At 37.5% G+C, this 61,280-nt stretch overlaps 3 protein-coding genes across 3 annotated transcripts; 1 reads left to right on the forward strand and 2 right to left on the reverse strand.

Annotated features, from left to right (window-relative positions):
• Nucleotides 1–16,306: 16,306 nt before the first annotated feature.
• On the reverse strand, nucleotides 16,307–34,580 carry LOC140234290 (signal recognition particle 14 kDa protein-like). Its single transcript, XM_072314354.1, has 5 exons — nucleotides 34,483–34,580; nucleotides 27,986–28,058; nucleotides 25,016–25,137; nucleotides 24,311–24,343; nucleotides 16,307–20,317 (listed from the first exon to the last, which is right to left on the reverse strand). Exons 1-5 carry the CDS (start codon nucleotides 34,504–34,506, stop codon nucleotides 20,222–20,224), a joined length of 348 nt encoding a protein of 115 aa, XP_072170455.1. The 5' UTR covers nucleotides 34,507–34,580; the 3' UTR covers nucleotides 16,307–20,221.
• Nucleotides 34,581–42,276: 7,696 nt separating this feature from the next.
• Nucleotides 42,277–48,775, reverse strand: LOC140227419 (SUMO-activating enzyme subunit 1-like). Its single transcript, XM_072307826.1, has 7 exons — nucleotides 48,636–48,775; nucleotides 47,384–47,555; nucleotides 46,672–46,928; nucleotides 45,868–46,064; nucleotides 45,019–45,163; nucleotides 44,412–44,481; nucleotides 42,277–42,937 (listed from the first exon to the last, which is right to left on the reverse strand). The coding sequence occupies exons 1-7, from the start codon at nucleotides 48,716–48,718 to the stop codon at nucleotides 42,845–42,847; spliced, it is 1,017 nt and encodes a 338-aa protein (XP_072163927.1). The 5' UTR covers nucleotides 48,719–48,775; the 3' UTR covers nucleotides 42,277–42,844.
• Nucleotides 48,776–49,043: 268 nt separating this feature from the next.
• LOC140227409 (protein dpy-30 homolog) lies at nucleotides 49,044–56,728 on the forward strand. The gene is made up of 4 exons (XM_072307819.1): nucleotides 49,044–49,072; nucleotides 51,830–51,882; nucleotides 54,317–54,519; nucleotides 56,003–56,728. Exons 1-4 carry the CDS (start codon nucleotides 49,063–49,065, stop codon nucleotides 56,070–56,072), a joined length of 336 nt encoding a protein of 111 aa, XP_072163920.1. The 5' UTR covers nucleotides 49,044–49,062; the 3' UTR covers nucleotides 56,073–56,728.
• Nucleotides 56,729–61,280: the final 4,552 nt, after the last annotated feature.

A 61,280-nucleotide genomic window follows, 5' to 3' on the forward strand; every position in this document is an offset into this window, starting at 1 on the left:
CCGTCATTCCGCTGGTTCATAATTCCGAAGGTTCGACATTCCAGAAATGAAACAACATTCGTTAACGAGAAAATGAGACTGACGAATCTTATTTTGATTTCGGATTAACGAACCTTTGGGATAATTTCCAGATTATCGAACGTTCGGAATCATGAAGTGTATAATAACCAAATCAGAAAGTACATTTACCACGAGACTTTAGTCCATCGTTTTAGTGGTGACGAAGAAGTCAAACTCTCTCAAGGAAAAAGAGACATTAATAAAGAAGCAAATGAAAAAAAAAAAACACCTTCCGGCCTCACAGTACTGCATTTAAATCTCTGTGATGGTTGGGCCCAGTCTTATGAGTAATGTAATGTATTGACATTCATGTTGGATTTAAACATGCGGAAGCGATAATATATCACGAAATTTCATCGAAAAAAAAAATCTGTAGGAACCTATATGTGAAGCGCGTAAGAGGACAAGCCTAGAGCAAGATGACGGTTTTACAAGTAGCACCTATCCACAAGTCAGCGCCTGCATGCTGTTTGCGAGAGGGACTGGAGACCAGCCGTCAAATATTTGATCACCCCCTAACTGGTGTTTTCTGTGCAATCGATTCATGTAATTATGAGGGGAGAGGTACACCTGTTTGGGAGTGGATGGGGGTGGAGGTGGGGGGGGGGGGAGGGATACCTCCACATTTCACAACGACATATTGGTAATTTCATTCTTTTTTTTACCGTGCTGTCTTCATTAAAATTCCGAAATATTGCACAATAAGGAAGGAGGATGGAGGACAAGACAAGTGCACTAATTTTGTTTGTCTGTGACTGCGTTAAATCGACCCCTCCATTCATTATTTTCCAAGAAATTTTCAGAAAGAAACATCAACGCTCTATTTCTTTTAATTCAGCGGCTACACGATTCAGTTTCGCATATAGATGTTGCCCTGGTGTATTTTCTATTACTTTCCAAGAACAAGGGGCTTTTATCCAGCCATACCGAAGAAGTGATCGCATGGGTGATCTCCGTGGTGTATTGACATGTGCTCTGGAATTTTGAATTCGAAAAAAAAATTAAAGTTAGTAGAGTGAAAAAAGTGGTCAGCAAGAGTTAGCCAATATATGAGAGAACCGTCTGTTTTTGTTTACAGAAGATGATAGCAACAATATGTGTCCCAATAGGTGAGATAGACTCAATACTCTTTTCTCTTCTATCAAATTAAATATTTCAATATGCAGTGTGTAAAACGATATACGATAAAATCCTACAATAATAGTTATTTGTTATTCAGCTCTTATCATCCTGTACGAATTCATCTTTTATTCACAGAGGTACATTGCTAAATCAGTCACCCGTGATTTTTTTTTTTTTTTTTTTTTGAGAAGAAGTGTCGATGAAAGGGTCTGCTTGAAGTTTAAAAAAAAAAAAAAATGCGTCATTGAGGGAGGAAATCAGGAGCAGACGATCTAATACCCCATCACTGCTTGGCGGTGTCAAGTGTCTGCCATCTCCCCAACCGTTCTCCGTTTTACTCAAGTCTAGATGAGCAGGTGAGAATGTCAATTTATTCATTTTAAAGGCAACTAGCTAGGGCGGGTATGTATCTCTCTGGTAAAGGACCAAACTTCGTTTGCATGGGTTACATCAGAAAGCAATTCACGGGCACGTACTGCATTACCGCCGTGGAAGGCTGCCAGGAAGTGTGAATTCTTACTGCAGAAAACAAACAACGCACCGACGCGCATGTTTCAAAGAAAATTGTTAATAGAAGGAGATGTTTTCCGTGGTGCGATCACTTGGTCTAATTAGTCGTGTGACTCAACTGCAGTCGCAACATAGGGTGGTTTATGTCTCAGAAAGATAAACAACACGCACGGTTAAGCTTAAAGGAGACCAAACATAAATTTAAACGTCGTTTGAGTGAAAGTAGTGAAATTAGTAGAACACATCAGTAAAATGTAAAGGAAAATCAGACAATTGATTCAAAAGATACTAATGTTTCAAGTTTAGGTGACGTCATAGCTGGATAAGAAGCATACTGCAGTTCATGACGTTATTATGTAGAAACTTCTTAAAGAAAATTCATTTTTTTTCATTTTTCTAGCATAATAAAAAATTACTTGACTTACCTCTTTCAAAAAGCAGGGGGAATAAGGTGAATTATGTAATGTCATCGCCAAATCTTATCTTTTTCATGACATAATAAGGCATACGCCCATATGCTATGACAATTTCATGAACTATATGTAATGTCATGGAAAAAATAATAATGTTTATTCCTCAATTTAATATTGAATTTGTTACAGGAAGAGTCGTCGCCGCGACTTCTGTGACTGATCGGTAGCCGTGATTCGTGCAACTCGAAAGACCAAAAATGGCTTGTGCTCTAACCAATTTGAAGGCGACTCCAGAGCGATGTCCTAGACGTCTCCAAACAAGGTGACAACGTATTCGCACGGAAGTCGTTTGGACTTCTCCGAGACGTCTTCTCAAGTGCGGAGACGTCTCCGCGACATCTCCACATCGTCATCGGCATGTAACCATTATGATGGAGCTCAAGGTCATGGATTGGAGACACGCCTCGGAGACTTTGCGGACTAAATCAGTCTCTGCGACGTGGGGGACTTGGTGGAGACGTCTCCGAGACCTGCTGGAGGCTGGAAAAAGTCTCCGAAAAAAAAGAAGAAATGAACATGATCGATTCTCCCGCAATATTATATCATATTATGATTATAGTTTTACATGTATTTAGTCTGATTTAATAATATGATTCAGTATGATTCCTCGCAAAAGTTTTGAAGTTTCGGTATTGCCAAATTGCTGGATAAGAAGACCACAACAATTTGTGATGCAACAGTTGGACAAGGATGTAAAGAAAACATTAAAGAATTCCACAAAATGACAATTTCTTATGAAATATTCACATTCCTTCCTCTTGTTACTGATATAATTTAAAGGTGATATTATTCCCCCTCTTTCATTACACTATAGAAAGTGAAAGTATGTTAATTTTTCTTAGTACTTGTAACTTTTTTTATATATCCATGTCCACCATGGTTACAGTGACATCACAAATTGCTGTGGCCTTCCGAAGCGACAACGGTACCGAAACTCTGAAAATTTATAACTTTTGAAGGGACTGCCAGATTTTCCTAAAACTTTACTCATGTGCTCTACTGATATTCTGCGTTCACTCAATCCCCCCATAAACACTCAGCAAAAAAAAAAAGAAACTGAATTTTTTTTTTTCATATGATAGTTTTCATAGAAGATTTTAACAAATATTAATGCATTTAATACCACACCACATCAACCTGGTAGGTCAATACAAGAGAGACTTTACGGATGGGTGAATACATTTCTTTTTGTCCTCCAAGTCACAAAAGTAAAAATTTGACAAATTTACATGCTGTCATTCATTAGCAAATGCCCTTCAGGATAACAGTGATAACAAAAGTCCTATTTGATACAACGAGAGACATGAATGAAATAGCAAAAATAAGTTTTCGTTCACTTGTATCTCTATATAGGCTCGAACAAAAACAAAGTGGGAAACTAAAAGGGGAAAATAAGAATTTTCTGTCGACTCAAACTTCAAATGACATAGGGAGTAAAGCCATCAAGGTGATTATCTGGACAGAAATTCTTTATTTCGTTACTTTGATTTAGGAATTAAAAATTCCTGAGACAAATTCATGAACAAAATATTTTTCTAATTTGAATTAGCAATTCAAATTTTTACAATTTTTGTTAATTTTGCTTTCTCTCTCTTCCTCATTTGAATTTTGATTTGACAAAAGATTCTTTTGTTTTCTTCATTTTCATCCATCATTTTTAGTTTTTCTTTATCTTTGTGGCTACATAGACATTATAGAGATCATATGTTTATTTTGTAAATTGATTCATGTTTCTTATTGTGTTAAATTTGTCTTTTGTTCTAATTGTTTATGGAAAGTTCATTTTTGCAATGCTTACTAATTCTGTGCCGTTGGAGAGAAAAAGAATGTCTTCAATCATGCGCAAAAATTTCCTTTTAATTGACCATACCAGGTTGATAGCCAATGAAATCAACTTTAATATGATATATAATACATTAATTTCCATAGAAAACAACTCCATGGAAAATATGAACTTGAAGAAGTGTTCACTTTCTTTTTTAATTACTTTCTTTCTTTCTTTCTTTTTTATTCTGAGAGTACATTTGGGTTTAATTCCCCTCTTAAAGTTTAGTCATACCAGGCGTCGTTATTATGTTTCCAACTAGGTTGTATTTTAGGTATAGTAGGTGCAGAATATGGAGTTTTCCTGGCAGTGTCACTCTCTTTATGTGCTCATTTCCAACTTAATTTCACGTCGGCTGAAAGAGAGAATTGGAATTTTAGAAAATTTGTTACATGAAGGAACATTATCCCTCAATTATTCTGTAAGTTCTGAGGAAAATGAGAGGAAAGTTGCAATGACAATAGCTTTATAAAGTTGATGTCAACTTTTTGGTGATACTGCATGAACTCATTAGATTTAATCACAATCCTTTGTCAATCGATCTAACCGACAAAGGCACAGGAAAAGGAAAACAAGTAAATCCATTTTTACTTGAATAATAAAAAAAAAAGAATGTTCAAAGATGTTTTCATTAAAATGATTTATTCTCGTGCTTTTTGCAAATAAAATCAAATAAGGATTTGAATTGTTTTCTTTTCATAATGTTTCAGTGTTACATCTGACGCTCTGCATAAAAAAAAAAGAAGATATGTATGCAAGTCAGTACAGAAGCAACTTCAGCTTTCAATTAGTGTATACATGAATAATGACATCGTTTAACACTTGGGTGTGTTATACTGGTTGGATGCCCGAGTAAGGACAATGGAGATGAATGAGGCAAGTTTACTACTTTCCTAATAAAGATTCATCGAGCGTCATTAGGAGTTTGCGGTCGATGATTCCATAGTCAACAGACAAACAGCAGGAAAAAAAAACTGTAAGGGGTGTTGTGTGTACGGTTGTTTCCGTCGATGAATAATTCATGGTCACTTGATGACAGTACTCTTTCATTCTCGTCAGGGAGGATAATTCAAGTGATTTTTCTCACCTCGAAGAACGGGCGTGACGTTCGGTTTAGCAAGGCGTTCATTTGTCACGGAAATGGCGGTATCTCTTGCGTCACGAGGAATAACCCAGCGTGCTTTGTTCATGTCAGCACAGAGAATTACCCGGATGAGAGCAATCTCAACCACAGATTTGCGGTTCTCGGCCTATCTCAATTCTTACTTTTGATTTTGTTACAATTTTTTTTCTTCTAACGTGGTGATGGGGGAAAGGCGACATAATGAAAGCGACAAGCGCGGATTTACAAATAGAGAACGTTTTCACCAGAACGCAGTGACAAGGATAACACCCTTTTCTTTCACTCCACCCTCGTTCTAAGAACTCTCAAGATAAAGTAATGGTATGGCATCGGGTGAAGGCAATACATGTGTGAAGTTGATTTGTATAATGATATCAAACTAAAGTCAGAATTCCGATAACATCCAAAAAGCACCAAGATGTTTAGTGATGAAGTCATGTGAGACAATAATCATGTAATTATATATATATTAAAAAAAAAAACTTTCAGGTCTATATTATTGTGCACACAAAAGTCAAATATATAAGTTGGGTTTAAGATATACACTGTGATATACATTGCGAATTACGTTGATCTGAGACCAAAAAAAAAACAAAAAAAAAAACAATTTTGATTACTAACCAGTGTTTGCAAAGTATTTTCCCTTTTCTATAAATTTGAGAATATGATAACAATCAAAAACAAAAATATCTGAAGTGGTCCCATAGTATCAGTCCCATCATACACTGTCATTAATTGTTGAAGTCGATGAAAAGAAGCAGTTGTCGTAGTGCATGGTCTTAGTGACGTCAGCAGTAGGCGAAAAAGAAGTGGTAAGAGTGATGGAAGTGGTGGTCAGGAGCGTTATGAAGAAGAGTAGTGGAAAATAAGGCAGCAGAGGTTACAAAAAGCAGCAGTAAACGAAGCGTGGAAGAAACAGCAAAAGTGGTGTTGTACAATAGCAGAATAGCGGCGGAAGTAGCAATGGAGCATAAATGGCAGAGGCAAAGGTAGCAGAAGCAGGCGAGTGACGAAAGAACCAACAAAGCATCACCAAGGAAGCAATATCAGGGTTTTAAGATCGGTAGACTGCCAGAGAATAGTAACAGAGGCAGATGTATATAATAGAAATATTGGTAGGCCAATAGCAGGGATTATAGTAGTCCTAGTTTATAGTACAATAGAAGTTGGCCTATATAGGTGTATCAACAGAAGTGATAGCTAACAGTAGATGGCATGTAAGATATAGTAACGTAGATGATAGTGGTGTTAGTGGTGGGGAAAGTAGGTGGAATAGCTGTAGAAATTGTACTTTCAGGGAGTTATCCGTAAACATCGATAGACATGACTTTGTGATGTGGGACATCGTCTCTGCTACCCCGTCGTTTTACAGACTCGCGCTATTCGTTGCTCAAATCGTATACTTTAGTCCACAACAACCACATCATGATGGATTTCCTTACTTACTACCATGCACTTTTCCACTTTCGATTTCCATCTGGGACTTGATCTGGTGAACGCAATGGTCGTACATTTTCTGCGATCCTGGTCTGCAGCTTGTAGGACGGAATACGAAAAGACACGTTCCTGGAGTATTGCATCTGCATGCCTCATGCTCCGCGCGTTCGAATGTTGCTCCGAAGGGATCGCCTATGCAGTCGACTTTTCTGTAAAACATATAAATCATACCCCGTAGATGGCGTCAAGGAGGGACAGACTCGGTTTCTATTTGCCGAACTCGAACATCCGGGAAGCAAGGCACTCTGGGATCGATACCTTCGAGTGTGATTGATAGTAAGCAATAAAATGAAAAGCACTTCATTTCCTATTCGGACCTATGATATTTGACATCAGTGTTAAAATGAATTCTATGATATGCGGTTTTGTAAATTTCGCTTTCTCTTTTTCGCTGAGATCTATTTGCCAAGACCCGAATGTGGATGACGTCAGAGGTGTCTGTCGAGAAGTATGCAGCTATGCGTATGACATATTGTATGTAACGAGTGAAAGGACCACACACACACACACACACACAAACTGCAGTCACTGAAAATATTTCAAAGCATGAATATAAGCGTTTTTTATACAGTATAGTTTTATTTCGATATTAGGCCTACATGTACATTCTACAACTTGCTTGAAAATCCGAATTGAAAAGTAGAATGGATTCAGTCACGTATGTTACTGTTCAATTTTGGATTATATAATTTTATTTTAAACCTAGAGTTGAAATGATAACTAGCCCGTATGGAAGAACTAGTCGAGTTGTGCAAAGATTCGAAATCACAGAGCAAAATCACGCAATAATTTTTCATGAAATGGAGGCGACAGGTAGGTCTACATGAGACTGAATCGATAACCTCTATCAAAGAAAGCACTTTCCTTTTCCAGCGTGAAGCAATATCTCACCTTTTTAGAAAGCACTTTGATAATGATGTTATGGTGGCATAGACATTTTGTTAATTTGCTTCTATTGCCTCCCCCCCCCCAAAAAAAAAGAAAAAAAGAAGAAGAAGGCAAATAGGTTTACAGACTGTTGACAGAATCTACGCGTTTGAAACATTCTGCGCCTATCCTTGTCTGCCTTCGTCAACAGCCAGAAATATACCAAGGGTCACGCGCTCACCGTCCTAAATGAGCACCTTACAAGACGACGCAAACATACACAGGCCGAGCCCTAAGGGAAGAATGTGTAATTGGTCGCGTTTAAGAATTGGTTGTCGTTAGTGCCGCATATCGGATATATAGCTAGGAGCGAGCGAGACAGAGAAAGACATTTTTTTAAGTAGATTACAAGGGAATAGTAAGAGATAGGGAGAGAGAAAGAAAGAATGAGACACTGTTGCAGGTGCTTTCATCTATCATGTAGCAACAAATTTTGAAGGCAGACGAGAAAAATGAAAAACCCATGACTGTCTTTGATTACCTTGCTGCAAATTCCCTCAAAATCGAAATCGCGGAGTGTTATTGCACTTTTACTTGTGACGTCACGATTTCCATGAAATAGCCTATAAAACTTGTATGCCTAACCAAGAAAAAAAAAGAGATGGAAACGTGAACTGGCATCGTTTTCCACAATTCACCGCGATACAAAATCCCACGCTCGCTCACTCGATCTTGCCCCCACCGCATCCGGCTGCCGGCTGCGTTTCACCAGGGCTCTTCCTGAACTCATACATCCATTCAAGAGACATGAAAATCAAGACGCCTGTGCATATCCATAATATTTAAGTAGCAAGTACAAACGAGACAACATTCAAGAAGTCCAATAATGAAAAAGCAAACGATGTTGCTCCTTTGGCACTGGCGTAACACTATATCAGCGATGACCGAGTTGTTCTGCCAGTAAATGTTATCGAAAGGGGGCCCACAAAAAAAGGTCGTACCCTAAAAGAATGAACATCGATCGACTTAAGAAAAAACAATCCTATGAATCATTAAGGATCAGTAAATGCATACCGCGGGGATGCATATGGGAAAAAGTTAATAAATCAAAATATGATTACAATGTCAATATCATTATGATCATTCAACTCTGCCACCACTTTTTACTACTTTCTTGTTCATAGAAAGTGTTAGGATCTTCGAGTTTTATGATCCCGAAAGAACTGATGAGCAGGGGCGGATCCAGGCATTCAGTAAAGGGGAGGCGCCTGTACAAAATTAAAAGGGGTGCACGCATCTCCCCCCCCCCCATTTTTTCTTCTTATTTTTTTTTTTATATTATTATTATTATTCTTTTTGTTTCAACCAAAAATAAAGAGGGGGCGCGAGCCCGGTGCGCCCCCTCTGGATCCGCCACTGGATGAGGGTAACTGCTCGCACATCGTACGCATCGTCCTTTCAGCCTCAAGATCTCAAGATTACTTATATTGATATCCATAAGCATAGTTTCATTTATTTCTCTATAAGTGAATAAATGCAATCTAGGTCTGTTTATGATGTATTCATGGCGCAGAATGGCGCAATTTTTGTTTCAAAAAAATTACATTGTGCTCAGATGATTACGACGTCAATCTCGTCATACTTTTTATGTTTTCTCGGTTTTCTTTTTCTTTTCTATTTTTTCCTTTTTTTTTTCTTTGCAAATTAACGACTCGATGTAGTGACTAAAGGAACTGTAGAGCAGATGTTATCAATATGTGGGAATTACACTTCTATGGCTTGGTCATGAAAGAAATGTTTCTTTCTGAAAAGACATTGTCACAAGCAATTCTGCAAATGAGTTCATATTGACGTGATTTTTGCTTTTTACAACTTTCATTTAGTGTATTTTTATTTTGTCTGCGGTAAAGTTCCCTCGTAGATAAACACGAAAGGCTGCGTGCGTCACACTCACACAAAAAAGGTGTAATAAAATATTTATCTCTTCGTAATTTGGATTTAAGATCACATTCTGTTTCTACTTCGGGTAACCTCTGAAGCAGTCGTTGAATAGTTAATTGTTCGTTCATGAAAATGTTAAGATAAAAATGTACAAAACATCTCTCCTGACAAATGTTTGGAAAAAAAAATAGACCGTCTAAAGGAATACATTCAAAAGACGAATGAAGAAACGCCTGTCAACAAGGAGACAAAGAATCAATGAACAGATTGCGATCCCAGTGAAAAAAAGAGTCATCCCACGAGACCGACTCCCACGAGTCATGCACCCCACGAGTTCGACATTAAAAAAAAAGTCCATGAGTCATACAGTCCATGAGTTCGACACGATATGCAGACAAGGCTCACGAGACAAACACATTAAGCCCCGTGTTGCAATGTCGAACTCGTGTGCTGTTTTCAGCGATAGTGTCGAACTCATGGGACTTATTTGCCTAGTGCCAAACTCATGGGCTGTATAACTCGTGGGCTGTATGACTCGTGAGCTGTATAACTCGTGGGCTGTATGACACATGGGCCGTATGATTCGTGGGTATCGGTCTCGTGACGTGCACCCGTGGAAACACTATGTCGTGCTCGGCGGTCTTAAGTCTCTAAACCATGTGTATATAAGCAAAATGCTCAAAATGTGTTTGGTGCCCTAAAAGAAGAGCTTGACAAAATTACAAAAAGCGTGGCTTTCAAATGCATTTCTCCGGTTAGAAACTTGATTAACATCCAGGAGAACAAGAAAAAAAAATGGAAGAGGAATGACAAACAAGTTGGAATACGTTCGATTTCTGTCTTCTCAGTTTTTACTAGTGACAAGCGTGATCCCATGAAAAGGCAACGTGACCCCCGCTTGGATTATTGGCACGAGAAATTCAAGATGTGCTCAAATTTGTCGCAACTAAATTCGTATAATTCGGATCAGAATGTGACACTGATTGTACACGGCGTTGAGTGACATTTATCCACTGCACTACCTTGGAAGTCTAACTCCGGTGCGACATACTATGAAGCCAATGCGTATATTGTGACAGTGAGGCAGCCTTTGCAATCTGCATTACAGTATGATACAATAGTACCTTGGCTTGGAAAGCCTTACCGAAAATCTGAAGTTCGATTACCTCTGCTCGAAAAATTCACTTCCTCGTAATCGAACGGAAGGACACGCAAATTGGTTCAGGGTATTCTTTCATGTAGTTACCTATGTTGGTAAAACAAAAGCAACAACAAAAAGTACACTTACATACCGGTAATTACATTAGTTGAACTATATCTTGGCTATGTAATGCACCAGATCTTTTGTGTTCACTCGCCATTATTGGTCATCATGTGCTCCTTTTTAAGGGGGGCAAAAAAATCTTGCATGACAGAATGTCTTCTTGAGAGCGGTATTCTGCGTTTCTTGGCGAAGCACTGCTTCAAAAATTTAGTCGAAATGAGTGTGTCCTCGGTGAAACTTTATCATGATTTCCCACTTTCCTTTCTTTTATACCATATCCGCTATTCACGCACGCGCGCGCGCACACACACACACACACATACACACTGACAAACACACGCACGCGTACATACGCACACGAACTCTGGTTTGCACTCGTATTCGATCTTTCTTTCTATTCCTCATTGAATACATTGACTTTTAGAATGACCCGTTAAGTTTGAGCCTTGGCCTAAATACCAAAGGACTCACGACTGACTCCACTTCTTTTCTTTATATCGCTCTGCGGCAACATCTCATAACGATTCATTTCAAGAATTATGTTTCGTTTCCATTTCCATTTCGATTATTCAACTTCCAACAGATATGATCACAACAACGTACTGAACCAAACAAACTGTGATGTGAAATACAATGTTGTAAATTTCATGACACCAACAGAAAATTATTGGAAATGGAGGGAAAGGGGACCTCTCTCCTTTCTTTTCTGATCCCCCTTTCTCTTTTTATCTGTTATATATCGTCGATGAAAAGGAAATCCCCCTGGCAAACGAACGAATTCATACAAATTTATCGTTACCCATTATACTAATAAGGTAGACGCTACTAGTGGAGGCGATGGGTGAAAATACAAGATTCGCTTTGTTAGTTTTAATCGCATGAATTTGGCACAACGCCTATTCTTTCACTTACATTGATTGATTATTTAACCATGTGAACCTGCAATTCTTCTCAGCAACTTAGTAACCTCTGCTCGAAAAACAAAACAAAACAAAACACCCAACACGACAAACATTTACCCTACGGCAATGTGAGCCTGTCTATTTCACTTTGAAAATGATTATGTTATGTTCCAGCGCATTAAACTATATTAAAGACAATATACAGATATACATTTTACTGATAAGCCACCGAGAACAAAACGAAAAAGGATAATAGTTGCCTTTGTTGGTAAGTAACATAGTTAAAATACGTAACTTTTTGATATGTCTTCATCATTTTTGAAGGTTTTTTTGCCACTACCTAAATGTTCATGGAAAAATTGTGTGTGTGTGTATGTGAGAGAGAGAGAGAAGGAGAGAGAGAGAGAGAGAGATGGGGGGAATCATTCATCTTGTTCGCTGTTAACACAAGAAAGTAACGAAATGCAAAATATCAAGTTGCTTAGTAACATAAATGCATGTATACGGTAGCAACTGATAGTACAGAATGATAGACAGATTAGGATGTGGGGAAGGGCGTCAAAAACATACAAACAAACAAACAAACAAACAAAACAAGCAGAATAGCTCTGGTGATAGAACCATAAACTTGGCACAATCCCAAAGGAGTCGTATTATGATAACTTTCTGCGCAGAGCTAGGTGTGTGGAAAGGAACTTTCCTGAGCTGGTTGGAGTCTCAACGATAAATATTTTATGCCATTCCCAATCTTCATGCGACGTCTGGGACAACTCTCTCTCTTCCCTCCGCTAGAAAACGAATTAAATTTTCAACCTTTGCGCGCGATTAGCTTTCACCAACATTCATATAATGTTGAATGGATCGCAGTGTGTCGACACCAGCGCAAATACGGCGCGTGCTCCCGCGCCACGAGCGACGACGGACGACGGTTCGCCTCGACTCCCTTGACACAAACCTCTGCTCACTGCTGGGCTCTTCATTCACTTATGAGGTAGCGTAGAAACTATGTAAATTTGTCATTCGCAACCCACCATCTTGTATCGGTTTACCTTAAATGCGCATGAATAAAGTATATCGATTGCTTTCCGTTCCTTCTGTAACTGAAACGCCCGCAATAATCGCTGGTGAGCTAGAGGAATGACATTAAAGAGGCAAGTACCTTGGCAGGTGTAGGGAGGAAGAAGTAAGTCAGGTGAATGACGATCCCTTCCACATTTTCAGCATGACGTAAATATGGAATGAGAGCCCATGTGCCGTTTGTTCAAAGATCGACTTTCAGTTTGGCAAATGTAAGGCTTTAATGAGCTTTGCGTTCTCTCATGCGGCGTGCTTCATGTAAATTCAAAGGATTAAATGAAAGCACGATCAATTCGTGGTCCACCGGAGCCCCTGATTTTCTGTTCGCATATAATGCGTGGGGAGAAAGCAGACCCGGAGACATCGGTTGAAACATGCAGCAACCACATGAAAGGATTAACACCATATCGTTCTAGATTCTTATCTGCAGAACAAATCTAACAAATTAAAACACATGAGAAGTACAAAAGAACGCTAAGAACATAAAGATACACATAACGCAAGGCGGTTAAGGTGGTATTCTACTCGTACGTCAAAGGGTGATCACCGTATCAACAAAAAGTGACTGGTGTCGAGATTAGGAGGTACATACGGTAATCTGGTAATACTGCCAAGATGTTTGCCCCAAATAAGGACACCTACGTAAGACTGAAAGCATTGTCATAATGTCAAAAATTAGACCTGAAATCAGATGAGACAAGAGTTTAAAAACGTTCGCAATCAGCGGTATGAATACTGTTCTTTACTGCTGTGATTTGTTAGTGGTTGAAACAATAATAATTATGCAAATCTGAATTTTATATAAGAAACCGATATAGACGCACGTATTTCTGCTAAGTATTTCTTGATCGGCAGCTGAGAGGCTCAAAGTAATAGGATACTTGGTTGGTTGTACTGGACATAAAGTTGGTCTGCTGGTTGATTGATCAGTTGTATGGATGGTTGGTTGATTTGTTGATCGGTTAATAGATTGGTTCATCGGTTGGTTGGATGGTCGGTTTATTGGTTGATGAATACACCTTGGTCGGACGGTTGATTGGTTGAACGGTTGATGGGCTAGGTTGATTCAATAGTTTATTATATGATTTTGATTGGTTTGATTATCATTGCTCTACTTGGTGATTCGTATATTGGATAGGTGGCGGTTTGGCTAGATTGTCGGTTGGATGATTTATTGATGATATTGTGGTCAGCCTATTAGATGATGCGTGAAATGATGGTGGTTTCGCGATCGGTTGGTTTGGGTTGGCTGGACAGCTGAATGGACTGCTGAGGCGGTTGGTTGGTCGGTTGGTCACATGGGGCCGATACATGTTGCTTGGGTGGCTATGGCGAGTGGCTACAATTTGAGTGGTTTATTCGCTTCGTTGATCAGAGAATATCGGTTAGTTGGATTTGGATCTCATGGTCTACTGAAGATCACAGACGTGCAATCAAAATTCAAACTAAATGTACAGTGTGTTCTAAGTAAGTCATGTTGAATACACTGTGGATTTTTGAACTTGGAACAAAACGCAATTTCCGCAGAACAAGACTTTCTCCTAGTGCTAGCAAAGAAATCTTTCCATCATGCTCTGTTGCTTAAAACATATAATCGATATAGGATAACACATGTATATGTATAGAGGTTCACATGTAGGTACATACAAGCATTCTATCATTCAAATATAATACAGCGTACAATTATGTACAGGCATTACCGACCGCAGTGACACGATTACAATGCAGAGTGTAAGCTATACAGGAGCGTTCGAAACTTTGCGCTTCTATATAGTGTGGATTCATTTAGCATGTTTTCTTTTCTGTTTTATAAGTTTAAAGATTACAGATGTTAATCATTGATCACATTTATAGCATGATACAGGACATGTACTGAACAGTTACTGTTTTCCACATAGAGCATCCATCACTGGCGTCTTTCCCTAGATATACAACATGTATGCATGTGTGTGTGTAGTGTCCACTGTTTGCATTCTTAGGGCAAATAACTTCCTGAATTTGACAGCATCTTCATCCATCACGTCAAGGCAAACTGTATAATTCACATTAAACTTTCCGAGCCCAATTTTCACCGAGTATGCACAGAGCCAGCAGATCAGCAGCGGATAACCGTCCGAAAAATGAAGGGCACACGAAAATGTCAGAGATCGAATCGATATACGATTGCTCATTTACATGGTGTCAATTTAATTGTGAGAGTCATTGACCCGGGAATTTAAGTAAAGTAAATAATTTTGCAACATTGACCAGAAATGAGGGTATCTGGCTAGAGAGTCATCACATATACCGGTGCCAGATATCACAATTTTCGATCTTAAACCCTGAAAAGATTGGAAACAATCCTACTTTTTGACAAAATACTTGTTTATTCGTTCTTTCTGTACGATTCTTGTATCACATCATCTTAATTAAACGCCGAATCAAATCAGCTTCATTTTCTTCCCCCCACCAGTCACTATTATATACCCATGAGCAGGATATGAGAATTTCCCCTTGCCAGCTCGATGTCATTTTGTGAAGTGACATTATCAATCATTATCTTCACGAACATACGTCATTTATCACTGAAATTTGGTGTACACAAACTTTCGGTCAGGGATCAACACACTGTTCCATCATTGTCCGTGTGTGCCGCAAGACACACGCGTACGCGCGCGTCGAAATTTTACCTTGTTCCAAATGACCTCTAATTCTCGAAAGAAATTACAAATTCTGCAAATCAGGATCAAAGGTCACAAGTATTCATATCAATATTTTTAGAAATACACGCCCTATCGCCCCCATAATGGATCATATTCATATCAAAAATAAATTGTCTAATTCAGACACTGTCTTGCCTAAGCAAATTCGGGTCAAAGATCAAATGATTGAATTTCTGTATCTTGGGAAACACAATCATGTCCTACCCACCACCCCCTCCCTACTTTATACATGTACACATTTAAACCATGTTAAGCGGATCATTTCATAAAATCAAAGACTTCTTCATCAGACGCCGAACTGGCTTTGCAAAGTTAAATAGAGTCAAAGGTCAAAAGACTTTTGCTGTACGTTATGGTTAATGGCAATCAAAGATCAAATATTATTGACTTGGTCCTAGGATGTATAGCGCGTTGCTGTCAAACTTTGCATTCATTTAGGACAGGCTATCAAAATCATTTCAGGAAGTAATTTACACCTTCCTTTATCTTTTGCTTCTTAAGACTGAAGATGAAATTCCTTATGGTCATCATTCTGTGGCATTAACTTGTAAATTGCTGCAGATCACCCAATTCACCAACAGTGACGTCTATTACATTGTATTAGTCTAGCTAAAATCTAAAATGTGTTATTAACAAAATGATTATACTTTAATAATTTATCACCTTACACGCCCTGTGGAAACGGGTTACAGTAGAAGCTAAATTAAGTGAATAAACGTACAGAATGCACACACACACAAAAATCAACATATTTGCGTAATCAATGAGTTGCAATTAAAAGCTAATTTACTCTATGACTGACCTGAATACGCATTCTTGAAAGGCATCTTGTGGGTCCTCCTGCCCCCCCCCCCCCCCCCCCCGTCTTTTGAACTCTGCTAAAGCACAGTCCGTTTAGGGTTAAACCAAGACTTCAACATATTCTCCACCAGCGACACGAATCTGAATCTGTCATAGTCTCTTTAATAACACTTGGTAGAGCATTACAATGTGCTGAATAAAACAAAAAATGAGTCAGAATTCACGTAAACTGACATGCAAATCTATGACAAATTTCCAGACAGTAAACAATGAAAAACATAGTGAACATAAAAACTGCTGCGAGGAAATCATAATGTATAGAACACTTTCTCTATCCTTATACACACATTGGCATCTCTTTTAAAAAATCATCCATTATAAGGTTAAGGTATGCACTTCAAATGAAATGGAACGCAGTGACATCTTGAGCATATGTATTGTACTTTGTACCATTCTGCAACATGTCATTCATGTAAGTTACTATGACAAACGTCCTGTTTATGGCTGGATACATTTTAACCACAAAAATTATGAAAGAAGACTATATCTGTTGGACACACACAGAAATAAAGTAAAATCCTAATTCACATTGTTTAAACATGTATAAAGAAAGCAATGTTCAATTATCAATATCTTCTAAAACGTTAGAAAAGAAAAAGAAAATGAGAAATACTGAATCAACATGTGATACCATTCCAACTGGCACAAATGGAAAATGGCTCATAACAGATTCCAAAACGTGTATGTGTTGCAAAGTCAAGATACATTGTGTGTAGTTGTCATATGATATGTGTAAACCCTTTCATACCTCGATGTGTTGGCTGGTAATCATTCAGGGGGTAAACATAAAACATACCTGTTTCTTATCATTAAAAGGTAGCAAGTATTGGAAACAGTACATGTACAAGTACCAGAGTATTAACTTGTAAATTGTTTAGCAAAGTATTAACAGTATACAATTTGGAGGCTTTGTATATCAATAAGTTGGAGGCTCAAAATTCAAGCACTGATTTCAACTTTCGATGATCTCACTAATTTCTATTAATTTCCAGATCAAATGAGTTAATGTGTACACAAAACCTTATTCATATCCACGTAAATGACTATAGACACAGAAGCCTTCTTGGCAAATGCTATAACGTGAGCACAAGCACATTTCCATTTGGTTTATAACACCTGTGAGTGCATTTTCTGCTGGAGTGTCCCCACTATCTGGAACAGCAACATAAACAATATCATTAACAAGTACTACACTTGAGATACATAGACATCTATAAGCTGTTCATGTTTTGTGTGCAATCAAGACTGCCCCTGTACAGTACAGTGCCTATGTACCACAGAAATCACTGGCTTACTTGCTTCCATCAAGGCTGACCCCACCATAGCGAAAGCCAGTGACCCCTCTATATCAACACAAAATGTGGTGCAACGTCATATGCACAGATCTACACTCAAATTGCTGATGAGCTATTCTTGGTCACTTCAAAGCCTCACAACCAAAACATTATCACAAGATAAACTATAGATAAAATTACTTTTTTTTTCTGAAACTCCCAAGACACATAACACACAATATTGTATGCAAACATATCAAACATTAAGACCTTATTCTGTTAGAATAATATATTTGACTCTGCGGTGAAATTGAACAGTGAACCATATATGTCACATCCTCTCTTGCACCAAATTTATTCATGATATTCTTTATCCATTTGGTACTGCTTCTGCAAAACAAGACAGGAAAAAACTTACATGACTTAAGCTCCCTGCATATCTTATTGCTTACTTTCATTCACAGAAATTATTGGCAAATAATAATTCCTCATCAAACCAGGTAAAAATGAAAGGATATGTCCTTCTCTTACGAATCCAGATACCATCTTTAGACATTACAACACATTCTAATGTTCATCTAATAGTGTACAAAGAATTTACGGAAATGTTAAGCATAAACATGTTGAAGCACGAGATGAGAAGAAGATTTTAGAAAAGAATCTTAAGGTAGAAAGATTATGATCTAAGTACTTGGGGGGGGGGGAAGAACCAAAAAAAAAAGTTGTCTGGCAAAACTGTCTAAACATGGGACACGTAGGAGTGAAAATAAAAATCAAATTCATTCGTTGAATTCATTCATTGAGTTAAAGATTAGTTATCCCTAAATTTTATCCATTTCTAACCAAAAATCTTCCACTGACATTTTTGTACAACATAACAAGTCAAATTAGCATGTGCTGTCCCTCAATTCTCAGACATTCAGTGGTAACTCAGTGTAAAGAGATCTAATATGATTTTTTTTTAAAGCTCAAACATTGTATAATAAATACTTTCTTTGGGGACAATGGAATAACTTCCTTTATAGTTCAACATTTTTAGCTGCTGATACATTTTTATAGAAAAGTACCTGAAAAAAGGTACAAAACCATTCAGTCTCAAAGATCTTTGTATGCTGAGTTTCCACGAGAACAGCAGAACAAGTTGCACCTATGATGTACACAGCAATTACGATTTCATTATCTTTCAGTGTTAGTGGATACTATCACGAGATAACTGATTTACTGTATAAAGATAAAATTGAGGTGTGAATTTTCTTCCATTTGTTTCCCTCTACAAATGAAATTGGTAAGATCGCAACTGCTGATCAGTAATTTTACACACATATCGGGGGAAAAGGAACCACTGGGACTCTAACCCAAAGACAAAATTTCCAGGTCCCAAAGGACCATCACCCTATGCCAAGTGTCAAATTTACCATGAATTGTTGCATTACAAATGGAAACAAAATTCACAAGTTTGTCTTTCCTAGTTCATGCTACTGATATACACGTATAAGTCCCTGAATTTCCAATTCCCTAGTGCCTCATGATGGTGAGTCTCCACCTTAACAGGAAAATGTCCATCAATAATGCAGACTACATTGGAGTAGACATACTTTAACAGTGAAACCTGCATTTACATGCATTACTGGTTTACACCTGTACTTGGTGTTCATGCTTGCAGCATTAGCTTATCACCCGTTTCAGGGTAAATCAAATATTCATATCTTGCTGTCGATCATATACTTGCACAGACAAGCTGTCAAGATTGATGGGTGTGATACCACAGTCAAATAATTACAAAGAGAATACCCGTGGGCATTTGTATCGCATGGCCAACATGTAGCAGTCTTGTTGAAGTCAATTTTCAATTGAATGTCCATCTAAGGTATATATATAAAATGTGCTCTGCCTTATCAAAATACAGAAATACGAATGAATAAATTTAACTAGAGAAACCCAGTCTAAATTGATAGAACTCAAAACTACATTTGCCACATCGATTTCATAGAGTACACAGTCAACAAAGTCAATAACAATGTACATTCTGACACAGTTTGATACAAAGAGTTACATTGTATATGGAAGATCATTTTCATAAATCACAGAAAACAGCACTATTAATTGTGAACATGAAATACATGTGACATTGTCAGAAACCATTGAGAAAAAAAATACTTGTATATATTGCAATTCCAACACAGTACTTAGCAACGGGAATGCCAAACTTGTAAATAGCACTGCTGTCTTCTGAGGGCTGAAAAGGCATATTTTTGGTGGAAAAAGAGGACTTTTACCTTTCCTGCAATAGACAAGTAAACTGGGAAAAACAGTATTTCCCACACAACTGCAAATATATTAGGGGAAAAAAAAGTAGTATACACCTATCCTGCTAAAAAAAGAAAAAAAAAAGAAAAGAAGAAGAAACAGTTGGCAGTTGGCACCTCTATAGCAAGACACTGGTCAACAGATACAGGTCAGCAAATCCAATCCACTGTTGTGAATTAATTTGACAAGCCACATTACTTTTAGTCCCACTCCTCCATTCTCATGTCAGTAAAAGGATAATTTCTTTCCAACGGCACTGGTCTACCGTTGATTGTACATGAAATGTACATCCATGTCTCTTTTCTTCTTCTCCACACACCAGTAAGATGTGAGTCACCATCATGAACAACATGAGTAATTTGCACTTGGAAAGAGGTACAGCTTGAGTCTCTGGGGCTACTGCGGTCCAAAGAAAACTATGTTGCTTTGTTTGTTTTGCTTTTGCTCTTTGCAGATCTCTTGTCTCTCTTCTTCAAGCCATCCATGTTACCCTTCATGACATTGGCATAGGCCTTTAAGGGAGACAAAAACAAAATAAAGGATGGTCATGTTTTGGAATGATATATGGCAAGGAATTTACTCTTTCAAGAGCATATATCCATTTCCTACAAAATGATGTTAATTATAACATGAAAATATCAACAATGATGAAAATATTTCAGTATCATTACTGTGATAACTGTCAATATTCTGCTGCTGTCATGCTCATCAATAGCGCTGTTTTTATCAGTACAGATTTATCTGTCAACAATTCATAATCATGACAATTACCGACATCATAATCATCAACAAAACCCCCATCATCACTGAAATATCACTTCAACTGTGTGATTCGAATTGATTTTTAAAAAAAAATGTAACTGTATCAATTGTGATTTGTTGTTTGTTTGCCTGTTTGTGTGTGTGTTCATCTGTTGTTGTTGTTGTTGTTGTTAATTTTTGTTCACTGTAAGCATCCGGAAGGTGAAGGAAATTTGACAAAGAAGTTAATGGCACAGACTCTGTGAAGCCCTGATACAGTAGTCTACACACTCACGACGTAAAGTCCTCTTCAAAACATCAAACTTTGCACATGTCATGCATGTACACATACAGAGGGCCTCCTCAAACTTTGTCTCTCATGTGTTTAAATACGATCTTTCTTCACACACCTGTCTCTCTTCGAATCCAAGCTTTCTTTAACACACACTCCAACTGCTCAGTGAAGCACTGGCAACATCTTCACAGTACTATACATGCAATACCGCAGCTCATTAGAGCCGAGGATCAAAGTGACAAATGACCCACTTCTCACCGAGGGTTAGTTGGAGACCCACTTTCATTAAGATATTGTCTTCCATTCACCAGTTTTCAAGTGCAGGATGACAGGCCTGGGGTTAAGGACCGAGTGCACTACACAAAATGGACTCTCTCAGTTTATTCAACCTGTCCTTCAGGTCTGTCTAAGAATCATAAAGAGCTTTACATCAGCAGTGAGTTGGAAAAAAAAAGGAGCTCAAAAAGGGTTCAGTTAAAAGGGGGAAAAAAGGTCGCTCAAAACTGCTCAGTTGAAAACAAAGTAACTCAAAAAGGGCTCAGTTAATCAGCCTTCTAATGGCTTATGGCCATCGCAGTGGTCACAAAGGATTTTATTCACTGCTGTCGGTTTATACACCGTGCAAAATCAAATTTGTAACAAATTTACATTACCCATGGTGGAAAGAATAAAGATATAGTGATCAAGGATGTCAAAAGAGACTATGCCACAACATCAAAACAATTTCATATCATGGAATAGACACATGTGACTGACATGCATGACTTGACTGATATCCCTAATCAACAGCAATAATTTGCTCAATCATCAAACAAAATTTGAGTGATGTCACTTTAAAAAGAAATGATATAATCCTTCAGTTTACTTCCAGGGACATTTTACTTCATTTCTTTACTGGTACACTATGCATCATTTGAACTGAATTATGTGTATTTTTCTTTGTCTTTTTGTATGAAATCTGAGATGTTCTTGCTTAAACATTCATTCAACTGATTCAATATATATATATATATATATATACATTTTTTATATACTGTAAAACTTCTCGAACAGAGTGTGTTGCATTCATCAAACTCGACTTTCCCTCAAATTTTGTTTTGGCCTTTGTTTTCTTGGTGAGGTAAAAGGTGCAATAAGTCTTCTATGTACTATTATCTATTGGCCATGTTAACATGAATTCTCTTTGACCTCCTGAGACCGCTACCTTTAAAATTGGGCCAGGAGTGAGAGACTTTAATTACAACCTTCAGGAAAAGCCTGGGAGAATTGTCTTTTGCCAGCAAAGACAACAATTGCTTGCCATCCGTGTTTGTTTTTTCCCCTTTCTGTCCCAGATTTGAAGTCCATCACACTTTCTCCAAGCTTGTGTCTAAATATCATGGTGGACACATGCCAAAGAGTGTAGAGGGACTTATTGAAGCATCAACACACACACACACACATGCATATCCACTCTGAACTTGTTAAAGATGAACTACAAAAGGGGGGGGGGGCTCAATAGGTGCTTATTTGTGTTTTCATGAGACTGTTCAATCAAACAGAGGGTTAATCAAATGGTGTTCCCCACACTCGGTCCACTGACACAGTAACTCAAGTACATCCAATACCAGTAGCCCATAAATTCCTGCCTAAATCAATGAAAAAAGTACACCTTTAGAGGGAGCTATTTCACTAGCCATCGAGGACATTTTACCAACCTTCATCGATCAGTATTCCTACTGCAATCTTTACATGGTATATATTGAGAGTCAGGAGATTTAGCAAGTGTACAATTTGTAATGAAATGTATACCCAGTTTGCTTTGATCAGTGTTTTTGGTTTTTTTATAGATATCTTCATCATTTCCCTCAAGTACACAAACTCACAGCATCATGTCACTTCACAACAAAACACTCATGTATGCATGTTAAAATGTAATAATATGACAAGTAATTTGTATTAGTTAAACTATTCTCTTAGTCATGGCAAGTGAAGACAAGTTTCTTGGAACATGGCATCTTCAATAAAACTGATCAGCAATGAGGTGACTGAAAGTTCAAACATTAGTTTGAATTCCCTAAAATGATATAACCCACAGCAAGCAGTCAACATGATTTGCTTGTGATAAACCATATCTTAAAGTTTTGATACTATGTTGCGAGTATTTCAATTTTGTTGACTTACATTTTTGTGCCTTGAATTATTCTGTTCTATCCTAGGTATCAAAGCAGATTTGTTACCCTATCATAACTCATTCAAACTAAATTGTTTTCTTTTGAAATACTTGTGCTTGTTCAATTCTACGAAGCTTTGTATATCAATTGATGTCTCACTAGGCGTTTTCACATCAGCCCGATAAAAATCCAAGCTCAAAATATTTTCCGCGATTGCGAATTAGAGCGCTATTTCATTTCTTACTCACATCAGCCCGAAGAGGGGGTAGCCCGAATAGTTAAAAATTTTAAAATAGCTAATTCGGCAGCTGAGTATGTGTAAACACCATCAGTAATGTGTGTGCCCTCTCAAAATTTCCTCATGATTTGTGTGCAGTTTGCCTCGACCGATAAGGTCACACACGCTAGGCATGATGGGATTCATCGCGCTAATTTCTCGAGTCGTTTTCACATTATCAAATAGCGCGCTACTATCCCGCTATTTCAGAAATTTCCGGAGGTGGAGTCGAGAAATTTTCAGAGCGATACAATTAGCGTGCTAATTTGTGTTCACATTATCAAATAGTGCGCTATTTCGCTATCGGGAAAATTTCCCAAGTCAGAAAATAGCACACTATTTCGAAACATCGGGCTGATGTGAAAACGCCTACTAAGAAATCAAGGGTGGTATTCTGAAATCCTTCCAAGGAAGAAATTTCTTCCCAAGTCAGGATATTTTCCTAAGTGGTATTCTGAAAATCTTCCTAAGTTTCTTCCTAAGTCTGTTCCTAAGTTTTTTTCCTAAACTCAGGAAGAAACTTAGGAAGGGGGCGGATGTATGCAAATTTCTGACTAAGGAAGAAGTTGGTATTCTAGAATACACTTACGAAAGAATTTTAGGAAGATATTTATAAAGTTTCACCCCTGTCCTAAGTACATTGTTAAGATATACACGTAGCAAGCTGCAAACATCGTGATAGGCGCATGTCATTCACTGCACGCAACATGTACTTTGATGCGCGAATTGGGCATGAGAAAGGGAACATGCCGTGCACACATGTATTTAACCCTACATCATAAGAAATATGCGATTTTCATTGCTTGGTTCATTATGACACGGCATTTCGTATTGGCTTAAGAAAGGACGTGGGCAGGGATAAGGATGGCCTAATCTGCAATCTGCATTAAGAAGTGCCTAGGAAGAAATTTCAGAATACCAGTTCTGTCTTTCCTTGGCACTTCCTAATTTTCTAACTTAGGAAGAAACTTAGGAAGAAATTTAGGAAGATTTTCAGAATACCACCCCAAATACCGTCATTCATTCCCTCTTCACTTACCATTTGAAATTTTGTGACATCTTTCGAGCTTATCTGAAAAGCAAAAAAGAGAGAAAATGTTTTATTCATGCCCGCATTATTCATTACAAATATTTGACACAAATGATTTTTTCAGTGTTACACTATTAGTTTGTAGCTTTCTGGACAATTTTTGGCTGTATCAGTCACAGAAGTTGAGCAACCACTAAAAAGATATTTGTTCTTAATGATGGCATTAAGTACTTGTGTAAATACTAAAAGGATCATTTTTGACAATGGCATTGGAAGATCTGCACATTTCTTTTGAACGTGTTATAAGTAAGCAGCATCAAACTTAACGACTAAACAATATGAGTGCACTGCTCCACAAACATGAAATGAAAAATTCAAAATACAAACATAATGTGGATCAACATGTTCTAAACTCTTATCAATGCTAAATTTTGTGGGCAGTTTGTATTCCACTGACAACTTCTTTGCTCTGAATGTAAAAGTGCAATATATTTTATGCATTGCAACTTAAAGGCATATCCATCCTCAATCAAATATAATTCATCTGAGCACTGCCAAACATTTTCTTTTCAAAGGTTTGATTGCTTTTCTTTAGTATTATTGAACTGAAGGTTGTGTGACTGACATGAGTGGGCAGAAACTGACAGCTGGTTTATGGGAGATGAAATTAAGGTCAGCAGATGAGGACCACTCCTTTCAATAATCTTCTCTTACCACAGTGGAAATCTTCTTCTTGCCATTTGTTGCTCTGAACAAACACTTGTGCTCCGACTGATCGGATACTGACGTCCTATCACCCTTGGCCGAACGTGGCTTGGGTTTGGTCTGGCCATAATCTACAGATGAAAAAAAAAATGCAAGTGTACACTCTTACTGCCAAGTTGAGACTGAAATGTCAGCATTATCATCTGATAAGACTGACTGGACATTTTAGAGGAGTTTGTGGTTCGTGAAGATGAGTTGATTCTTATGATTGTGACATCTGTCATGACACTAGTCATAGTATCAAAAAATTTCCATCTCTTCTTTCAGGTCATACATGCTCTTTTAACAGATCTGTGCAGTTTGTCTAGAACTTGTCAGTCAATCTGCAACAGAAATCCTAACACTGTACTTTAACGCACCACAGAAAAAAGAAAGAAAGAAAGAAAGAAAAACGACTGGAGTGAAGGTCCTGTAAATATCATGTGGATGCCATGTATTGTTACTGTTCGGAAAATTTGTTTCAATTACCATTGCTGTACTTACAATATGTCCATTTGGATTTTTCATAGAGAATCTGGTCACAGTGTACTATATTTACAATTTGCTCTTTTTTTACTGCACTAGTGACATCTAAAGAAAAAGTTAATAAAAAAAAAGAGGAGTTGCTCATATCATGCAAATTCCAGATGGTGAAAGCAGATGTTGAGTCCATATATTACTAGTATACATGTATATTACACACAAGTTTGTAATACAAACAAGAACACAAGCACATATTTGAACAATAATGATTATGCAAGAATACAATCTATGCATGACATGTATTTGTAGAACTAGGAGTGGGTGCATAAGTCACAGTACATGTAGGTCCTATTTGGGATACAAAAACAACATTTTTAATTGACTATGAAAGTTTGAACTGACATTGTTCATTGGCTATACTGACACTCTTTAATAATTTCCAGGTTATACCAATATTACAACAGAGAAAAATAAAAACCAGTTGTGCTCACTTAAGAATTAAATTACGATGCCCTTGACTTTAAGAAATTAGTACACATACACAAAAGCCAAATGAATGATAACTATTGTTGTTTTAACAATTCTGCAAAAGAAAATATAAAACAATAATGTAAAAACATCATAACTCAGTTACATGTGTGTCTGGTCATATGATTTTATCATGAACTGTGAACATATCCTGAGTGCCTATCAAGTCACCTCCTACAATGTACTTCATCCAAATGAGCCTTATGAACTTCTTTTGACACATTAGTGTTTACCCATTCGCTCTGGAAAAAGTCCCTATTTCAGAGATAGTTTCTGTGAACAAGAATTAAATCTGTTTGGATGTAGATTTCACAACTGGTGACCAGAGTTTGACAACCCTTTCAGGGTTTACGTAATACACGTACAGTCTGTATGTGCAACACAGCACATAGATCTACATGTAGCAACCCAAACAGTGACATGGAAAAGCCAGACTGGGAAATGCACCAGGCCAGGTAGATATTTGCCCTCAGTCTCACTAACGTTACCATACTGTAAGCTGTAATTTTTGCACACAGATATTTTGAGAATGAGGAGGTCATCAGCACTTTTGTGAGATGTTGTTCTCCCGAATAGACACGGAAGCTGTCATAAGTGCACTATTACACCAGGGCATGGCGACATTTTCGCGTGTTGTTAAATTCGCCATCAAACAGTGATTTGCAAAATCCACAAAAATCAAACCCTTGCGAAAATAATAGCTTGTACAGTATACCCTATTTACGACGTGAGTGCTATACATGATGTTAGTTTCTGAAGCCTCATTAAGCAGCCTTGTGCAGGGCTTTAGCTCAGTATATAAAGTCTGTATAAAGCAGATAGAATATCAATATAGCATAGGTGTTTAATCCAATCAGGTTTTGAATTCAACTGCAGGGACAGTTTCAGAGCCTCCTATAGTGACCCAGAAGTTAATCAAGCTACAGTTCATCACTCAAACATGTGACCGACAATGAATAAACCATGAAGCTAAAGTGAACAATGTTGATGTTACCGTGCGGACGTAGTATTGAAATTGTGTGCCATTTACTAGAGGGGATCTTGGTTACATTTGTACAATGAGAATGGAACCAGTCAAGACCTGTTCAGGCAAAATCTGAACAAGTGGTTTCGATAAACAGAAAAGAGATCTTTTTTTTTTTCTTTGAGTGTTTTCAAAATTGTTTGCAGCTTCTAGACTCAACATTTTGATCACAGTATAAATGGGGTATTAGCAGCAGATCTTCAAGTTAGGAGACAGTAAGGTCTATTGACGTGAAGCAGAGTAATTGGGGTAAAAAGTTTTTCCCCAAGCTCAAGAAAACAGAACTACATGGAAATTACACCAAGGATAAAGGTACAGTAGGTATAGGTATCAGAAATTAAACATTTCACTTAGAACCAGTACTATCTTCTATTCAGTGTAAGAAATCAGACGATTACTCTGTGTAGATTTGCTTTGTCATGGTTCTTCTGCTCCTTGGAAACCACCTTTAGAGAAAATAATTGATAGTTGTTGGTTCCTTTTTTTTTTTTTTTGTACGTGTTAATGCTAAGAAAGACATTATGATGAGACACAAAGTTTACACTGCTATGTCTTCACTATCAAAGATGATGCCTCATAGGGAGTACACAAGTTGGGAAAATCTAGAGAAGTGTGGGAGAAGTGTAAATCAAAAAATGTTTTTAATAAAATAAAAATGTAACCTGATCTCTCTAAAGTGCAAAAGTGTGTCTTCTTTGCCTGAAAGGGGACCTCTGGGTTGAGAAGGCTTTTTTAATACCTGTTTTTGCTATTTAAAAAAAAAAAACAACAAACAAACAAACAAACAAACAAAAACTTACCAAAGGAATATAATATTTTAAAAATGGCTATAATGACTTAAGTGAAAAATTTTTAATTTCATTTATTTAAATTCAATAAAATTTGTGCAGCAGAAATACACTTACATTGCTTCATTGTAATGTAGACTGTTCCTGAAGTCCGTGTCTTCTGAAAGAGACGCGTCAGCTCAGCCAGGAACTGATTGAAATAACATAAAATAAGAAACATTGAAATACTATCAGAAATGAAGGAGTAAATTATATCATTCTTCAAAACAACACTGGTTAATACTTGCAATCAGCAATAACTAACAGTTCAGGGGGGCACAAGTAACTGTTAATTCAGCCTATCTACTTTTCTCCTTGAGTCATCAGCCAACTGAAAGCACATTTACTGAATTCCTTGCATGAAAATACGATTTAGGGGAAAGAGCAGAGCACATGCTTTAGAGCATGTATGCCGACCTCAAATATGCTTTTTATTAAAAAGTATACTCCCAGTTCATTGACACTATCTACACGAAGATAACCAAATCATTTATAAATCTATAAAAAATTTGCGAATCACTACCAAAATTTAATCATCTGTTCATTAAGTCATTATCAACTTTTACTGCAAGTTTTATTCAAATCAGTCAACAACTTTTGTTACTTATTTTGCTGATGATCACTTAACCTCCTCATTCCTTGGCATAGGTAATGTCAAGTTGTGTATCACCAGTGAATCTTCTTGGTCATGTGGCAACAATTAATACATTGAACAATTGTATACTCCCACACAAACATTCTCACGTGAACTCTATAAATTACATTTTACAAGAACAGATTATATATCCCTATTTTAAATCATACTCTGTAGTACTACACACTCTTCTAAGCCTGAGGAAAATATTGCTTCAATGTTTTTTTCAAAAAAGAATAAATGTCACATTTGTTCCCCTTCAATTGCAATTGCAATTGCAAGGAATGACATACAAAGTCATTTATATACTTGGCCATGATGCTTTTTGAATCTCACAGGTTCTCACATGTAAGTAAACCAAGTCATATCTTTTCATATATTTTTGGTGAAATGTGAGCTTTCTTAAATTCTGCTCAATGAAATCTTACAATTACACAACTTACTGGGAGCAATGTCTACTCCTAATGGTTTCTTAGGAAACTTTCTCCCAAAGAGATAAATACTCTAGGGCAAGTCCAAGATACTGTAACGCGCGTGTTACGTATGGGACATTCAGAGACTTTTATGACCTGAAAAATAGTGTTAAGGCCTTTGATCATATTGAACTTTATCATGGTGATTGATATCTAGGAGAAGTATAATCATGTAAAAAATTGAGAAAAATGACCTTCACAATTATATTCTAGAAGAGAAAATATGTGCCGTTACGTATGGGACCAGAAAAATTTTGTTTTTCTGAACATTTTTTTCAACCTCAAAACTCTCTGAACGTATTTCATTCTACAACTTGTAACTCACTGTGATGAAAGTCACAACACTCAAGATTATCAGAGGTAAGTTTCATGTCATGAGGCAAAAAGTTCTAATTACAGGTTCTAATTAAAGACAGACATGACGTGTTACATATGGGACAGTTACGTATGGGACACTTTGTCCCCCATTCGTTTAGTGTGTGGAGAACCATGTTTATGGATATTTTGCATAATTATTGAAGCAAAATCAGTTGGAACTACTCAATACTGATCGAGATTGTCAAGGAAACAATATTCCCCAAATATTTACCATCATAATCATATTCAATCATATCTTTATATTTCTATGACCAACCTGAGTATGCATGCCCTTTGTCCCCCATTCGTTTAGTGTGTGGAGAACCATGTTTATGGGTATTTTGCAAAATAATTTTGCAAAATGCCCATTTATAAACAAATTTTTGCATGATTATTGAGGTAGAATCAGTTGAAATTACTCAAATACTGATCCAGATTGTCAAGGGAACAATATTCCCCAAATATTTACCATCATAATCTTTAATCATATTCTATATTTTTATGACCAACCTGAGTATGTATGCCCTGTATTTTTATCAGGATATTTACTACTAAAAAATAGAATAGTAAAGTGTTTACTTCCATTGATGAAGTTTGCCATTCAGTTTCAATAAAAAACAACTTGACACAAGAAATATTAATCTTAATAAACATGTAATACCTGCTGCGTGGAACCCCAGTAATCGAGCAGATATATATGATGTCTGTCGAGCAATCAGGTCATTGATTCAAGTCACATCTCGGTATGTAGTATACTCCTGATTTCTGTCATGGCTACTACTGAAAACTTAGTAAAGACAATTTGTTTATCACTTGCAATGAAAAAAAAAAATTATACAAAAAACACTAATTTGAAGTAACATCTTCATTATCATCACCTATGTGTTATACAATGCAGCTACAATGTAGCTAGAGCTCTACATTGTGTGGTGAACAGTGCCCAATATACTCTTAGTTGAACTGCAATTTTTCAATCTGCTTGTGTATCTGGTTTCAGTACCATTTAAATCAGAGGTCTCTACTTAAAGGGACTGTACAGTTATGGTTCAGATGGGAATTCTGATTTCAACTTTTACAAGATAATCAGCACTTCTTTTATGAAATATCTAGATAGCATACAATTCTAAGAGGAATTCAAAGTTAACATGACAAAAATCCATTTTGAAATGGCTGAGATATCCAGAAACGTGGTGTCCTAACAAAAGGCGGGTCACATTTTTTATTAGGACCACTTCATTTTACTTTATTTGTTTGTTTGTTTGTTTTTGATATCTCAGCCATTTCAAATTGGATCTCCATCAAATAAACTTTTAATTCCTCTAGACTTAGAATTGTATGCTCTTTAATGATTCATTATAATTGGTTTCCAATCATCTCGTAAAATGTTGAAAACTGAATCCCCATTTCTACAGAAACTATACCATCCCTTTAATGCTGATTTTCATTGTGTATTTTGCCATCTCCCCCTCCCCCTTTCTGAAAATTGTTCAGTCAAGTACATGTATTGTTTCAAGTGTCTATAACTCAAAAGTAGCTGCAAAGTTGGGATGCTTTCTTAAGGATGATTGACCATTTGTGTACTGAGAGACCCTCCCAGCTAGCTTCATGCATTCACATGCAATATGTATGAGGATGTCCCGTACGTAACGCATTTGTCCCATACGTAACATTATTTAATTGCCTAATAAAAAATATTTCTTTAACTGTTTTTTTCTTTTTTCTATGGTATTTAACTTCTCTAAACAATGAATTAGAACTTTCCAAAAGGGCATTCAAATAACCTTAGGAACTTCAGAGAAAACCTAAAAAATGACCTCAATTTGTTACGTATGGGACATCTCATGATAGGACACGAGCTAATTTGCATAATCATTTGCATAATCCCTAAATTTTCATACCAAGTTAAACTATTTGATGAACTTCTTATGTCCACATATTAATCAAATATCATTTGCTTTCCTTTGAATAAATATGAATTTTTATAAATGTCCCATACGTAACGCTGTATTTCACATTTATGCAAGCCCTTGAAATTTGCATAAATTTACATAATATTATTTTTTCCTCCATGGAAATCAAAACTTCAACTCATAAGCTTCAAAATGATACCAAACATATCAATATTGAGCAAATATGAAATTTTGCCTTCTGAGGGGACCTTATCTTGGACTTGCCCTCTATGTTATGGAGAGCATTGTCCAGGTTTGAAAGAGCAGTGTTTCCATCAACTTTGGGAAGTTCTACACGTACATTATTTGTAAAGAGCATAATGGTATTTCCATCGAATAAATGCTCAATTTAGAGTTTCATGGTGTGACATTCAGCATTTGCAGAGCTCTTTCAGATTAACACTTCCATGTAGTTTATTTACGAGCATGATCTACATGTATTGCCAGTTGAAATCTTAACAGCAATGAGCATTAATTACAAATACCATCAGATTGATAGGAACCACATGGACAATAATGACTACAGAACTGTATTTACAATAGAATGCAAAATAATCTCTTTAAACAGAGATTAAAAGTGACTAAATCTGTAATTAAATGTTCTGCATCCTACACTGTATGCATTTAAAAACTAAAATGTCATATGGGTGGATACTCTTCATTTTGTGGACCATAGCAACCCCAAAATATTAATTTACCTTGACTATATGTGACCCTGTACCTCAAAACAAACAAAAAGTCGCCAGACATGAATTTTCAGTTAAGACCAAATTGTGAAAGAGCAGACTTTAAGCTTTAAAATGATGTATAACTGGAATCAAATGGACTCTCCTAACCTATCTAAATATTGGAAAGAAAGCAAAAACTCAGGAAAAGTGTGAACTGAGAAAAGAGGCTCTGAAGTACAGTGTCTATTCAAGCGTTTAATCTTTACCAAACCGTGCTGGCTGTGCGATGAATGGGACAAAAAACAGGAAGTAAACCACCAGAGTAACAACAATGAAGGGATTATCAGATTAAATTGAAATTAAACATGCCTCATTAACACATTCTGTCCATAATTAATGCCAACTTTCAAAGCAGTAGCACTATCCTTTCAAAAGTTATTAGAGTTGAAAGTGAAGAGTGTGGACAAGGTTTTTCAGAAATGAAAAAGGGATTCTAAAGACTCACCTAATCACGCTATTCTACCAAAAATGTTCGAGATAAACTGCTGAAAAAACACACTTTCCTACCCATTTTATGATACCAAATTTTAGCATAATGTAAAAGAAGACCCGTTCATTCAGAAAATATGAAAAAGTCAAGTTCGGCTAGGTTGAACCATTTCACTTATTTTCAGTCCTCACGCAAAATCAGTGTGTGCGACTTTATGTTCATTTTGAGGTGCACGGTCACATATTTAACGAAGGAATATAAAATTCATTCTACATTGTACATTTGAACATGATGCTCTGAGCTCTGGTTTATTAATCTTAGTCAGACAAGTCAGATGGACTTGAAAAAATGTAACTTCTCCCTGAATATGTACATTCAAGTAGAAACCATACTGCTTAAACGTTTCACCTGTTCTAAATACAATTGTATCTCAATAGCAGGGTCTTACACTAAATTGTATACTACTACTTGTTTACACATGTATCTCAATACAGTACTTAAACCCCTTATTATGGAATAGATTGAGCTATCATGTACTTGTATTTTCACACAAAACAGGTTACACAATCTCATTACTCACCATGCTTTTAATATAAATTTAAAACATTTACATGTATACAACTGTATGAAACCATGGCATAACCTATTGAAAGGGAAATACGATGTACAATGGTACATGTACTTCTAATTTTTACTGTACCTGGTACACTAGTTTGATTTTGCCAGGATACAAAAGGATGCAGGGTGGTCCCCAAAGGATTTGGGCATGTCGCTGTGCACAACATTCTCAAATTCTTGGGCAATATCCTCAAGAATTGGCAACATGCTCAAAATGAAATGTATTCAAACATGGAAATAAACTTGTGCAAAACTTGATAAACATCAAACTACTTAGAAAATTTGTGTGCAGAACACGAGTCAGAACAATGAACATAATAAGCAGCACAACTAGAAATAATTTGCGAAATATTTCATGCTATGTATGTGTATGTGTACACTCTAAATGTGCACTCCTACCTCCTCAGACATAACAATTTCCACAATATTATCAGTCAGAGCTTGTAAAATGCTCAAATTTCAAGTTGTGGACCACCTTGAGGACACAAAAAGATCTTCAGTAGTCTAGAACTTTCCAAAATTTAGATGAAGGAATGAACTTCTGAAATGGGCAACAGTTTCTTGCATCCAATTCCAATGCATGTGTACCTTCAACACAACTAAATTATCAAAAGAAGGAAACTGACCTAAGGTTTAAAAAAAAAAAAAATCAAAATTTTAAGCTGTGTATCAATATGAAAGATGGGTAGTACTAGAACAGAGCTGAGGGACTTTGTCTTTGTCAAGATTAAATTTAAAAATTGAACAACTTGGCTACAATTAACAATTAATGGCTGGTGTGGCGGATGCCAGGAAGCAGATGGTAAATTTGAAACTCTTTCCTTGAATTGATTACTTAAACTAACACAACTGTTCAGCAAAGTCTTGACAGAAACATAAAACAATGCGTCAATGGAATAGCATTAAACTAGGGTAAAGTTTGACAGTATAATACTACACTCAGTGGTTCCTTGTACTGTGCACTCCCGTTATAAAAAACACGGTTATAACAAAATCCCGGTTACATCAAAGTAAAAATCCAGGCCACTCCAGACAAATGTACCATGTAAATTTATTTCTATTTTTTATTTGTTCGGTTATAACAAAATTTTGACGTAACGAAAAAAAAAAAAATGGTACCGAGGACTTCGCTATAACAGGAGTCCATTGTACTTGTACAATCAATGTGGACAATTGAATGACATTTCAGTAGGACCTATCCCTCTGCAATCTGATATAGATTCTACTTGTTTGTTTTATTCTAGGCCCTATATGTCTAGATGTAAATTTAGCTCAGACTGGTGTTCAGAAGTACACGTACTGTTCATAATCGGGGATCATGTCGGTGGAATTGTTGCACGCTCGACCACTTGTGTGTAAATTGTTAGCAAGGAGAGAGTTACTTACAGCGTCATTGTCGAGAAGTACCATGTTGACACCTGATGATGACACAATGCAACGAACCAGCAGTAAATTTATGCAGCAGTGCAGTGGTGCAGCAGTGCCCAGTGCTAGTGGCAGTGGTTCGCGCTTCACATGTGCACAGTAGTCTCAACGTCACAAACGCAAAATCAATCGCATGGGACTACGTAGTATGTTGTTATCTTGTTGTCTATCTTATTTATAAAGTGGGCGATCAATACTTGTCAAAAACTAATTACGCACAAGAAGTCTCTATGTAGCTTATTGTAAGTCGCCGAAAATATCCCAATTTGAGGCTTCAGAGTGGCAGTGTCGCCCGAGATTTATCACGAAGACTTGGCAGCTGTAGTGTCATAGTCTTCAGCAGGCTACAGTACAAGGGCCACGAGTTCACGACGCGACACACACGCACGCTAATAAAAAATGCCCGACGCGACGTGTACGTACAATTTTGTCCGTTCGTAATGTTTGAGCGCCCCCCCCCCCCCTTCTTCATGAAAGCAAAATTATGTACACCTGTAGACATGGAGCTACCCCATGCTGTAAACGTGCAATTACGAAGTAGCAAAAGCTTATACAATGTATGTAACTATAATGTAAGGCCTAGGTCTAAAACTCAGAAATTCAACGAATTTCAGGATTAACAATTATTTTGATTCACTTATTAAGAAATGACTTGTAGTACATGTTGTATGACAAATGTCATTTTGGAAAATATGGGCGGAGGAAAGTTTCTTCACTTAACCGTACAGTATAAACCAGTTACGGTATATCATGTACAATGATAGGGAAATCATGATATGCAAATCCCACCTCGGGCCATAAATCAACAGGAGGCTGGAATTTACTTGCACTGATATACTACATATCATTTTCAATCATTTTTAGCGACCGGGCTTTTACAATTCCAGAACATATACTGTACTATAAAGATAGACAAGTTGAGCAATATGTTTATTCCCCAGCCTTGTTATGTCTTATTTCATGTGAATCAAGACCAGAGTTAGATTTTTGCACACCATGTAAATTGTTGATTTTGCCCATGATGGTGCAATTCAGGGCCGGCGCACTGTTTTCAAAAGTGTGGGGGCCCACTTCCGGGTTTCATGAGCTAACAAGCAAAAAAAAAAAAAAAAAAAAAAAAACGACAAAGCGACTGCTTTGCCTCCGCCATAATGCATGATTTTCCCAATAGGTCTAGATAGTACATGTGGACACTGTGTGATTACATTTTCACAAAATTGGCAAAATATTGGAATGACAAATTTGTCACAAATGTGTTGAATGTTCACCTTCCTTGACCTAGGTTTAATTGGATGAATAGGAGAGCATGTATCTAGGGATTTAAGGACTTTAACTTGACTTTGACCCATTCATACATTTAGGCATTGAGTAATTTTCAAGGTACAGGTGTGGAGAAAAAGTGCAATTTCTGAATTGAATAGTAAATTGTTACCATTTTCATCTGGCCCTTGACCCTAAAATTCATAGGATAATTACTTTCAGGTAGAACATGCATAATATGTACTAAGTTTCAAGGTAACTTGAGCCACTTCCGAGATATGGAGGAAAAAGTTAGTTCAGCACTTTCACTTGATCTTTGACCTTTTGACCTTTGAGGCAAAAAGAGAAAAAAAAAACTTTCCAGAGAATTTCTATTAGGTTACACACGCATACACCAAGTGTAAAAAAATAACCCTGCTGGCATTGCATAAATATGAGGGTAATAGTAAAATTTTGAAGTCTTGCACTTGACCTTTGACCCCTGACCTTTGACCCCATGAACCCTACATTCTCTAGATAATCACTTCAAGTCAGTACATGTACATGTATATACTATGTTCCATGAAGATACCTTGAACAATTTTCCAAGGTACGGAGCAAAAAAAAGAAGTTTTAATATTTTTATTTGACCTTTTGACCTTTGACCTTTGACCTCATGACCCAAACTTTCACCAGAGAATCTTAATTGGGTAATACATGTATACACTAAGTTTCAAGAAAATCCGGCTTCAGGCATTCAATAGATATGGTGGAAATAGTGAAATTTTATGTATTTGACCCTGACCTTTTGACCTTTGACCTTTGACCTCATGACCCAAACTTTCACCAGAGAATCTTAATTGGGTAAAACATGTATACACTAAGTTTCAAGAAAATATCTTCAGGCATTCAATAGATATGGTGGAAATAGTGAAATTGTATGTGTTTGACCTTGACCTTTTTGACCTTTGACCTTGAACATGTGCACCCAAAAGTTGATAGGCACAACTTCACCCCCTAATACACATACATGCCAAGTTTCATTAGGATACCTCAACAGGTTTCGATAGTTACCTTGTCCACAAAATTCATTACGGACGGACGGAAGGACGGAAGGACGGACGGACGGACGGACAACCCGAAAACATAATGCCTCCAGCGGAGGCATAAAAAAGGTCCTCAGCTCATCTCTACCCGTCCACTTCCGGGTTTCTTCAGCTGACAAGCAAAAAAAAAAAAAAAAAGTCCTCAGCTCATTCTCTCCCCTCCCATTGTAGTGCCTCTTACGTACTTCCGGGTTGAAAAAAGTGTGGGGGCCCAAAGTGATGGCACCTTATGTATTCCTTTGTATGGTGCACAAAAAGTGTGGGGGCCCAGGCCCCCACGGCCCCCACGGCTGCGCCGCCCCTGCAATTGTGACAGTTCTTAAACACAGACAATTATGGCATCTTAATTGGACATTAGCAGTACATTGTATATATGTAACTTTGTGATTTTACCCAGTAATGAAGAAGTCCAATACAAAAATTATTTCTAGTCAAGTTTTGAAGTCTATAGACTTCCTCAAACTACTTATCCAGACCTCGTTCTTTAGTTAACCCTAAAAAGACTGGGGGGGGGGGCCTAAAAGCCCCCCCCCCCTCGACATTTCGCGCGATTACTCTGCAACACGCAATGCTCTCGCCGCGATGCTCTATGACTTTTTTCTTTTGAGTTTCCCCGCACATTTTGACACCAAATTTGTGACACCCGGGGGTACGGTTCTGAAGTTACATAACTCTTTGTACATGCACGTGAGGCCGAAAATGGCTCAAAAATGTGATTTTGTGTACAAAGTCAATGCAAATTGAGTTTTTTCTCATGGCTCATATAAATATGCTTATTTTTACTCTCAATGGCTAAAATTAATTTGTTTTAGCAGTGTTATGCTTCAAAAAGTGTCTGCCACAAATTTTGTAAAAAAAACCAACAAAAACAAAAGGTCGAAAAAACAAAGAAATACATAAGAAATTCATAAAACAATAAAATAGATAAGAAATTAATTTTGATACCGAATTTTTTTTCAAGTACATTTGCTAAGAATGCCACTAAGAATAATTAGACCAAAAATGAGCACTTTTGGAGCTTTATTTACTGATTTAGATCAAAGAGTCTTGATTTCTCGCATAAATTAGCATAATTAATCAAAATAAAATAAAAGAAGACTATTTTGTAAAATTTGAATATACGATCTTGTAGATTACATCGCACACTACCATTGTGCAAATTTCCGTGGCAGTCGCGAGATCCACGGCCGAGATCTTAAGGGGGGCCCTTTAGGCCCCCGCAGTCTTTCGAGCTACCAAAATAGCCCAGTCTTTTTAGGGTTAAAAGATTTTAGAAATGTATAAAGCAATCCCTATCAAACATGTTATTCGAGTGAATATCAGTTTCTAGTCACATATGTGTACTTCCAGCAACAGCAAAAAAAAAAAAATCATGTTACAATTTCTCAGAGCCAATGACCTTCAACAACCACAAACTACTGCAATTAAAACTAGAATATCACTGAAGGTGATTAATACCCCCGCCCCTAGTGTTGCTTTATAGTATGTGATGTCATGAGGGCAATGACGTTAATACCAAGTTTGTGCACTTGTCGAATTGGAAACAGAATAATTTTAGTTTACTGTACATGCAATTACAGAGTTGACACCGAGTTCCACAAGGTTTGGGTAAAAGTGTGATTACCATGGCAATGCATTGTCTGATACAAACACAAGGGACATTTTGCATAACTACACTTAAAGACCATCATACACACCAAATTTGACCTTCGTATAGCTTGAATGGTTTATTTCGATACAAAAATGAGTGGTTACCATGGCAACACATTTTTCTTATACAATGCATTAACACATTGGTGTCTTGCATAACTACACTTCTAGACCATGATACATACTAAATTTGACCTTAATTGCTTGATGTGGAAGTTATTCAATCTACAAGGCTTTGGTAAAATTATGGTTACCATGGCAATGCTTTGTCCGACAAACACAAAAATTATGTGTTCCACATCTATGCCTCAAGGCCATAATGAGTACCAAATTTGATTTCAATTGCTTCAAAACTGTGGAAGTTGTTCACTCCACAAGATTTCAAAGAAAACATGTGGTTACCATGCTTTGTCAAGTACAAGCACAAAGAGTGTCTTGCATAACTACACCTATAGGTCATCATAGATACCAATTTTGAAATTGATTGCTTGAATACTAAGGAAGTTATTCAATCCACAAGGTTTTGGTGAAATTATGGTTACCATGGCAAACACAAAAAACATGTCTTGCACATCTATACCTCAATATCATCATTTACCCAAAGTTTCATTTAAATTGCTTCAAAAGTGTAGAAGGAGTTCGCGACACAAGATTTTGCAACAGACCGACCAACCAACCGATCAACCAACCGATCAACCGACCGCCCGACCAACACCACCGCGATTCCTATACCCCCTTCACACTACGTGTGGCGGGGTATAAAAGCAAAAACAAAACTCAAGATGGAATGCTTGGTATAAAATGATGACTTTATTAGGAAATCCATCATCATGTACGTAGAGTGTACATTTACATTGTAAGGTATGCTGACAGACAACTCATGCACAGCTGTTGCGCAGTGGATTTGAGAGATGATCAAATAAAAAAAGAATATGTACACAAACATATACAACATACAGATCATATGACTCATCAAGTAACCCTACAATAACGTCATAGACCTGAGAACAGAAAAAGTGCAAAATTTGATTTAGGTGACAACTACCAAGTCTAAAATTCATTAAGTTTTTCTTGTTCTCTTATTTTCCTTACTTCTTAACAAAAATTCAATGTTCAAACATTTTGAAAGGCAGCATTTTTAACCCTAACTAGGCCGCGGGGGGGGCCTCCAAGGCCCCCCCCCTCGACGTTCCGCGCGGTGTATCGCTAACGCGAAAAGCTATCGCCGCGACGTTTCATGACTTTTTTCTTTCAAGTCTCCCGCATCTTTTGACACCAAATTTGCGATGTCCGGGCGCGCGGTTTCGAAGTTGCGCATAAATATGTATGTGCATGTCAGACCAAAAATTGCTCAAAAACGTGAATTTGTGTACAATTTCAATGCAAACTGTGCTTACAGGCAAATTTCACAAAAGCATGATTATTTGGGGGTTTTACTGATTAAAATCAATTATTAATATATTTTCTTGTTCGGAACAATGTCGCAAACAAGTTTCATCGAAAAAACAATGAAAAACATAAAGTCGAAAAAACAAAGAAATACATAAGAAATTCAAAAAACAATAAAATACTTAAGAAATTTTTTCTGATGGCACAATTTTTTCTCTTATATTTGCTCAGGACACTAAATATAATATTTACACAAAAAATGTGCCCATTTTGAGCTTTATTTAGTGATTTATACCAAATTGTCTGATTTCATGCATCATCACGCCTAAATTAGCATAATTTAGCATAAATGATAATTTTTTTTTAAATTTAACTTCATGGTACTTTAGACTACATCATAGGCAATGCGTGTGCCAATTTTCGTCGCGATCGCGCGGTCGACGGCCCGAGATCTGGAGGGGGGGCCTGGGAGGCCCCCCCCCCCCCCCCCCCCGGCTCTATGATCTTCCTAAATAGCCCGGCCTAGTTAGGGTTAAGTTTTCCCAAACACCTTTTTGCACTAATCTACAGTTCAGGGGTGTATCCAGGATTTTTTCTGGGGGGGTCGTAATTAAAATTTTTGGACCTTTACCTTTGTGAGGAAGCGGAGCGACTGAGCGGGGGGAGGGTGTGGGAGGGGGGTGTCCCCCCTCCCACGGTAGGGAGTTTTTGAATTTTATATCTTAAAATGGGGCCATTTGGTGCATACAAAAGTGACTTTTTCAGCATGGCAGTGCGGCTTAGAAATAAGGTAAATTATGGCATATTAAAACTAAGTTACGAAATTTACGAGATTTTTGACAATTTGCTGGAACACCGGTCACTTTTTTTCCCTGTTGTAGGCCTATATAGAGTAAAAAGTCCTCAAAAAACAAAAATGTCTTTTACAAAAAGTGGACCTTTTGAAAATTTGGGGGGGTCGTACGACCCTCCCGACCCCCCCTTGCATACACCCATGCAGTTCGACCTGAAGTTGGAACAAACTTTATGCTGGTGTAAATCTGCTGCAAGTGGTCTTAAACTTCAGAATTCCAAATCATTCCTACTGATCCACCGCTACACAACAGAAGTTTATTCCTGCGGTCATTAAACTACATAATATGGCAAGTTCTCAGAAATGGTGCATGACACATGTTCTCAGAAATGGTGCATGACACATGTGGGAAGCCAACACTGAACACTGAAATGTGAAGTGTTCGCCCATACAGAGACCCTCTGTAAACGTTTGTCCTGCTATGTATTTTTGTAAGCGATCCGTATTTCATTATGACAAAGCACATTTCTTTTCTTTTTCTTTGTCAACGGCATTTGGAAATGACTTCGTTATAACAAAAATTTCGCTATATACGTACTTGTTATACAAGCAGATGTTGTTCCATAGACTTCAATGATGATAACTTTAGGACTCATACAGTGCACTCCCGTTATAACGAAATGCTCGGGACCGGCAGTTTTCTTTCGTTATAACGAAATTTCGTTATAACCGAACAAAATTAATAAAAGATATAACGAAAACAAGGAACCACGTATATAATATATCATAGTATGTTTGCTGAATACTCATCATACACTGGAAAGCTATGTGAAATGTGATGGGATAACTGTATTACAATAATAAACGCTAGTTCCCCTCAGAAACTGTGTGTGACACAAGGAGCAAACACACAGTGGTGTGAAGTGTTCACCCATGCAGAGACGCTATAAATGCTTGTTCCGCTACGTATTTTCGAAAGCAATTCGCATTTCGTTATAACGGAGCACATTTCTTTTGTTTTTCTTTGTTGGTGGCGCTCGGAAAAAGACTTCGTTATAACGGAAATTTCGCTATAACCGTGTTCGTTATAAGCGAATTTTCTACCATAGACTTTAATGGTGATAATTTTGGGACCAGAAGATTTACTTCGTTATAACGAAATTTCGTTATAACCGTGTTCGTTGTAACGGGAGTGCACTGTATTTTTACTTCGCTTTAACAAAATGTTGATATAAACCCTGTTCATCATAAGTGCACCCTACACATAATATGCCTCCTTCCAAAGCTGAGGGAGGCGGGATAGAATGCAGTTCTACACTCAGAATATTCCTCAAGCTTAAGATTTCTCTTTTTATTGTGCTTAAGCTTCAAGAGTGCCTTTTTCATGAATTTGTGTGCTCATTTTAACACCACGGAAAACTGTGCACTCAAATAAAGCCCACGGTTGCATACATCACAAACTTATTCATAGGATGTCCGTAGTGCCAGACAGACACCTGTTTCATACATTTCATATGTAAATGTGATATCCAAAGTACAAGGTGTAGCCTTATCGGTATTTGCAAGTACATTGTACATGTTGATTAAATCCAGTTCATTAACATTAATTGGAAAATAGAAAAACAAAACAAAATAAAAACAAGGAAAGTTCCATCAAGATTGCAATTCCTTTTCCCATGCAAGAAATGATTTTTGGTCTATTTTGTACACAAATTGAGCTTGGATTGTTCAGAACTACAAAGTTACCAATATTTAATAGTTTAGAGACAACCTGGATATTGCAATTAGTCAGCCAACTCACTGGCAGGGTGCAATAGAGGTCAAAATGACATGGAATCTGCATCCTTTTTGTTTTTTCTTCTTTTCATGCATTCATATTAACAGGCTCAGTTTCTATTCTTATTTCATCCTCCACCACAACATCATTTTGTGTTTGCTGAGTAATTCTCTGTGCAGGAAGCTACACACACAAAACCAAAGAGCTATTACAGTTCATGGCAAGCAAAAACATGAGCAGCACAGCTCATCTCTTTCACAGAAATTTCTGCCAACTACAGTGTATCGTCAGCTCTTGTCGTCAACTCTTTCCATGGGCCTCTTCACATCCAAAATTGTTTTCCACAGTTCTAAGGACACCATCACATGGTCAAGCAGCTGTGATTGAGTCCACCATCCCAACACTCTCAACTCCATCATAGAGGAAGAAATTATTCAGCGGTGCATCCCTTCCTGATGCAGCCTGGAAAAAAAAAAAGCACGACAAATAATCAAAAAAAGAACACAGCATAAATTATCATTGTCACAAATGTCCATTACATGTACTCATTTACCACAAGTGACCACCCAGCTCAAAACCAACAAAAAGTAGGACAAAATTAATTTCCACTTTTCTACATAGTTTGAAAGAGTGGGCTCTAAGCTTTAAAATGATGTACAACATATTGGACTATCCAAACCCATAAAAAAGTCATTGAAGTCATTGTTTTATTTTGCAGTGAAAGCAGCACCTGTCTGAAAAGGTATGATTCAGAAAAACTGCTATCTTGATCTCTATTTTGTTTTAAGCTGTCAAATTTTGACAGAAGGTAGAGAAATGATTACTCTCTCAGGTAAGAAAAAATTTAAAAATATGAGTCGGTTCACCCAGATGACATATTTTGGTCCATTACAGAGAACCCTTATCTTCAAGTTTTTGCTGGTTTTGAGATGGACGGTCACATATGAGAAAAATGTTTGGAGTTTGGAACAAAATATGCACCCAATCATCGTGCAAAGATTTAAGGAATAATAGCCATTAAAAAAAAATGAAGGTAAAGTAAACATACCTCATTCAAATAATAGCAGAATACATGATATAGTTGGGTACACAAGCAATAATCATTACACATGACAGACTTCAGATTTACAGTGGGTGATTTCAACTTCGGTGCTAGTGCTAGTGCTAGCCCCCAAATAACAGCCTTAAATCGACCTCCAACACTGACGGTCAGATTAACGAGGCGATACCGATCAAAATTATCGATCACCAGCACTAGGTGTGGATTCACAGCACCGCGATCTCCGCGGGAATTGCGCGACGAAAAAAGTGATGGCGCATAGTTAAAGTCAAATATAAAAAGATTTAGCCAAAACTGCTTAGTTTTAGACGCGTAACGAGGAAGACTGATTAAAATGCCACAAATTTCACCCCTTCTTTAAAACACAATTATCTTTATTTTGCTCCCAGGCTCAGATTTCTATGGCCATGTCTGTAGTGTTCGTGTTTTTACGTGGGCGACCATTGCAATAGCATAGACTTTGCATGTAAAACGTGTATCTCTTATGGAAGTGAATACGAGTCTCGCACGGCAACGCTAACACCAGCACCGAACTTGAAATGAAGAAAATGATAATCCCTAGGGGTTAGTGTTAGTCAATGGGGAAAAAGCACATAAATCGCTAACACAGACGGCGGAGCTTGGTTCAGCAGACGACATTCAACACCGAGCCCAGCATCAACAACCGGAAATACGTCATAATTTTGAGGTCAACTCCCAACACCGACGTGATTTCAAGTTCGGTTTTATCGCCGGTGCTAGTGCTGAGATAGCACTAGCACTAGCACTAGCACCGAACTTGAAATCACCAGTGTATCTGGTAAAATGTCATAGAAAAGTCTACATGTTTTCTAGCAAAGTAAGAATGGATAACAGTAGGAGTCCTTCAGACCTTACCTTGATCATTTCTTGCCCAATGATCCCACCCACGATGGCACAAGTGGGCCCTAACTCTCCAGTACAGTATCTGTCGAGGCAAGATTTATTGCAAAAAAAAAAAAAGTTACTCACAAGCTAAAAGTACCATTACGTGGTAAGACAACAAACAAAACATAAAGTAACTTAAGAAACTGCTAATTTTTCAATACCAAAAGAATTCCGCACTCCATGACAGAAGAAATAATTCTTCTTTATTTTTGCTACTAAGGGAAAATTTACAGCAACGGAAGAGTTACTCACATGTCAAAACTCAGCACTATGTGAACCCAGAACAACTACATAATTTGACAAATTGCTCCTTTGTCAATATGGTTTAATTCACAATCCAAGATTGGAGAAACATTTCTTCTTTGTTTGAAAATACATACAAAGTTATCATATATCTTATATGACAGTTATCATACATCTCATAGTGACAGCAGTCAGATCACCATTTAGGAATGCACTTCAAGTAAATGGTTCTTATTATCTTTCTTTTTTTTTCAATGCTTCTGCCCCACAGGGTGTCGGAGCCCATATTATTTCTTAGGTTGTCAATGAGGTCGAGTAAACCATGTCATCTTACTCAGTGTAATCAGTGGTTATTACATCGCTCTTCAGTCCCATCTCATTGAAGGCCTCGTTATGCAATCGCTGCAATTCAGTTCTGTCGTTTTCTGCACTCACTGGCTGCAGCTTTCGCCCAAACTTGCTGTGAAACATGAAAAGGGCTGTAATCCAAGAATGAATTAGTTATCGTCTTATTATGTCTGTCATTATGAAATCGACCTAACAGTAGCAAATTTCAGACTAAACTACATACACATATTCCTGCAAGTTTATCTGTAATAGTTACTACACTCTAGGTGCTAAAATGATATATTGTGAATGTGTTAACACTGCTATGAAACGCAATGTCATATTAATGTGTAAACTTCAAATGCTGACTATACAGATAACCTTTACTATTTGATAAGCCACATGAACAAATTCAATAAAAAGTATAGAAACTCTAATTTTCTTGCCATGCATCAGCAGAGAGGTCAAATTTGAGATGCTCCCTTCATCATGTTATGAGTTTGCAATTTTCCAGTGGCAATCCAAACCCAAGGCAGAATGTAACAGTAGCATATAACTTGCTATTCACTTGCACTGGGCAGATTGTGAGATTAATTGCCCTAAAATTACATTCAGCATCACACACATGAGTGTTAGATGAGTGAAGAGTCAAACAATTCTGATTTTTAAGGAAAAAATATAATATCATTATTTTGTTTCCAGAAGACTGAAATACAACATAACAATAACACTGTCCTGACATTAATACTGTAGCAATTAATACTCCATTTCATTTTGATATGTCAGAAAGGCATTGAATACCATGCACTGGTACACACAGAAATGAGCTTTTTACTTATGAACACAGTGCACCCACCTCTCAAAATGAAGAAAATGTAGGGTGCCCTCTTGAGTTGCTTCTCAGACAGACCTGACCAGTCCTTCTCAAAAGCCTCCTTTAGGCGATGGAATGTCATGGTTTTCTTGACAAACACTGTTTCTGTTGGGTCAGCCTTGAGTTTCTTTGCCTGGCTATCTGTGGCACTGCTTCCCTTCACTTTTTTGACTTTCTCTCTGGGAACATAAGAAAAGAAGAAAAGAAAAGAAATTATCATTCATAATATCATGAAGTTCAAGTCTAATATTGGACAACTGTAAAAGCATTTATTTTCTTGTACAGATATTTTCATTCAATGAGATCACAGACATTTTTGTGAAATGTTGTTTTTGCGATTTGATGTAAGTGCACTAATGCCCATCCATTTACAATATTTTCCTCTGCTAGCCTTTACAGTACAGCTAATCACTGCACTAGTGTGCAATTAGCTTGGGGAAAAAAAGACAAGCAAGAAATGTTCACTCCTGTCTTGTAGTTAAAAGCATGGAACAGCTGGAAGAAAGACTATACACAACTAAATTCTGCGAGAGGGGAAAGCCAGCTTTCTGAGTGATTCATCTGCACATTGAAAAAAAAACAAACAAACTTATTTTTATCATAGATGTGTAGGCATATATACTAACAGTCCATGTACATTTATACACTGGTACACTAAAACATCGATAAAACACTTAATTTCCAACATTACCCACTGAGAAGAATTCTGAGGTATATGAATGAATAGACTTACTGATTAAAAAAAGAAAAAAAAAATGAATACTCTGGTTTATACAATCAACTTACTCCACAAAGCTGTGATGGTTCAGATCAGTAAATGAGAATCCATAGAAGCCATAGACGTCCCCAGCAAAGAACTTGATGTCGTTTCTGTGGCACATATCATTGATCCTCATCATGGTTGTAGGGCTGCAGCAGGTCAGGCACACAATGTCAAACTGTTTGAAGAATTCTTCAGGCTTCTCTGTTATGTCTCCAACTTCCACCTGCACATCCACATTGGGATTGAGGTTCTGGGCTCTCTGTCTGGAGGCAACCGCCCTCTACAGATGAAATTTCAACAGGATATACATGTACACATCTATTGACATTATCTGATTCACATCAATTTTCTTCAAATATGCAGTGAAGAAAACAGCTTTCTCTCTCTTAAAAAGAAAAGAAAGAAAAGGCCTCTTTAATACAAGAAAGAATGTCGCTGTAAATAAAATGACAAATAAAATCCTATCAAAAGCATTCTATTGTAAGATTTACATGTACCGGTAGTCTTATACAAGATCTAATCAACTAAATGTATTGCCATTTACATGTACCGGTAGTCTTATACAAGATCTAATTATGCTAAGAGGCAATATGTAAAACGATTTTGGCATTGAAGGCAAATATGATATATTACAGATAATCCACAAAGTCATGAACAAACAACAGCTCTTTTCCTTCTAAAGAAGTAAAAAAGTGATATCCAAAAAAAAAAAAAAAACAATTTTGAAAATCTTACATTTTTGCCGCAGTCTTCCCTGGAGGCAAGAAACTGTGAGCTGGAATCATTTTTGGATAGAACCTCAGAATCCATGAGTGTGACAGATTTGACGCCAGCAAGGACAACATTCTTGCATACCTCTGCTCCAAGACCTCCCAAGCCAACAAGAAGTATGCTGCTGGCCCTCAAGCTATGGCAAAGAAAAAGCAACCCCGTGTTCAATGCAGGGCATGCATCATTTCTAAACAACAATTGTAGCTACGGTATAAGCCAAAATCACAGTGCGTTAGATCAGGCATAGGCAAACACTGTAGGGCCTATGTAGAGTCTACATCAGGATTACAAATACTTTTATTTTTACGTACCACATAAAAATGGTATTGTAAAGCAATTAAATGAAGGCATGCTGTGCCTAAGTTGTAAAGTATTGAGTTCAACATTCTCTTTTCTCTCCCTCTCACAATGGCCGAGACAGTTCTGGTCGCCAGGCATTCACATAGCTGTACATGATGCAATCCCCCACACAAACAGATTCATGACCTCAAGGGCCAAGGTATCAACCACGGCGCTACTGTAATTTTAGCCCAATCAGATGCCTTGCGGGACACTTGTGTACAGTGACAGGGCTGTGTGTAGTTAAGTTTATGCACGAAACTGCACTAGCGCCTCAGTGGCCATGAAGGACTAATACGACCTCATGTACTCACTGTATATCATATATACACATAGTCTACATCCATATCACATCAGATATCATCATGAAGACTATGATGGTATGTTTCACATTTGACCAAAAGATCTGTCTGTATCTTGTTGTTGGGGATATGTTCCGGAGAGACTTCGTCTGGCTTCATGGAATCCCCTTGAAGGAGAGCCTTTAAAGTCAAAAATTATTTTAAAAATTCCTCCAGACAGACGGATTTTTCTGTTCAGTTTCACTTCAGGCTGGTCGCAGTTAGATTGATCTCTGCCTCTTACTCTGGTTCAACATTGAATAGATTCCTATTACAATGTAGGAGTTGTCCTCATCAGACATAAGAAAAAACACTCGCTAACATTTTAGCCGTTAGATATTCTAAACATAAACGTGAAAATAGCTCTGCAGCCTCTGCTGGATCACGTTATTATATTTTCATATTTATATAGAATTAGAAATTAGGTTTTTTGTACATTTGTGTCCCTGCGAGCTCAGAATGCCACCTGTCAATGCGGAATGGCTTGGCTTTGGGCCATTGATTACTAGACTAGTATTAAATGGTGCCATACAAACCGTTTTTGTGCATCCAGTCCCCACAACCGTATCTGTCTATCATACAGTTCTGCTTCCTCTTCAGTAATTTGCTGGTCTTGCATGTTGATTTCTCCACAAGATGAATCACTTTCAGTCTTAATAAGAGGAACCACTGCAGCAACAACGGTGCCGCAACAACACTAACGTTACACTGTTGGCGATGTTTATTGTTAATTACTGAGCAGTGCAGCATCCGCACATGAGTAAAAGGGCATGCATGTGATGTGAACAAAGCTCCAACGATGTTGCCTCAGCAGAAGCTAGCGGTCCAGTGCTGGCTCGCCGCCGGAGGGCCGGGCTCCGGCGCGCCGGCGTGCGATGGGCATGGGACATACAAGGGCTGGCAGTTAATATATATACTGCCCTCTACGAGCGTCGTTTGACTTTATTGCCTACCGTCGACAACATGGCCGAAGGTAAATATTGCAGGGATATCATCGAACTTTTTTCTTGTTTCACCCTGATTTGTGATACTGCAACACCTGGAATCGTTTATTTTGAATCTCAATTCTGTGTACATGCTTTGAAGCATATGAGGACTGAGTTTTAGGTGGATTTGTAGAGCCTAAAGCTGTCCGTCGCTGATGCACTGTGCGGTGGTCTATGTGTTGCTAGGTCGCGGCGGACAGTCCCATTCACAAACATTTCTGTAGGACATTATTACGAGTATGCTATTGCAGTGTACAGACTACATACAGTAATGACAATGTCATGAGTAAACGCTCGCTCGAGCTCGCGTCGAATGGATAGAGAGTAGAAATATGACTAGAATGTAACCCAGGAAAATCTCAAAAATCCAGAAGGTCCCTCTTCTTCCCTATTTAATGTTAGGCAAGGCCGATGACAACTGATGAGACTAGACTAGAGTTCTAACTGTTATAATTAACCGTTACCGCGTTAATACTCGTTAAAAGTTAGGCCTTAGCCTATAACAAGCTCTTTATGTAATCATTTGCACTTTTTTGATGACTGCGTTTAATACCGTTATGTTAGATCTAACGACGCGCAGATTAGAATGAGAGACATGTCGTACATAGACCTGTCTGTGTGTGAAACATTAGTCATTACATTAGCCTTCAGGGATTTTATGCGAGGGATGTTGTATAGTAAGGGTACTAGGTCTCGCGCAGGGACGTAATGATCGCGCATAGCGTAACTGCGTATAGCAAGCATTAATACGCGTAAGACTAAGCGCAAAATTTGCCGATACGCCCATGGAATAAACATACCTGACAACCGTTAAAAATGAGAAGGAAGCAGGTAAGAAATTTAGATTTCAAACAAATTTTTCACTAAATTTCCAATTTTTTGGAACAAATTTTTCACTAAATTTCCAATTTTTTACGTTATAATTTACCTACCTTAGCTCAAAATCTTTTTTAAGGATGTTGTAGCCAAGACGTGTCGTCTCGCTTGTCTCTTTCGTATGATCGTAACCAATAGAATTCGTATTTTGTTCGATCGATCGTTTATAATATTCTACGAAAGCCGAAGCACGTTCAGCCGCAGAGAGGGGCAGACACTTTCACGCATGAAACTACATAGGGCAGCTGCGCGATCTTTACATACCCCGAGAAGGTGAACGCATAAAATTAAGTCCGACATACAAACGGCGACAGCGCACTACTCCGTCATCGTATCATCAGGAGATTCTGGGAGGTGATTTTTCTGTATTTTCATGATATTCATTGAGAAATTCAGGTACGATTATGGAATAACTTCTATTATAAGAGCATTTCAAATTTTCGTGCGCGATATCTAGACCCCTCAACCATACAATGTACTTGGCCCTTGCCTTGGGTTACCAAGTATAGTACAGTGGACTCCCGTTATAACGAAGTCCTCGGGACCGGCAGTTTTCTTTCGTTATAACCTGATAACGAAATTTCGTTATAACCGAATGAATAAACAATAAAAATACATAGAGTTGATAATGTTGCGGCCCTAAATTTTATTTCGTTGTAACCGGAATTTCGTTATAACCGTGTTCGTTATAACGGGAGTGCACTGTATCTAGTAATATGTGGGGCCGCTCATGTGTATCATGTTAGATTTATGTACTGGTGTAGAATAGAGATAGATTAAATATCAAATCAAAAAACAAAAATTCCTGTTGCCTTGGCTCTCCATCTCTCCCTCTCTCTCTCTCTCACTTTCCACCTCTCTCTCAATCCTTTACCTGCATTCTTTTGGTAATGGTGAGCAGTACAAACATTTAAATGGAAAGAAGAGAAGTAAATGAATCAAATATTGCAGGAGCAGACTTGACCCTGCTTGACTTCTTGATGCAATCAGCAGTGTGTAAGCCGCTTGTGCTAGTACAATGTATTAGTAAGCAGAAGCTGCCAGCTAATGGTCTGGAATGATCTAAATAGCAAATAGTGAACATCGACAGTAGGCAACATGCTAATAATGTTAATTACCTCCACCAAGGGATAGGGACTCGGGGAGGAGGTTATGTTTTCATTACCGTTTGTTTGTTCGTGTGCAAAATAACTCAAAAAGCTGTGAACAGATTTAGATGAAACTTGCAGGAAAGATTGAGAATGACACAAGGAACAGGTTATTAACTTTTGGTAGTGATTTGGAAGCTTTTATGGATTTTATGAAGGATTTTTGATATTTTGGCAGGTAGGGTCAATGAACTTACAATTGTAGGAGTTCAAGCTGCGCATTTTTTTTAGGTTTTCATACATGTACGCGCACTGAAGTGCGTGCTCTACTGCGAGGTTGATGACGTAACAAAAGGCCTCTATATTGTGAATTTGGGCAATTTTTAGCATGCAATGCCTACATATGGGCAGATTTCACTGATCTCTATGGAATGCTTGGCGGAGGTCTGTGCTTCAGAATGCTTCTCTAGTTATATATGCTGAATAATGCTAATGTGTATTTTTTTTGGGGGGGGGGGTAGTAAAGGAATTCTTAGCCAAATGAGTGTAGTTTTTATTGCATCCTCAGACTGCCTTATTAAGTGTTTACAATGTAATTAGTGTCTTCACTGTCTTTTTTATGCTTCATATTTGAAAGGTTTTTTTTTACTCTCTCTCTTTCAAATCAAATCTCCTTCCATGTATCCCAATTTGCATATTATGCAACATCATGTGAACTACCTGTACAGCTGTACATGTATATGCCTGATATGTTATGTGTTTTGTTTTTGTTTTGTACAGGAGAGCAAGCTCCTCAAGTAGCAGAGACACCAGTGCTATCTCAAGAACCTGCTGTAAGTATTGTTGTCAGCTCTTTGGACAGATTTCTCTTCTGTAAATAGGAGGTATTTGTTTGATGTTCAGTTTTACTTTCAGTTATCCTGTCCCTAGTTGTTTGCTATTTAATTCCTCATGCAGGCTTTTAGTTTACATGGTGTAGCAATGTAAGTATTAGTACACCTGGTTTTCTATCTTAATATTTCATCACGAGCATTTGAATCAGTCCATCAGGTTGGTCAACAAAATGCATGATGCCCATGTAACAGAGGTATCCACTCTTTTATTTCACAATGAAAATTAACACAAATGTGGTTAAGTTTTGCTGTGTCAGTATGAACTTTGGCCCCTGCTATAGTGATGCCTGTTTAAGTCAGAAATCTTTCATGAGTTTGCTGTACATTAAGTTAATTTTCTTATGTTGGTTACATAGACATCACATATATGTAACATTGGCAATGCATTCTCCAGAAAAATCGGACAATCCGTTCAAAAGTTGTGAATTTTTAAAATACATTGTATCTGCACAGTCACTGCTGGATGAGAAGATTACTACAGTGTATGATGTTATTATTGTTGTTAGTATTATTATTATTATTATTATTATTATTATTATTATTATTATTATTTATTCGGCTTTCAATCACAAATATCATATTACATTTTTCGAAATCAGACCATACATTGGAGTGGTAAAGGTGCACCAGGTTGGGCAGCTCGGGTCTGGAAAGAGCCAACTAAATGACTTGGGCCCTCGGGCCATCCTCCCCAACCCACTTGGTGCACCCAAAACAGTCAGTTTACAGTGTAAAAGATACAAATTTCATTAAGAGGCATACATAAAAAACAAAAGACAAAAACAAAAAAAAAAAACAATTGTTTCTTTGTAAGTGTCAATTAAAGATATGTGTAACTACCAATATTTCTTACTCCATTCAAATATCAGAGGTCATTTTCTACATAAGAAAACTAGCAAAAAAAAAAAGATAATACATTGCATGTATATGTCAGCTCTTAAAGGCGCGTAGTCCTGGTAGTGTAGAGGGCGCTGTTGATGATACTGCTGATCACCGCTAGCATTGATACGAAGATTGGCAAAGTTGAGCTTTCATCGAGAGTAATGCGCGTACGTGTTGCTAAGTAACGTTGCCTTCGTTGTCTTCTCTGCGCATCACGCAGTCTGTAGTAATGACAGGGTGCGTGCATATGTGCTTCTTGTTATGACATCACAAAAGAAGTTTGCTAAAGCTGTCATCCCCCTCAGCCGAATCATGAGCCGAACTGTGATCGGACCACTGACTACTGTGGATCGGACTTCTTCGGACTCGGGGAAGTGGGCCAAAGCGTAAGCGCCAAAGAGGAGTCGATAGCATAGGTCTCTATAGGAAACTTGCGCCATGCGCCCGCGTACGTATTTGACTAAAACACCGGGACCATGCACCTTTAAAGGGTTTGTAAAGTTCTGGTCGAGGTGAGGATTTAGCTTTTACCATTTTGCGAAATATTCAGAAACCACTCTATGAGATGTCAAAGAGCATGCAGTTCTAAGGGGTATCAAAAATTTATTCGATGAAAATCGGTTTTGAAATGGCTGAGATATTATTTTATTATTAGCACTTTTTGGGATATCTCGGCCATTTGAAAACCAATTTTCATCAAATAAACGTTGAATCCTTCTTAAAATTACATGCTCTTTCATATTTCATAAGAGGCTTTTCATTATCTCACTTAGGAATGTTCAAAACATGAATCCCCACCTCAACCAGTACTGTACAGTCCCTTTAAATGGCTATCGACATCAAAACCTGACTCACTTAAAAATACATACAGTTAATGCACAATGTATAAATTTAAAACTTCCATATAACCCATATTCCCTTACAGCATTTCATTTTAACTTCATATATATTTGAACAATTAACAAAACAGAACTGCAAAGAAAGAGAGAGAGAGAGAGAAAGATAGAGCGAGAAAAAAAAATGTCACATGCGTACAACGATATAAGGAAAATAAAAATAGAATTTCACAAGACTTTACTTTTTGAATAAAGTGCACATTTCATTGTTACTGACTTATGTAAAGGGTAATATTATTCCCCCGCCTTCTGAAAGAGAGAAGTCGAGTATTCTTTTATTATGCGAGAAAAGTGACAATATGTTGAATTTTCTTTATTCTTTCTTTATGTCTTTGTACATATGTGGCATCACAAGGTATAGTAGTCTTCTCATCCAACCGTGACTGAGCAGAAACTTCAAAAATTCATATCTTTTGAACAGATTGTCTGATTTTCCTCAAACTCTCACCGATGTGTTCTACTGTTGCTGCATTCACTCAACCCACATGTCTATGAAGGTGAACTTGTCCTTTAAAATCAAGTTCATGAGGCAGAGCACCTTATGCATGTGTAAGTGAGAAACATGTCTCATGTGTAAGGACTGTCTTTTTCTTCAGCCGGTCGTGGCTGCTGCAGAAAACCCACATGCTGAGCATGGCTTGACAGAGAATGTACAGAAGATAATCGCGACTGAGAAGGCGGAGGTGGAGAAACAGAGCAGACCCAAGGTCGACCTCCAGTCACTGACAACCAGGAACTACTTGGACACCACTGTGGTCCCCATCCTCCTGCAGGCCATGTCAGCCTTGGCTAAGGAGAGGTACAGTGTAGACTGCCACTTATCTTGAATCTATGCCTAGCATGAACCTTCCCCAGCTATCCCCCCCCCCCCCCCTTAATAAAAAGACATCAAATAGATAGGATAAAAGAATGAAAATTAGCAAGAAATAAAGACATGAAAAATTTCAAAAGAAATATAATACAATAGATAATTAAATTAATTTAAAAATAGAAGAGTAATGATAATTTGATAAATTGAATAAGATTAACATAAGAGTGCGCTGAGAGACGTCAGTTTTAACCCTAACTAGGCCGGGCTATTTAGGAAGATCATAGAGCCGGGGGGGGGGGCCTCCCAGGCCCCCCCTCCAGATCTCGGCCGTCGACCGCGCGTTCGTGACGAAAATTGGCACACACATTGCCTATGATGTAATCTAAAGTATCATGAAGTTGAATTTAAAAAAAAATAATCATTTATGCTAAATTATGCTAATTTATGCGTGATGATGCATGAAATCAGACAATTTGGTATAAATCACTAAATAAAGCTCAAAATGGGCACATTTTTTGTGTAAATATTCTTTTTAGTGTCCTGAGCAAATATAAGAGAAAAAAATTGTGCCATCAGAAAAAATTTCTTAAGTATTTGATTGTTTTTTGAATTTCTTATGTATTTCTTTGTTTTTTCGACTTTATGTTTTTCATTGTTTTTTCGATGAAACTTGTTTGCGACATTGTTCCGAACAAGAAAATATATTAATAATTGATTTTAATCAATAATACCCCCAAATAATCATGCTTTTGTGAAATTTGCCTGTAAGCACAGTTTGCATTGAAATTGTACACAAATTCACGTTTTTGAGCAATTTTTGGTCTGACATGCACATACATATTTATGCGCAACTTCGAAACCGCACGCCCGGGCATCGCAAATTTGGTGTCAAAAGATGCGGGAGACTTGAAAGAAAAAAGTCATGAAACGTCGTGGCGATAGCTTTTCGCGTTAGCGCTACATCGCGCGGAACGTCGAGGGGGGGGCCTCGGAGGCCCCCCCCCCCCGGCCTAGTTAGGGTTAAGCGTTATATAAATAAATGTTGGATGTTTATTATTATTATCATGATTATCAGAAATTAAAAAAGGTAAAAAAGTTAACAAATTACTATTGTTCCCCTTTGTTATTGCTATCCCCTGAGATATATTTATAGGTTTTATATTTATAGGTTTTCACGTAAGTTTGAAGAAAATGTGATTGTACATGTATTCTGTATTGATTGTATCCCCTGATAACAAAATGATGATTTAAATTCACTGTATCCTTAGTACAAATTATGCACATGTACACACAGCCTATGCATTTTCATCATGTTTTTGTTTGTTTACTTTTAAAAGAAATCTTTTGATAATGAAATAAAAAGACTTATTGTGGGAGTGCCCTAAACTGTCTTGGATTTGTCTTTTCTTCACAGTCAATTCCCTAGAATACAAAATTTATACTCTTTTTCATGTCATTTTTCTGTGAACAGACCTCCAAACCCAATTGACTACCTAGCAAACTACCTCCTGAAGAACAAAGATCAGTTTGAAAACAGCTAGGCAGGACCTCTTGTGCAGATACGGGACGGATGAAGATTCTGGATCATGCAGCAATATTTAATACTTTCACATTAGCACTTGAATAGCAAAGGATTTAATGCCACGACTGTATGTTTTTCTTCATTTCTCTCTATTATTGAATGGCTCCTTCGTGAAGTAGGATTTTCAATTAAGTCTTGGGACAGACATATTACGAATGTTGTGTAGACGGAGTCTTGTGTTTCACCTTTCAGTAGCACTATCTAGGTAGGGAGCATGTTTTTGATGTGATTAATTGTGCATGTGTTGAAATATTTTCCTGTTTTCAGATTTTTGTAGATCACTATGTTTATTGTGTCACATTTTGTAAAATTTGAAGTGGAGATATATGTGTAAAGATGTATTCCAGACGAATCCAGATACTTATGAAGAGTTTATATGTGTAGAAAGTGTCAAGAGATTATGTCATGTCCTATTTCACATTGCTACCTTCACGTGTAATCGGTTTGCTGGACTATGGATAGGTTAAACACACTATCATATTATCATCTTTGATGTATACCCAAAAAAAAAGACTTACCTTCGTACGCTACTTGTACAGATGTATACAGATATGTGGTAGCTGTTCCACATGATAATCAGATTTTATTAAATTTGCTTTCCTGTATAGATGATAACATGCATTTTCATTTGTTTATCTTCTTTCCTGTCTATACACATGTACCTTTATTGCTATGTTGTGTGCAGTATGGGTGATGTAGTGTACACAAAACCTATCATGGTCTTTGAAGTTTGGTTGCGTGAAGAGAGGCTATCATGCTGCAATTAGTGTATTTACCAAAGTGATATCCAGTGCTTTCATATTAGCATTGATGTGTTTGCATTAAATGTAGACCTAGTCAGTTTTAAAACACAAGCATGTTGTCCATAACTGTGGGGCTTCCAAAATAAGAAGAAAAGATGATTCAATGGGTTTTGCAATGAGTAGGGTGCATTGCTATGTCAGTGCAAAGATTAACTATTGATACGGCTTAAATAGACATTAACATTAAAAAGAAATCCATTCGTTCCCATTATTTCTTCATTGACATTACAAGAATCAATTTCTTTCTAGTAAACTGTTACATATGCTCGTTTATCACACCATATGTTTTGTTTTGATACATTCTACCACGAGTATTTATCATTCATGACAGCATTTTTTTTTTCATTTGCCCTACTAAGTGTATTTGGAGTCCAGACACAAATGTATTGGTGGCTGACATTTGTCTGTGTGTGTGTGTATGTGTCTGTTTGTCTGAATATCTGTTTATTTATGTGTCTGTGTGGGTGCACCATATGCATTTATGCATTCATACTCCTACAACTGATTAAATATCCTGTTCCACTTTAAAAGAGATACAATTATATCCTGAAGTGCTCCGATTTAAACAATCAAATGTAAAACAGTGATGTCTGTAGTGTGCTAAGATACAAGCTGTTTCAAAGATATATGAACATGCTTTGTAGCAGGACCAGACACTTCTCTGAGAGAGAGAGAGAAAGAAAGAATGGATAAAGTGTGAGCAAAGCTCTAGGCTGAATTCTGCTGGTAGGGAAATGGTATACAATTATTGAGAGTAAAAGTGCTGTTTGATGTAGAACAAATTATGCATGCTCTAGTATGACTACCCTGGTATTTGCTGTAGTTTATTTGCTTTTTCTTTGTTTTTTATTTTTTTGAGAGTGCATGTAATTGTGAGTCAACAGCATGCTATCTGTAATACATCATGGTGGCGCATTTTACCACACTCTTAGTACAAAGGAACCTCGTTATAAAGGGAGGAGAAATAACCAAAAAAACAAAAAAAAAAAACCCTCCTTTAACAAGGTGATTTTGTGTGTCCCAACTCATTTATTAAATATTTCTCAATTTTTGTACCCTTCTACAGTGAGAAATCTAATGAGACTAGGTAATTACAATGATTTTTAGGCAATAGTTATGAGGCTTTTCTGAATAATTTGTTTGTGGCATCTCTGCAGTGAGTAATACACATAGGATGTCCCTGCCACGAATACAGTGTACATGTACTTGTGTTTCTTGTATTATCTTGAGCCTGGGACATTTGGCACAGATTATCATTCAGTTATAATTACACAATCAACAAAGTAAAGCACACACATCTTGCATCATACAGGTAATTTTGTATATCGAAATGTTCCTAGGCAATGCCATTTATCCAGTGGGGGTGGGGAGGGGTCAGGGGTTAGTTTCATCCAGCAATTTCCCTGCAGTGTGTGTAAAAAAGCATGGCTGGCAGAATTGGGGGGGGGGGGGGCTCCCCCCCCCCCCCACTTTTTTTGCACCATACAAAGTAATACATAAGGTGTCACCACTTTGGGCCCCCACTTTTTCTGACCCCGGAGGTACGTAAATGGCACTAGAAAGAAATAGATAGAAACCTTGAAGTGTGAGTGCGGTACGGCTTTGTTTTTGCATTGAAGACCTTCTTTCTTTTTTGCCTGTCTGCTGAAGAAACCTGGAAGTGCCACCAGAAGTTGCGCTGAAGGCCTGTTTTTTTTTTCCCCCTTGCTTGTTAACTCATGAAACCCAGAAGTGCCCCCCCCCTTTTGAAAACGTGGCGTCGGCGGTGATATGCTCCCATGCATTCACCTTTCTCTAAAAAGAAATTAAGTAGGATCTCTAGGTGGCTTGCACCTGTGTTGTGACATTCTCACACATGGTAGCAGGGGGAGGGGCTTAATGTTCTTTATGTTTGCTTGTTTGTTTGTTTCTTCTGATGCCTGAGGGACAGTAGCATTATCCCAAACAAGATAAGATGGCATTATAACACATATTACACATTGACTCACTCTCATTGGCCCGAATTCACGAAGGTGGTACAAATGAAACCATGGTTTAAACCATGGACAAAAACCATGGAGCGCCAAGTGTCGCATGGAATATTTTGTTACAAAATTGGTCATCTCGTCGACAAAATGACCGTTTCGTTAACGAAATTATCATTTCATTACAAAATAATAATTTCATCGACGAAATGACGAAATTTCATAATGCAATATTCCATGTGACACTTGGCGCTCCATGGTTTAAACCATGGTTTCATTTGTACCACCTTCGTGAATTCGGGCCAATGGGTCTTTAACCCTCGGTTCTCTTGATTGTTACAGAAACACAATGCCATCTGAACAAGCTAGCCACCTTTCTCACAGTCACACGATTACATCACACACTATGACGATGATGAATTACATTACTCCACCGGTTTATTTCTCACATAGGAAAAATACCTGCCAAGCAGTACCAGCAAGTCTATCTACACTGTACATCACAATGAATGCATCACTGGTTCCATTAGACATTAATCACCATGTCTCCTTTTTGCTGTGTCCTTTCAGGCACCTGTGCCAAATAAATACACCTGCACATTGCAAAGTTGATTATGGAAAAAAAAAATTGTGCAAGTCCATTTCAGGCAACTTGGTTGACGTTGAATTCGAGCAATATTATTGGCTGATGGCAGCAGAGCCATTATTAATTTACAAATGATACAATGCTCACCTGATAATTGGGAACTGTGTAAGTGCGATAAGATTCAATGTAGAAAACATTTTTGCATTATTTTTACGGTTGAATCTTATGGCTGAGTCTGAAGTACAAACTGCTTTATAAGAACATACTTCGGTACAAACACTTCCATTTCCCATCACTGATGTCTAGACATGGTAACTAGATCCATGGAAATAATCACAGGTTTCATTTCTTACCAGAATGGATATTTCCAATTAACCAATCCTGGACAGATTCTGCCTATTGCACAGTCAAAATACATGCCATTAGACAGTAGGACGTAGTTTATGGGACTACACAGTAGGGTAGCATTGAGCTAATGGTCACATTGAGTGCCTGTCATGATTTTGTATGTATGTTGTAGCACTTATAGCCATGGATATCAAAGGCAAAATGACTCCATGGTTTCATGTAGCATCTACATATTGGGATTTACATGGAGTCAACTACAATAGAGTTAGTTATCCTTGAGTATAATGCTCTTTGCGGGGGGGGGGGGGGGGGGGGGAATTTACTTGAAGAGATCTTTGTCTAGGGAGGCAAGTGTCCTTGTGTGGGTCTTTATGAGTATTTGTTGAGAGCTCAGGTGTCCTAGAAGTAGTTTTTATTCATGCATCTTACAGGGTTTGGTGCATGGCATATTCAATGTCAATTAAAAGGAAGAGGTGTTTCACAAAAATGAACTAGAAATGTCGCTACGGCGACTGATGCCTCCGCCATAATGCATGATTCTCCCAATAGGTGTATAGTACAATGTCTTGACAATGTGTGATGACAGTTTCACATAACTGGCAAAATATCGAAATAACAGGTTTGTCAGAAATATCTTGAATGTTCACTTTCCACGAACTGGGTTTGCTATAATTGTCTATTAAAGAGTGCAGGTACACATATTTGGGGAATTGAAAATTTTTACTTGACTTCTGACCGACCTTATTATAAGTTTATGCATTGAGTATAATTTTCAAGGTATGAAGAAAGAGTGTAATTACAGTACAAAATATTTTTTTTTTCATTTAAACCTGACCTTTAACCCTTTACCTTTGACCTTCTGGCTGGAAATTTCCGAGAGAATCTCCAAAAAGTAATACATGTACATATATTAAACACTTTTAAAACTAATAATGCAATCATTGCATATACTAGTATGCATGTATGAGGGAAATACAGTAGTAACATTTTGAGGAGTTGACCTTGACCTTTAAACCCCTGACTATTGACCCATGACCCCTAAATTCCCTGCCAGTCAGTACGTGCATATGTACCATGCTCCATGAAGATACATTGAACCATTTGCGAGAAAAGTGATATTGCAACATTTTCACCTAACCTTTGACCTTTGACCTTATGACATGAAACTCTCTCTGGAGAATCCTTACGCAGTAGTACATGTCTACACTAAGTTTCAAGAAAATAACTGCGGACATTGCATAGATATGGGGGAAATAGCAACATTTTTAGCATTTGACCTTGACCTTTTGACCTTTGACCTCTTGTCAATGTCACTAGAATCTACTCAACTAATTGTCCCATCATACATCATCCTTGAACCAAGTTTGGTGAAAGCTGCTTCATCCAATTTTGAGTTATCACATAAACAGATAAATCTTAGGATTTGACCTTGATCTTTGACCTTTGACCTCTGTCCGATTTCACTG

The sequence above is a fragment of the Diadema setosum genome, chromosome 1 (genome assembly GCF_964275005.1).
Source record: "Diadema setosum chromosome 1, eeDiaSeto1, whole genome shotgun sequence".
In the NCBI taxonomy this organism is placed as follows: Eukaryota; Metazoa; Echinodermata; class Echinoidea; order Diadematoida; family Diadematidae; genus Diadema; species Diadema setosum.

Coding starts and splice junctions, on each gene's coding strand:
- LOC140234290 (XM_072314354.1), bottom strand. CDS start 34,506: ATGGTACTTCTCGACAATGACGCT. Junction 25,138..27,985: donor CTACATTACAATGAAGCAAT/GTAAGTGTATTT, acceptor TTTCATCTGTAG/ATTATGGCCAGACCAAACCC. Junction 20,318..24,310: donor ATGTCACAAAATTTCAAATG/GTAAGTGAAGAG, acceptor TCTCCCTTAAAG/GCCTATGCCAATGTCATGAA.
- LOC140227409 (XM_072307819.1), top strand. Junction 51,883..54,316: donor TGCTATCTCAAGAACCTGCT/GTAAGTATTGTT, acceptor CTTTTTCTTCAG/CCGGTCGTGGCTGCTGCAGA. Junction 54,520..56,002: donor TCAGCCTTGGCTAAGGAGAG/GTACAGTGTAGA, acceptor TTCTGTGAACAG/ACCTCCAAACCCAATTGACT.
- LOC140227419 (XM_072307826.1), bottom strand. CDS start 48,718: ATGCAAGACCAGCAAATTACTGAAGAGGAAGCAGAACTGTATGATAGA. Junction 47,556..48,635: donor GGACTGGATGCACAAAAACG/GTTTGTATGGCA, acceptor TCTTTGCCATAG/CTTGAGGGCCAGCAGCATAC. Junction 46,929..47,383: donor GGGAAGACTGCGGCAAAAAT/GTAAGATTTTCA, acceptor TTTCATCTGTAG/AGGGCGGTTGCCTCCAGACA.